The 72,089-nt window shown below is 35.9% G+C and overlaps 1 protein-coding gene across 1 annotated transcript; it reads right to left on the bottom strand.

The window, feature by feature from the left end:
* Positions 1–30,915: 30,915 nt before the first annotated feature.
* Positions 30,916–57,513, bottom strand: LOC145691646 (putative tyramine receptor 2). The gene is made up of 2 exons (XM_081767017.1): positions 57,412–57,513; positions 30,916–33,565 (listed from the first exon to the last, which is right to left on the bottom strand). Exon 2 carries the CDS (start codon positions 33,137–33,139, stop codon positions 31,790–31,792), a length of 1,350 nt encoding a protein of 449 aa, XP_081623143.1. The 5' UTR covers positions 33,140–33,565; positions 57,412–57,513; the 3' UTR covers positions 30,916–31,789.
* Between the last annotated feature and the right edge of the window lie 14,576 nt (positions 57,514–72,089).

Below are 72,089 nucleotides of genomic sequence, written 5' to 3' on the forward strand. Positions count from 1 at the left end.
AAGTCCGAAGAATCTAACAAGCAATACGAGGAGTTAAAGCAGACGATAGAGCTTAAGTCCGAAGAATCTAACAAGCAATATGAGGAATTAAGTAGACGAATGGAACAGAAGTCAGATGAAACGAAACAGTCAATTGTCCAGGCGATGAATGACATCACCTCGCAGTTCGAGGAAAAGTTAAAAAGAATATCCGAGGATTGTCAGGATAAGCACAACCACCAAATCCAAGAAATCAGTGGTGTAAAAAAGGATTTAGAAGTAATAGAATCTTCTGTTCAACAGCAAAAGATTCAGGTCATCAATAATTCTAACAACATACGTGCAAATACGCAATTGATAGCTACTCTACAGGAAGAAATTAGAACGCTACAGGTTAAGGACAACACATACCACAATAATATGGGTAGTGATCGCTTGGAGTTTCCCCACTCACCAGAGATGACTTCGCCTTCACCTGTGTCTGATGAGGATATTATTTTGGAAGAAATTCATCCGAAGAGGACAGATGTGCGGAAAAGGGATGGTGCAACGACACATCACGTCATGGATAGGAATTGTCACTCAATAAGTACACGGAATGATAAAAGGAAGGTAAAATTAAGTATTAAGATGAGTGAAATACGGGCTATGAGTAAATTCAGTGGTAAATGTAATGAAAACGCTACTTCTTTCCTGGAAAAATTTCAGGACGAATGCAATATAATGTGTATAGATAGATCACAATATATGAAATTAATCCCTCATGTATTACTCCCACCATGTTCTTCATGGTTTAAAGCAGTACGTGATCACATCAATACATATGAGGAATTTAAGGCAGCACTGATCGCCAATTATGAAAATGACTTTTTGCTTGCAAATCGAGATGCCACCATTAGAAATCAACATTTCAATCCTCGTTTGCACAAATCTGTTGTTGAGTTTGTTGTAAATACATACAACGAATTAAAAGTCGTTAATCCATTGCAATCGGAATCTAGAATAATAGCATCGATTCGAAATTTGCTAGCATTTAAGTTACAACAGATCTTGTTTTCTACACAGTGTATGAGTTTCAACCATTTATTAATGCTTGTCCAATGCTATTTAACTCAATACCATGCTATGAATCAACAAGCAGGAGTAGGTAAAAGTAAAAATAATTCAGATCATTTTGTACCTGTTCGGAATCTGAATATCAGAAGTGTGAACGATACGGAACACAACCTAAGCCGAGTAAATTCTAGCAATCAAAATGAGCAAAATAGACAAAGTTATGTAGGGAATCAGCCTAACCTAATTAATCGTGATAATCCTGATGTCAAATCACCCAACAGAAGTAGACATAAAAACAATCGAAATATAGGGCGAAATTACAGGAATACAACAAGCTACATGGATAGACGTAATTGGAGGTCAAGAGATGGCACTTCGTATCAAAATCAGAATCACGATGAAATACATGTTCAACATATTGTTGAATCTAATCATGATTGTGCAGTACAATGTACTTTATTAGAATCATATGCAAGTACGAATGTAAGCTGATTACCGTTAATGAAATTAGGTTAAACCCATATTAGTTATAGATTCTTGTGAACTTTTATTTTCAATTTTATGAGTTAATGTTGATAATGAAAACGACTCTTATGAATACTTGAAGTGCTTAAATATAGTTTTAGATAGACTGGAAAGTTAATTTTCAAATGATTTTTATTTTTTTCTTGTTAATGTGAAGAATCATAATTCGATTCATAATTGATTAAAAGCAAAGATTATTTATATTAGATTGACTTGTGTTGAAAACTTAACTGCCAAAGATTATGTTAAGTATAAGATTCATCCTATTAAGTTAATTATTCAACGACTATCTTGAATGAAATTCTTCTATATTTTGATGCCTTATTGATCCAATGTTTATTTTAAAATATTACCTAATATAATTATTATATAATGCGCCCTGGATAATGGTAACTCATGTTTTAACAGTAATTGCTTCTTACGATTTTGACTTCGCACCCTTCAAAGATTAAATAAATAGGCGACGACGTTTTAATAATAAAATATAATAATAATGTAATGAATGATAATGAAATAAATATAATTAATGTAATAAAAAAATAAGTATTAATGAAATGAAAGATTTGTTATAAATGTATCTATATCTATGATATGTAATGAAGATACATACGAGGGGCGATCAAAATGTGAAATGCATAAGTAGTGTAAAACCATTATTGTAAACGGACCAGTGGTTCTTGAAGATAAAAGCCAAGCTTGCTTATGACTTTTATATTCAGTCCAATTGTCGGGCGACATTTTATATAACGAAATACTTTGGATAGATTAATAATTACCTGCACCTTGGGTAGAAAGTGCTCATACATAAGCAATATACTTAATAGAATGTTAATTTAATAATAACAAAAGAAGAATGTTTTTAATATATGTAAAAAAAGATATATTATGGGATAGTGTTGTGTAATTAGTTGCTATGTAGTTGTTTATGGATACCTAATCATCTTGTATGTGTGCATGACAATTTGAATGAAAATACATAAAAGTGTATCAACTAATAAACCATTTGATACCGTTCATCGACTTTATAATTTTGATAGAAAAGGTGAGAATAATAATAATATGTATAATTATTAAAGATATTTTTACATGCAAACTATTACTACCACTCGAGATTCATATATCATCGATCGAACCAGGTTGACGACTACCCTTGGTGAGTCGTTATACTGTACAGCGCTTGTGTTTTCAGTGCACTCGTACATACATTCGAATACCTCAATTGATGAATGACTAACAACAATCTAGAAAGCCTGAAATAATAACGACAGTGAACACCGATCCAGAAAGCCTAAAATAACGGCGATAATGGACAACTATGTAGAATGCTTAAAGTGATAACAGTAACGGATATCGATCTAGAAATCCTGAACTAATGGTAACAGACAGCGATCTAGAAAACTTAAAATAACAACGGTAAGAGACAAAGATTCAGAAAACTTGAAATAACAATCATCGTATAACTAGAAACCTTGAAATAACAGCGGTAACCGGCAGCAATCTAGAAAGCCTGAAATAACAACATAAGATTCCGATGAATTGATCAGCATTACCCTGTTAAAATGTACGTTTACCTGACTACTCACTGTTTGATCTTTGGCAAAGGAGTATTAAACATACTTTCAACTTTACATTAATAACTTCTAATTGCGAAGGTTTAATTGGCTATAGAACGGAATAAACAAACTTACGTCCACAATCGTAGATAATGAAGCACTTTATGTTGCTTTTAAACCCTACATTAAGGAAGTGGGAGAAGCATTTGCAATCACTTTCATCAGTTTTGGAAATTGTTTAAAATGGGACGCAAGGCTCAATATGAGTTGATGTTGTTAAGAAAGCAACACGAACAAATGCCTGTGTTTCTTTGCTGCCTCGTCTCGGGTAGAATGTTTTTTCTGGACTGACAAGGGAACATCTTATATTGATAGTAGCATTGCCCAATCAAACAATGCGGAGTCGATAGAGAAGTAAAGGAAAGTGAGAAATCTAAAATTTTACGGGCCGACACCCAGAAACACAGGAGATACAGATAAAAGAAAAATCTAGAATCATGTGAAGATAGCAATGCAAAGGTTACACTGACACAGAAAGAACTTCAAAATGATTAAAGTAATCAAAATGACATTTACACAACAGTATAGTAAGCAAACATTGTACCCACCACAGACATGCTCAATAACATAATATGTAATGCAGTGTTGCCAACTGAGCACAAAATGAAGTTTTGTTAAATGGCATGGAACACAAATTATAACATGTAGAAAATTTAATTAAGAGTAGATCCATACCTGTGTACAGTGTTTCCAAAGTTTGAGGATACACCTATATGAATTTTGGATGTAGAAGAGTACATACAGTACACAATTCAAACTAGTTTAAACCCAAATACAAACACACACACACATTCTCTTGAGATCACAAACAAGAATATAATCACTGAAGTACAAAAATAACAGACGAAGCAGTTTTGCCAAAGGAAAATGTCATAATAGTACCAAAACACAGAACATAAGCTGAAATGATCCATACTCTTGAATGACTAAGTGGTCCGCAGGCTCGCTGCTGGTCCACATGTTCAATTTCCGATTGGAGCGTTCTGCAACATAGTAATAGTTGGAATCTTACATTAAGCTAGATGCTGGGCCGGATCTAGGGAGTGTCAATTCGGAGCATTTGCCCACGGGCGTAGCTGGTTGAGAGTCTAAACTGCTCGTTGAAACTGCTTCGACACTATGCTTCGTCCGTTATTTTTGTACTTCAGTGATTATACTCTTGTTTATGGTCTCATATTCTACATGTACTTGTTACACAATATCTGGGAGACCTTCTTGGTTTACACATGCACTTTCTGTACGTTTATCACTCTTTTCAAGTGACTCTCTCTTCGTAGGGACCAACATACTGCGGAACGTTCTACCAACAGCAATACTACAAAACTAACTACCAATAATGTGTGAGCTGATACAATATTACATGCATCAGAAAAGTGAGCCTGCTAATCAATTGTCAATTCAAGAGCATGCATCATTTCAGTTTTGTGTGTTGTGTTTGATACTATTCTGATTTTCCATTTGGACAAATCTGCTTCGACACTGTACTTCGTCCCTTATTTTCGTACTTCAGTAATTATATTCTTGTTTGTGGTCTCATATTTTGGTTTTAACTAGTTTGAATAGTGTACTGTATGTACTCTTCTACATCCGAGATTCATATAGAAATTCATATAGGCCTATCTTCAAACGTAGACAACACTGTATATCAAGACTTCACAGGTATGGTTCTACTCGTAATTAGATTTTCTACATGTTATAATTTGTGTTCCGTGCCATTTAACAAAACTTCATTTTGTGCTCAGTTGGCAACACTGCATTACATATTATGTTATTGAGCATGTCTGTGGGTAAAATGTTTGCTTACTATACTGTTGTGTAAATGTCATTTTGATTACTTTAATCATTTTGAAGTTCTTTCTGTGTCAGTGTAACCTTTGCATTGCTATCTTCACATGATTCTAGATTTTTCTTTTATCTGTATCTCCTGTGTTTCTGGGTGTCGGCCCGTAAAATTTTAGATTTCTCACTTTCCTTCACTTCTCTATCGACTCCGCATTGTTTGATTGGGCAATGTTACTATCAATATAAGATGTTCCCTTGTGAGTATTGATATGCGAGAGAAGTGAGTTTTTACATTATTGTAAAATTGCTTTAAGTCATCATTTGGGCAACAAATGAAACCAAACCTAAAACAAAGTTATTCTCTTTGTTTGGTATACTACTAGGGTTATTGTACACCGCAAACCACTGCAGCTGGATAGACGATCAATTTAATTATGTATTCTCAGAAATTTGAACGTTATATATATCATAAGAGGAATCTATTATATATGTTGAGAAACGCTAATACGATTCCTTATTTCTGCAATATTCCACTGCTGTATTTACACCTCATCCATTCATTACACAATTATCTGTATCGGGACGATAATTCTGAAGCCTCGACAAAGTAACCAACGCACTGGATGATTCTTTGGTTCACGTTTAGCTGAGTTCTACCACCGTGGAATCCATAGGCTGTTTTTGCGTTGGGGATAGGTCATTGCTGTTCATGGGAAAGCGCATATCTAGTTTTTCAGGTACAGTGTTGTTCAAAAGTCCTGCCCATCTAACCTCTCTTCGGAAAACCTTGCACTCTTACCTATAGTTAGAATTAAACAAATGTGGATTTTGTTCAGCCAAGTGTGATATTTATTTAAAACCAAAACTGTATTAGAATCTCCTACGCGCGGTTGCCAGAGTTTGACCTTTCAAAGCAAGGTAGGGAGCCACATTTTTTGGAACAAGACTGTACATCTTACTTAATGCTTTCGCCTTTTTCTTTATAAGATCAAAATCTTGGAAGAACGTTATTGAATGTCTAGTATTTTCAGAATTATTCCTCATTCGCTTTATTCTACCTCAGCAACTGAAATGGAGATTTCCTACTTCTTAGTACGGTATCTTATATTAAATATTTTTAAAAAGGACGTACCCTGTTTTCATATTCTCTTATTTATTTTCGAGATTTTATTTTTGCCTTTCTTATTTTTTAATATTTCAAAAAAATATGAAAAGCAGATATGTATTCAGCAAGACGAAGATGACACACGTATAATATATTTGATTTCCTTTTCCTGTGTGAGTTGGCTTCTCTTCATTGCGGAAATCCTGGAATACTGCATGTTGATTCTTTGTATTCAAATCTTTTGTTTTATAGCCCTTGTACTTGGTATTTTTAACGGTCCAACTGCAGAACATATACAGATAGTTATGCTTTCTTAACGCTTGCACCACTCCGTTTTGTCAGTTGTAATTCCACACCGGTTAAAACCCACCTTGTTTTCCAGCACATCAACATACTGCAGTTGATATACAGACAGTGGTTGCTACAAAGATCCTTAAACCACGTGATGGAATGGGCCTGGAGACAATAACTAACTAACTCTATGACCTATGGAACCCGGAGACTCAATGCCGCATTCACAAAAGCTCTCCAATGATGGATGTCCTTTATTAACTGGATCCAGTTTCTACTTTGTATTCCTATTTCTTTGAGATGCATCTTAATATTATCCTCCCATCTGCTCCTAGGTCTTCCTAATGATCTTTTTCCGATTGGATTTCCAGTCAAAACTTTGACAGCGCTCCTACTTTCTTCCATTCTGGCTACATGACCTGCCCACCTGAACCTTCTAGACTTGATGACACTACTAATGTTTAGTACACGATATAAATTACGCAGTTCCTCGTTATGAAGTTTCCGCCATCCCCCATTCCGGTTCCTCTTGGGTCCAAATGTTCGTCTCAGGATCTTGTTCTCGAATACTTTCAGTCTGTGTTCTTTCCCCAGAGCAAGCGACCAGGTTTCACAACCATATACCCTATAGCGCAACAGGCATGATTATCGTTTTATACATCTTAACCTTCAAATTAATCTACAGAATTCACGACGAAAAAATATTTTAAACTGAATAATAACACGAATTTCCTGCTTACAGTGAATATTTAATTTTTTCATGGATGTGATTTTCGTCTGTTAACATTGATCCTCGCTTTTTCACGTACCTTTGCACCTTTCAAAAACAAACCGCGTAACTCAATTTGTATCACTCCGCGGACGAGTATTCAGTGATTGGTGCAGGAGAAAATGCTTCGTCTGTTTCCCGCAATATTTCTGCTTCTGCACGTGCATGTAATCCTTCACTGGTAACCTTCCTACCTGCATGACCATCATCAACTATAGCGCGCGCTCTACGTATTTGTCAGTGGTTGTGGCTGTTTTCTTGTTAAATTTAATATTTTTGTGTAAGATATCAATCCACAAGTAGGGAGGTGCTTTTAATTGAAACTAAAATGTTCTTAGTGTGATTTAAAAATACAATAATTGCTACCTAGGTTGAACAAGTGGAATTTCTTGTGGACTATTTTTTTATGGAAGAATAATGGTCATTTGGCTCATTGTCAGTGTTGCTCACTTCTGATTATATTTCGTTTTTTTTTTTTTTTTTAATCGTAGTCAGACTGTTTAGTCAGTTTCAGTTAACTGGGCTGCAAATGTCCATTATGTTACCCAAAAGAAAAACTGAGTCCTTGTACTAAATGTGTATTTAATATATTAAATGCATTATACTTCGGATAATTGGATATAAAAAGTTGTAGGCCTATTATTTTAAAGATAAGTAAGAAAGAAAGATAAAAGCTATTTCACCGATTCGAAGTAGCGTAACGTCTGATGTTAATTCTGTATGTTATAATCAGGGGTAAAAGTGGATCTGAAAAGATAGGGGGACGGTAGCAAGCGGCATGACGTCACGCCGTCCCCCCGCCTATCTTTGTCCATTTTAATTTTTTAGGAACTGGGGGACGCCGTACATATTTTTCCGAGGTCGGGGATGGCGTTCTTCCGCGTTCCCCCACAATTTTACCCCTGGTTATAATCGATTAAAAGAAACGATCGGGTTTAACCCTTAACATACCCTCTAGGGACCCCAGAGAGTGATATTTGGTGATACTGCTGCAACTATAAGAATCAATTTATTCTCGATTTTTATGTGTGTCCTGCATCCGTTTGGGATATACTATCTATTACATAATTAGATCAACGATGCGTTCGTTAAAAACATACAAAAAATAAAAACATACTTGGAAATGTGAAAGCTCCATTGTTAAACTTATATTTCAGATTTACGAACACAAAAGTATAAAATTGTACGAAAAACTGAATATTGTTAAAGTAAACATAATATTTGATGTCAACAATGCTCATTTAAATTAGGTAAGCTTTTAGACATAAAATAATAATAATAATAATTTGAGTTGCAATACTATGTTGAGAAATTAAAATGATACTTGGGGTCGCCAGAAAACCCCAGCTTTGTAAACAACGTTGATGAGTTAGGCTTGGTACGGTAAGGGTTAAATGGACATTTAAGAGTCGCAAGAATGATTGTCCGTTCTCAGGAGTAACAAAATATCTGAAAAAATCTTCAAGGGATACTAAAATTGTAATATATTCAATAAATAAACTCTTTCGCTTTTTTTTTAAAATGAACAGTTATTTGATCCGCATGTTCTCTTGCCTCTACTTGAGAGTTACGTAGTGATCCGAAACAGTCTTGAAATGGACAGGAGTAAAGAGCATATGTTTTAGTAGATCTGCTAGTCAAGCTAATAAACATAGTAAGACAACAGAGACTAGAGAACATATTTATAGTAAGATCCAATAGCTCTGATTCTAATTTTCCATGTTATCCCTTGACGCTATGGGCAGGCTAAAGAAAATTTAGTAGTGATAAATTGAATATTTTGAACCATTAATGCGAACTCCCTCATATCAAAGGACGAGGATTTATCGTCAATCACGATTAGGCATGATTTGCAGTTACAGGGAAAATTTAAGAGATTGTTCAGCCCGGCTTCCAGGCATGGACATCCGCAGGACTTTTTCAAGGGGGTAAAATACCGATTCCAGGGGAGGACAAAAGACCGACACACAAACTCAGTCGCGAATACACAATATTTTGATACACGAGGGCACATAATACATCAAGTAAAACAACAGTTATTTACGCGCGTATGCTTTTTAACTAAAGTAAATAATCTATAATACCAGATACTATAGTATTTAATATGAATATATTAAGTGTTACAACATTTAAGTAAGCAAATTAGTATGTCTTGACATGCACTTCCAAAAACCTTTTAAAACAAAGGGAGGCAACATCCCCTTTCCCCCTTCCCCACTGCGGGTAGCCATGCTTCCTAGTGTTCTGTGTCTATATTTATATGCTACTTCAAAGATTCAGGAGAAAGAAAATGCATCTTGGTAATATATCAGAAGTCCATGCCATTTAATTTTCAATCTCCCGCTCTTCGGTTTGTTTCTTAATTTGTTAGCTCGAGGTTTTCTATAAACTTTTTAGTCTGTTAGTTGGCAACATTTACACACTGCCGTCTGCGTTGTTTACAAGGGTTGCAAAGCTTCGTGAAAAAGCGAGTAGATATTTGAAAATATCCACTTTGTTGAAAATATTGTTTGATACTTTGATGCATCCATAATTTGCAGTAATATTTCCATGTATTTAGTTTTCTCTGCATTGACTTTAGCATTTTCTCTGCATTAGACTTCAGTCGCATTATTATCAGGACCAGAGTACAGGTAACAAAATTAGGGCCAGAGTGAAGGCAAAATGAGTAAGGGTGGAGATCTCTTCACCTGACATTTTTCAAACAAAAAAATGTATCACACACATTCAATTATATTTTTCAATCTGGAGTAATTACCAATAAAATTGAAATCTACAAATTGCAATTATAAAACACAAAAGAATACTTCATAACACTGAAAACTTTGATTCATGTCACTGGTATTTAAATAAAAAAAAAAAAAAGTTTCTGTCATTATTCTAGACTTTAAAAAAATGAGAACAAAGTTTGTCTTGCTTGACAAACAATACAAAATGAAGGTGCACCAGAAGGGCATTCCATTCACTTTTATTACTCGCAAACTAAATCTTGTTTGCGTCACTGCAATAGCATATTGTAACTTTGTTTGCGCTGAAAGGAAGGAAGCAGAGGGCCAACTAACTGCGTGTGTGGATGGCGTAAAGAAACAAGTGAGCGGGAAAAAATGGTTCATTACTCAAGTAACAGCGGACGAAGATGAGTTTTTAACCTCGTAAAATTTCTTAACCTACAGTAATACATGTTCCTCGCAGCTGTTGCAGCTCACAAATTCATCCAACAGCGCGACGCTCTCCTGTATTCAACTCAAGTGTCAACAGAGTAACATCGTGTATTTCATTTGTATAGCTATAAAAGAAATATCAGTTTTTCCTTTAGTGAAGAAAAATATTCCTTCCATAATACTTTTATGTTTAATATACCTGTCCGTTGCTCAATATTCAAGATCTACATGCAGTATATCTAAATAATTTGTAATTCTAGTGCACAGAATTTTGTACACCAAAGAGTGTCGCTCTTCCCGATAGTTTAGTGCTAGCGCGCACGCACTTTTGGTTCACAGGGCCCCGTGTTCAATTGCTTGTGGGGGAGCCTTTGTATACATTACGTTACTTCGAGTTTCACCTTAAACTGTAGGTCCAAGTCTTATATATCCTCGGTTCCGGAAAGAGGTGCTAAACTCCAACAAACCAGCTAGAGTCGATTCAATCCACATTTATGTATTATTTAATAATACATCTCGATATGTTAAACATGTTGTACTTGTACCAATTACTTATTGCATTCTCTAGAAACAAAAAGAGCTAATATTTTATGTATTTTTCTCCTTTCTTCTAAATAAACATATATTAATACAATGTGATAGATTCATCAATAATACCGTCAGAAATCTCCTGTTATTTTCAGAACATGAAATCGCCTTGATTACTAACGTTTCACGAACCATCACAGCATATAGCTGTATTTAGAGATGTAAATGAGCGAACTTTTCAGGCGAACTTTCGTTTCCGAAAGTTCGTTTCCGAACTTTTCATAAGCAACTTTTTCCGAACTTTCGTTTTTTTATTTACTAATTAGCGACATTCATTTTTATAACTTAGTCTGAACATTGTGTGATGACTGTGAGCTAGCTATGTGTTATACAGTATAGTTATTTGCATCATAATTATACAAGATGGACTGACACACATTGATATTCTACATGATATGGATAAACACGTAAAACACATTATTGTAACTGAATCAGTGCTTTCCACAAAGAAAAAAATATTAAATAAAATGATTAATTTTGTATTGGTAATGCGTAAGAAAAAAATGTAAATGACTGCGTTTCGCTCGCTGTTTTCCGTATAGTGACGCGACGACACATGTCTGCAGGCTGCAGCTAAATAAAATTTTTTGGACTTTAAACTCGGCAGAGTGGCTCCGTATGTTACGGGGAATTCCCTTTGCTACTTTTGGGTGTGCTAGACGTGTCAACTAGGGCTGTTCCTAATTCCCGAATTTTTCGGAACGGAAATTCCAATTCCGGAATCGGAACACAGTTTCAAGACGTTCCGGAATTATTAAATAGATGAATTCCGAATTCCGGAATACGAAATCGAATTCCGAACACCCCTAGTGTCAACGCCGCAACGGTGACATCATCCTCTTTCTCTTACATGGATTGTGCAATGTGCAGTCACTGCATCGTGTCCAGAGTGTGTGTTGAGTGAATTACGCGTATATTTTTGTGCTCCAGTCCAGTTATTAAGGTAAGTTAAATATTTGTTATTATTTGTTATTATTTTAGTTGCAAACTCACAACATCTAGAAAAGTTGGTGTAACAGAGGCAAACAATGAAAAACCTCACTCAGGATGATAAATTGGTAACCACCGTGGTTTGAACCCGGGATCTTCCTATTGCGAAGCCAACGTACTACCACTGAACCACGTTTAATAAAACTTAAATTTCACTGATTTACAGATTTCTGATGAAGACGCATTTTTTTTATGATATAGACAAACACAAACGTCCATGTCCATTGCGAGCTTCAAACCCCGATTTTTTTTTACGGCGATACAAAGAATTGGTTCGCTATACCGCCGGTTCGGCTTCATTATTTTTAGTTAACTTCAAAGTTGAATTTAAAATATTCTTTAAGGTACTTTGGTATAGTACTGGACACGGGAGATACAAGGTTTTAGGAAGAAATCTGCCGTGGCCTTGTTCAAGGTAATCCCTTCCAACCCACCGAAAGCATACAAGTACCTTCCCTTGTTTTAAATGTTCCATGGGTATACATGTAATTGCCCCCACATGGATAGCATGGTCGCTCAGATTTTTGACTGGCAGTTGATATTGAGTTAAAGATGTCTACTGTATGGGTCAAATTTATTACATTTCGCACTGGCTACCGACATCAGACGCGATATGTGTTTGTTTCATTTTTGTCTATTGGCGCTATATTACTAATAATCTTCTTTTTTGTCATCGGAGAAACCGTAATATGTTCTCTGAAAGCGGAAGGGAAATTCTTTATTTTCCAATTGATTTGTTTCTTTCTTTCAGTTTTCTGTCTGATAAAAAGAAAAACAACGCACTCCACTATTTTTGTAAAAGTAGGTATTTTCAATAGAAAACCTGAACAGAATAGTTTTCGGAACTTATTCATCTAGTCAAAATTTCTATTTCTAAGTGTCTTTCCGCTAGTCTCTCACGAAATCTTTTCTAGTCGGTGGAGGAGACATTGTGCGTTCCAACATCTGTCAGTTATAAAATTTGAGCGACTGTCCGATTGTGTATGCTTAATATTTTGTACCGAAATTCTTAAATTTCTCATTATTATTATTATTATTATTATTATTATTATTATTATTATTATTATTATTATTATTATTATTATTATTATTATTATTATCGTTGTTAATAATAATAATATAATAAATGTGAATTTATTTAAAATCATGCCTGCTAATCTCTATGCAAAAATGCATATAAGAGATGATTCATATCAAAATTAATTTTTGACACTGATAAAGATTACATTTTTCAAAATTTCATGATATGGGACTGTCTTAAAATATTTTACAGAGGAACTATGATGACATTGTAATGGCAACGACAGTAGTATTAAGAATCGGCAAATAATTTATTTATGTAATAAGTAATATTATGAAAATCTTTCCTCACAGACTGTCAACACCAAGTAACCAAGATGCCAAATAAGAAGCATGATGTCTGGCGTCATTTTACAAAAGTGAAGAAGGACTTCAGGGATGTTGCTTTCTGTAAATATTGCAATAAAGTTTACTCCTGCAATGCAACTCGCTTGAAGGACCACTTAACAGAATGCAGAATAGCATCAGTGCACCTGAAAGAACAAGTAGGAAAAACAGCCAGCCCAAACTTAGCTCAGAAACAACTTTTTGGCAATACTGCATAAATACCAAGCACCTCCAGACCCGGAACTATCTGTTAGTATTGCTTCAACTCATCAAAGTATCCAATTTTATTTCAGACAGGTCAGCCCAGAATCAGTGTCTTCTAAAGTGGTAATCCCCACATCAACAACCCCTACCAGTTCTTTTGAGGACAGTAACAGTTAAAGTCAAGTACCAGTACCATAACGTCGCAATCTATATAGGCAACTTACTGTTTCATCGTTTTGTGATAATATGTCTGGAGAGAAGCAAGACAAGCTGAACCACCTTTTTACTCGTGCCGTTTATGCGCCAAATTCACCACTGAGCATAGCTGAAGATATTTATCGGATTTATTATTATTATTATTATTATTATTTGAAAGCTCTACGTCCTTCCTTTCAAGTGCTTACAAGATATCTCTTATCAACACCACTTCTTAACTCCAAGTATCAGCGCGTTCAAGAAGTTGTAAGCGAGAAAATCAAACAAGCCGATTGTGAGACACTCATGTCAGATGGGAGGACCGACATTGAAGGAAACCCTTTAATAAACATTATGTATGCTACACCAGAACCTGTATTTTTATTCTTTCCCATTCCACATTTATTGTCAATCCACTGTTTCAGTTCATCACTCTTATCACCTTCTTTAATCCTTCTTGCTTCTTTCCATTTCCTTATAAGCTCTCTACTTTCTTGTTCAAGAATAATAGCTCCTTCCCAATCAATTTCATGTCCTGTTTCTAACACATGTTTAAAAATTGCATTCTTGTCTCTTTTTAATCTTACATTATCTATGTACTCGTTCACTTCAAATATGTGAAACAGGACATGAAATTGATTGGGAAGGAGCTATTATTCTTGAACAAGAAAGTAGAGAGCTTATAAGGAATTGGAAAGAAGCAAGAAGGATTAAAGAAGAAGGTGATAGAGTGATGAATTGGAACTGTGGATTGATGGGAAATGTGGAATGGGAAAGAATATTAGGAAAAGAAAGAACAAGAAGAAAAACAGTACAATGAAATATTGTTATAATTATTTATCTGATTTTTCGGTCAAATTGTCATGTATTATTGTTTTGAAAACGTTAATTTTTACTGTTGCTTTTGTACAAAGAAGAGTAAAGTTTTTAAACATTTTACATTTTGTATAAGATTGTTTGATGAAGCGATAGGCTTCTGAAACGTAACGCAACTTATTTTATTTTGGTTGTAGCTAATGAAGCCTTGGGAGTAAATTAAAATATATAAATTATGGATAAAAGGCTGTTTAATGATTATATTCAAATTTTATGTTGTTAACTTTGTGTTATATGATGCAAACTTAGTGTATTATGATATGAAATTCAAGTGTGTTGCAAGCTGTTTTATGATGCAAATTTTGTTTTGTGTATCTGAACTTATGATGCAAGGTTTATGCTGCAAACTTAGTGGTTTGTGATGCAAACTATATGTTTTCTGCTGCAACTTTGTATTTTATGATATAAAATTCAAGATCTCTGGTGAAAACATTGTTTCGTGATGTAAACTTCAAGTTTATTTTACAGTAAGGTTTATGTTTATATGTTATGATATAAGCTTTTTGTGCTCAAGTTGTCTGCTGTCAACTTTGTGTTTTATGATTTAAACTTAAAGGTTTTGTTGTGAAGTTTGTGTTTTATATTTATTATGCAAACTTTGTTTTGTGCATGTCAACTTTGGGTTTCATGATGTAAAATTCAAGGTTTATTTTGTAAACTATGTATTTTATAATGGAAATTTTAAGTTTTGTGTTTTAGTATGTAAAATTCAACTTTTCTGATGCAAACTTAGCAGTTTACTTCATAAAACGCTAAATTTGCTAAGTTTTTCCTGTAATGTTTTTGCTTGATCTTTTATGATATAAACTTGTTTGTGCAAGTCAAATTTAAGTTTTCGGTTGTCAGCATCATGTAAAATTGAAGGTTTCTGCCGAAAACATACTGTTTTATGATATAGGCTTGGAATTTAAAATACATGATTGTAACGCTCCGTAACGTCTTTTGAAAAAATGTGAAAATTATGTACTATTAGAAAGAGAAAAAACTGAAATAAATTTACTTCGATTTTTAATATAGCCATGTTATATACCAAAATGTTTGTAATTTTACAGGGATTTTGTTAATGGAGAATTTTAAAAAAAATGAGCCGAACTTTCGCGCGAACTTTTCAAGTTTGAACTTTTCATGAAATTTTCCAACACTAGCTGTATTGAATAGATCACCTGCTGCACTTTGTGTATAATACTGTTCAACTACAATAGACATATTTGATACACATGTAAAGCAATACCTTGAACGTATTATTTAGCACGCAAAGGAAAGTTTTGCGAATTGTGATCATATACGAGGCGTATCTTTTAAGTAAGTACCGTTTTGAAATAATAAAAAGTAGAGTCAAGTGAGGTATGTCTGAAAAGAAAAAAAAAACATACTTTTGGGTATACAGCAAAACTGCTTTGATTAGAAACATGAAAAATACCGTTAGATACGTTACACAAACATCTTTGAAAATAATTCAAGTGTTTTTCGTTATCACATTTAGTTTCCCTGGAAAAAATGAAAACATATGTTTCAAAATAATCCCTGCATTTGGGGTTATTATGAAACACCCACATAACTTGCAGGATTGAAAGAGCTACAATAATATGAATACTGAGGACTATAATAAAATCCTTTGAGTGTAATTTTCATATGATAACATTTGGTGTAATTATCTCTGATAGTTACTCATTAATTCCTATCAAAAATTGAGTTGAGTTGATTTTAGTTTAGCGTCCCTTTCAGCAGCGAGGCTATATGAGACGTGGACCTACTGATTAACCTGGAATCCGAACCACATGAGCTCCCGCCGGGAATCGAACCCGGGTCTCCTATCAAAAATTAAATGAATAATAACTCTCTTTTTTGGGTACTTACTTAATCAGTAATAACTTCGCAAATGATGATGGAAAGCATACTTGGAGTTAAAAAAAAATGCTTTCATGTTCTGCCTTCACCAGAAATTCCTTTCTTTTCATGAAATCTGCATATCATGCAGAAGATATCAATTATAATATCAATCATGCCATTTTTGTGATTGAACATGATTTCATTTATAGCGGAAAGCTAAGATAGAAGATGAACCTTTCACAGCTTGTACTAAACAATAAAAGTAAACACACACACACACTTCTATTTCATAACAATAAAAAGTTCCAAGATTATCACGTTCTCACTGGAGTACCTACAAACAGTTCCAGCTTTTACACTTCAAACACATCAACAATCTTTTCAAAACTGTACTTATACAGATCACCAGACATTACCATTGCGAGAGTAGGCAAAATGCCAATGATCGACTCTTTAATGAACGAAATGTTAATTTAGACAGGTTTAAATTTTGTTTTGTTCACACCTGATTTAAGGCCAGTTCAAATTCATCATGAAGTAGGACTATTTCAGCGACCTTTAAAATTTGCAAGAGCAAAATCTTCTGGTATAATGTACTCTGTTTCAGGGTCCTCTATTTCGACGAAGGTTGAAGGTCATCCAAATTATCATCATTAGAAGATGCTGTCAGACAAGCCAGCATTCTTCAGGAAGCTTCAGCAAGACATTATTCTTTGCTGCTCGAAGAGTCACCAGCCTTCCATTGTTTATTCTTGGATGCTGCACAACATAGTGGCACTGAAACATTATAGTTAGCATCCAGTCCTTCATATATTTAATTTTATCACGTTTCATAATAGCCCCACATAGTGTTTCCTAACAGACCCACATGTGTTTTATAATAACCCCTTGACTTTTGACCCATGTTGCCCCTCCATCATGCATCATTTCACACATTGCTTACATGGTCTGAAAAGACCATAACATCCTCTACAAGAATATATACTTAGTTAGTTAATGATGCTTTGATATACAAGATATAACAACGGATTTGCAAGAAAAAATAAGTTTTTCGTTGAAAAATTAATGCTTTCATGTTATATTTTTTCACAAAAACTGTCATTTTTCAGGTATTTGAGATATATATATATATATATATATATATATATATATATATATATATATATATATATATATATATATATATATATATATATATATATATATATATGCCATAAATATAGCAATAAATTTACTCCCTTGTAAATTTTTTTCTTTCTTTTGAGACTTCAAAGTAACAATGTTCTGTAAAAACAGGAATGTTTCAGAATAGCTCCACTTTTTTCTGTTTCACAATTACTCCGCTTAACCCTATACTTTTCATAACAATTTTATTTTCTATCATTCACTGAGCAGTTCTCTATCATTCATGGCACCGTTGTTGCTATGAAAAAGAAATGATCTTGTTCATTGAGTTCCCATACTCTCTAACAGATGGCATAGTTGTCTGCTTCTTGATCGCAAGTCTGTTGTTAGACCATCAAGAACAAAAATTTTATTTGTATAACAAATAGTGGTCTCTAGTCTAAGCATTGCCAGGTCTTCAGATTTAGACGTAGAACTATAGGGTTTTAATAGAATACGAAAAACAATAACTTTTGGTTATGGTCTGTATTATTATTATTATTATTATTATTATTATTATTATTATTATTATTATTATTATTAATAATATTAATATTATTATTATTATTATTATTATTATTATTATTATTATTATTATTATTATTATTATTATTATACGTATTAACAAATAGTACAGTACATAGTTCAATAGATGTCAATGCTCCGACTAGCTGCTGAAATAATGAATACCCTGAAAACAAATAGCGGCATTTTTTCCATTTAAAAAAGAATTACCTAGATTTTCGACAAACTAACGCGTGGCGTACAGTTGAAAGTTTTTAATTTGAAAAAAAAAAATCAGCTATTTAAGATGCACAAAACTCGAGATGTGGTTCACAAAACTACACAAAATTTTGGTAGCCTATAAGTTTTATTGGAACCGGTTTTTGACAAAATTAATGGATCTTTGTCGGGTACTTAAATCTACACTGTGGACTTCCTCCACGATAAACACCACACTTTATGAAGACACTTATGTGTCGGGTGAGGAGGATTACATGCTACAGTGAAAATTAGTGCTGTGTCGGTCGTAATTCACTACTAGAAGGGTTACCTTTGCCGAATTGGTTTAAAGGGAATAGCCAGACGAAGAGTGTCTTGGGAGAAGGCAATAGTTATTCCAATAGTCAAGTTGGCGGAGATCATAGTGATTGGTACGCCAACTTGGACATTAGCTCCATGCGCGGTCAGGGTGACTTTAACAGCTGGGATACTGCAGGGTGGAAGGCAACTGGAAACCACCACTCGTACAATGGTCTTTCGCAGGTATAAATGTAGTTCCAGAGGTCAAATATACCCCGATTCGGGTCCCCGGGAATGGGTTGGCATGGGTAGGACTACCAGACGGAAAAGTAATAATGTGGGGAAGATAGATAAGGAAAAAAGACATGCAAGAGTAAAAAGTTCAGAATACGTAAGTACCATGTTACAGAAAGGAAAATTAGAAAATATTAAAGAGGAAATGAAAAAAATCTAGATTTGGTAGGAATTTGTGAAGTTAGATAGAAAGGTAATGGGGTGTTGAACAGCGAAGGATATAGAATCTTTTACTCGTGTAATGAAATGGTGAAGGTAATAATAGTGTAGGAATAATCTTGGTAATCGTTTAAAAGAGAAGGTAGTGAAAGTAGAATTTGTTGATGATAGAGTTATGATGTTAAAACTTAAAGATTAAAAGAAGGATCTAGTTACCCACGAAATGTACCCAATGTACCATTATTGCACATTATAAGTTAACTAGTCACTTTCATACTTAAAAGTATTAAATGTTATTTCTTTTCTTTTCTTTATTTCTTAATTTGCTTTTATTTTATTAATTTTTATTTAAGCATTACGGTGCTCAAAGAGCAGAATCTCACAATAGGGGCATTTCCTTTCTTTTAGTTGAGTACAATAATTAAAGTGAAAACAAACTAAAAACCGACTACAAATAGAAGAACTTAAAAAACAAGATATTTGCAGGTGTTATAGTAGAGCATCCAGACTTGTTACATCTCCTTTCATATAATATCAGTTTTCAAACGATATGCTGTTTGACCCCCATTTCCATTTGAAAATTTTGAGGAAGACCTCTTCTGGTACCCTGCGGAGGACCCTGGTACAAATACTTTTAATTTCAATCATTGTACTATTAAAATGATGACACGCGTGTTTTCCTGTTTTGACATCTGCTAAAAAAATAAAATAAAATAACTCAGTTTGCTTAAATCGATGAAGTGTTAGAAGTTACTTGCATAAGTAGAATTTTACTACTTATAATATTTTGTAGTTGTACACTATATTGTGCTTCGTATATAAACTGTGTTTAATTAGTTCTGTATCATTAGTTATGTCTACCAGTCCTAGAAAAAGAAATAGTGAAGTCTGGAACTACTTTAGTCACTTGGAGAAGGAGAGCTAAATATAATTTGTTGGAAACAATGTCGTACAAATGCACATTTATTGTTACCACCACGTATCAATTTCCTTTATACGCATCCCCACCGACAGTGTTGATCAAATTATAGCTCGTTCTTGTGCAATATTAGCAGACGACTGCTATCGATTATAACACACTTCCTTTATGGTCAATAGATACATACAAGAATTAAGATGGAACTATTTATTTCAACTTCCATTTTTTCTGGATTTGATAGAAAACTCGAGAATGTTCTGTAGGAGAAAATCTACCACGGCACTAAGTTCACTTTTTAATAAGTTGACATGTCCGAATAAACGAGTACATGAACCCTGTTTGCATTCTTTTTAGCCAATTCGGTGCTGGAGTCATGTCATGTGCTGTGAGATGTGCCACAGTTGGCGTACGAGCAAATAACTCTCTTTAAAATAAAATGAAATGAAATCTTTATGTCCCACGGTTATGCCGGCCAGGCTGAAGGAGACGATGATAATGAGAAATGAATGAAATTGTTTAATGAAAAAAGTGGGAGAAAACGGGAGAACCCCGAGAAAACCCACGCACATGGTGTTTACCTACAAAGCTCACCGGGCGCGAGTTGAGATTGAGCCAAGAACCCCATGCACCAGAGGTAAAAAACTGTCTTTGTTGCTGGAGTTGTGGCAGTTACTATGTGCGAGAAGTTCAAACTGAACGAACTAGTTCGTTACTAGTTCAAATGAATGTGCCGTTCAAAAGAGTCACTTCTTTCATAAATGACTCATTACTAGACCAGATATGCTAGCACGAACATGGCAGAAGATAAAATATCGGTTAGGCATACAGCATTCAGGGCCACCAAAGCTACACATATCGAAATCTACTAGATGCAAGAAAATTAGGTGCATCCGTTCATCGCGTTAGTTCTATTATCCAATTTTTCAAATCTGGGGTGTATTACAAGTAAATGAAACTCCGGATATCTTTCGTGTATACTTTGCACTTGAACCTTCTTTTCATCACTTACACATTTCAATGAAAGTATAATTATAAAAACCCATAAGATATTCCATTTCTGCAATAAATTTTAACCTCCTCTGCCCACTTAGGATATGCCCTTCTATTAAAGTGAATGGTCAAAAAATAGCTTGAGATAGGTACAAGTACTATGGACTCTGGAGATAGATACAAGTACTATGGACTACGGAGATAGGTCCAAGTGCTGGCTATTTTTTGAAAGAAGTCATTGCCTGGCATAAGAGTAACAGAGCACAGCAGAATTTCTCGCCAGGCGGTGACAGGGATATCATTCGATCACTCTGCAAGATGCTTGTCCGTAGAATGGAGGATCTCGATTATATATTGGAGTTTAATAGGGGCCAAATTGTGATGGTCAGACGGTTGGGAATGACATCTCGGAAACAGTACGACGTGATTTTTCTTTCAGCTGCTGTGGTTAATGTCTTCAACAGATGGAATGAGCCAGTGGGTCGGTGGGTCAAGTTTTCTGAATGGGTCAGTGGGTCGTGGGTCAAGAGCATGTGACCCACTGCCACCCACCACCCAACGTGACCCACTACAACCCACCACCCACCGTGACCCACTGCTACCCACCACCTACCATGACCTACTGCGACCCACCGACTCCTTGTAACTCCCCGACCCACTCTGCTCACTGCATTGCAGATTGTATCTTCTGAACACTGGTGAATTTGTCTACGTTTTACCTTCAAGGCCTTCTTTTCCCTTCCTTTTTCATTTGTTTCTGTTTACTTACCTGAGATGAGTATATCTAAGTGAAAAAAGAACTTCAGGCACTTTTGGATAATCATATTTGTAATTGTAATAATAGCAATAAGACTTATACTACTACTTGGCTTTCGAGACACATAGCCTGTGAGTTTTTAGAGCTAACTACTGGGAAAAATACATTTTTGAATCCGAACCTTGATTTTTTCTGGGGGCAAGCATTATATTTGGATCCCCTAGAAAGTTATTAATATTCGGGGCCCCTAAAACTAAGATCGCATGGACTCTCCCGAAAAATTCGAAAATAAACCCCTTCTTTCCATCTTTGTCCTACTCTTTGTGGACCCTCCCGTACAGCAAGATCTGCAGGGCCGTTAGTTACGCCCCTGGGCACATTCCATATGACAAATTAATTAAAGGGACAATATTGACAAATCTCAAAGCCATACGAATAAATATTATTTCTAGAGCCCCTAATAGTAGACATTTTTTTACTGAAATTGGTCTACGACTCATTTTGGTTCTAATTACCTTTCGTGTGCTGTTTTGTTTATGTAATGTAGTGACCCTATTTGATGCTTCATTTCTAATTTCATGTTCGTATCGTATATGGAGTAAGAAAATTATGTCTCAGAATGAGCTCCCTCGAACGGCGGGGAGTTTCTCTAGGGGGCAGTTGCCCCTGCCCCCACAAGTTACGCATTGAGCTTCTATTCGGTAGTTCCGGGTTAGAATCCCGGCCAGGCTGAAACTTTTTCAAGTATTTCTGTTTCAATTTCAATTTCAATGCATACTCAGTGTGACAAGCAAGATCTTGTCTTCCCTAGAAAGAAAAAGATGTTGGAATAAGGAGAATTGGAGAAGGTCTGTCAATGAAGACGGTAATTTATAAACTTATTTCCAGCAGTTGTGCTAGATTTGATATTTTCGTCTACTTTCAAGCATTTTCTGATTCATGTGTGATCAGTGTATTTATTTCTTTGAATATACAGTATATAATGAAATAATACATTACATACACAGCAATATTGAGATTACATATGATGTTCATTGGACAACACGCTCTGAACCAGAGAGATTGATCTCAGAATGGAGAAATGTTTCGTGCATCATCTACTCACAATTTTACTTGCATAAAGACTTAACTCAGTGCTACCAACTGCTGTCAGTGTCGTGAAAAGTTACGTGTAAGTTGGGTTGCATCTGTCTAGGCGTTCTCGCAACTGCAAATGACCTTGACCCCAAGTAATGGAATTAGAACACTTAGGGGGAGATACTTTTGTAAGTGGCTGTACAATATTTATAATATGTAACATTTCACTGTGCAATAATTAAGGCAATGAGCTAAAATATATACTGACTTCCGGGTGGTGATCCACCTTAAATTTGGATGCAAGTTGATGGTAAAAACATGCCATTTGCGACATTCGATTATTCTCGTGTCCCTAATGAATAATTAACATATTACTCCTTTCCTCCGTTAGAAAGCGTGTTATGACGTCATCAATATGGCCGCCTCTTCAAACTACTTAACACGTATTATCTTGAGAAACAATAAACCAATTTTTATTTTTGTTTGCGTCAAATGAAAGTTTTAGTTTAAAGCTAAAAATTATGCCCAGTAACTTTGTTTCATACTAGCGATAATTAAAAATGTACGAAAGACTTCATATATTTTCCGAAATCAAAATTTGTGTTTCTTGCCAAATTACAGGTTTATGGGAACTTGTTACAGGACATAAATTTTAGTATTTCTTTAATTTGCTATAAAGAAAATCATAATCGGCTTATTACTTCTCGAGGTATGGACATAAGAATAAGTAAAAAAAAAAAAGTACTTCGTAAATGCTCCTCATTAAATAGTTGTAGATGTCATGAAGACTCCATGGTGAATGCTTCTCAGTTAAGTTGCGAGAGAGTGTGGTAGTCGAAGGTAGGACTAGTTGTAGAACTGATATTAAAAAATAAATAAAATAATTATCATGGTAACAAATTTTTGTGTTGTATTCAGAAAACAAGCAAAAGATTATTTGCTAAATTGCTGTTCTGAAATTAAAATATCACAGACATTAGTTGATACAGTACATGTTGGTTCTCAGTCTCTGTACAATTTGGAATCGTTTAATATGAGTTTTACGGGAAGAAGAAAGCTATGACAACACCTTGAAAACCGGTCTAGAATCTATCCTGAATAGTTCACTCAACAATAACTCTTGGTTGCAGGCGTCCCTTCCTGTTAACCACGGAGGTCTCGGCATTCGTCGCGCCATGGATCTGGCTATTACATCCTTTCTGTCTTCATTCTATGGCGCTAAGTCATTGATCGAGACCATTCTCCAACAAGATCTTAGCCTAGTATCGGATTCGGATGTCAACGATAGCATTGCTAAGTGGTCATCTATAGTGGGATCACATCCCCCTGACCTTGATAAGAGAGGACTACAATCCTCTTGGGACGATCCTCTTATAAATCATCACTTTTCAGCTCTACTTCAGTCATCCGATAACCCAGAAGATAAGGCCAGACTTCTAGCTACATCATCTCCAGAAGCAGGAGCTTGGCTCCATGCTATCCGTCACCTTCTTTAGGATTACATCTTCCCAATGACAGTTTTCGAATTGCCAGTGCACTGCGTTTGGGAGCAGATGTTTGCGAGCAACACAGATGTCCTGCCTGTAGAAGTGTCGTAGACAAGAAGGGCCTTCATGGACTGTCCTGTGCCAATAGTGCGGACAGACATTCACGCCACTCCAGCGTCAACAACATTATCATGAGGGCACTAATTTCAGCAGGCGTTTCTTCTATATGTGAACCGTTGGGATGCAGTCGTGCAGACGGCAAGAGGCCAGATGGTATGATCCTAATACCGTGGAAGAAAGGAAAAGCACTTCTATGGGATTTTACTTGTTCCGACACCTTCGCCCCTTCAAATCTGCATTCTTCCTCAGCACAAGCTGGCAACGTGGCTGCTCGCCGGGAAACAGAAAAGCGCAGGAAGTATAGCAATTTACTCGACAAATATCATTTTGTCGCTATAGCTGTCGAATCGGGTGGTTCATGGGGTCCCGAAGGCCTTCACTTTATAAAAGAAGTTGGTCACCGCATTTATTTATCGTCAGGAGACGCTAGAGCAACCTCTTTTCTACTGCAACGCATCAGTATGGCAGTACAAAGAGGGAACGTTGCATCAGTTTTGGGAACGCTGCCCTCTGGTAAGAAACTGGAGGAGATCTTTTGTCTGTAATCTCGGCGAAGGTTTGAGGATGCTGTTGCGAGGCTTATCACAATAACGTGTATTAGTGGATAATAATATTTTGATATTCTGTAAAATGTAAATTGTGCTCTGTTCAAGGAATGTAATCTTTTGTAGTTTTGCCAGCGGACTTAATGCAAAGTAAGTTTTGTGCGTAAAATTGTTCATGTCTGGTTCCTTATTTTTTGCTGTTTTGCTTACTGTTTTTCTAACGCTGTTAAAATTTGCATGTGTTACTACTAAAAGACGCACAGAAGAATATTTGTACCAAAAACCTGGACACAACTATTTACTGTTTCTTTAAAAGTTCCTGAAAAAGTGTGTATATTAACGTGTGATGAAGATTTTTTCCGTGTTGAAGGGTGTATTACAGTTGTAGTTTGCTTGTGAAAAATCTGTATTGTATAGTGTAATTACGTAACATATTTATGAATATATTTTAATAAAACTGTTATTTGGAGCAAATTTATTAAAGTAACTCAAACCTAATCTGATAAGAAAATGATCGTACGAGCTCATCGCAAAACGTGTAAGAAAGAAATGATTGGTTTAGTTCAAAGAATGAAGAATCATTATAAAAAATGTAATGCTGTGAAACAACTGGAAACCCAAACAAATGATAAAAATGTTGAACCGAAAATTGCTTCTGATGATGCTAACGTCAGTGACGTGGTTGAGATGCAACTAGAAACTTCAGGTAAGAATTAATTTTGTATGAACAATATATTTTTCATCATATTATGAAAATTTTATTTCGTCCCTCTTCCCCACCTCAGTTTTAAATATTCTTAAAAACTTCACACTTTGGCATAGCTTGTATCAAGGGACCAGGCGAGAAAGCGCAAGGTATGACAGTCGCTCGCGTAACTAACCATTAAAGCGTGATAGTTATTGTAACATCAGTGCCGAACACCAGTGTCTGGGATAATTTGATTTCAATTTGTGCGTCTGTATGTATGCACCACGCTACAGGGCTCAATTTTCGGTCTTTTAACATTAAATTTTGAAGGTAGAGGCAAGAGACGTCGGAATTTGCTGAATAAATTTTGACTGCGATGCGATGTAAAATTTCAGAATTAGTGCTTCGGATCCCATTTTAAACAAAAATCCCTGTCTCATAGCCTTGCTACTGATGCAAGACTGTAATCAATCAAACTAAACAAACTAATTTTATGCGTTTCGAACAAACTTGAATTGCAGGATAAATTTGGCTCCAACTCAGTTTTTATAAAATATTTATAGATATGGGGCGTTCAGAGGACAACTGATTCAAGTCCATTTTCAGCAAGGTTCATTTTTGCTCAGCAAACGTAGTATCTTTGTAGTCAAGGGTACGAAATAAATGAAACAAAAACCATGTGAAAGGGTGTGGACTAGAGTTTCATAGGACAACCGCTAGACAAGGGCGTTGATAGAAAGGGGAAAGAGGGCTAATTTTCCCTCCTTGCTAATAAATTTAAGATTTTAACATTATATTGTGTATGTTGCACCGTGGGAATGATTAACAACTCAAGCTCCGAATGCCATAGTCAGTGATGCATAATTACGTTAAATAAATGAAGGGTATGTCCAAAAGAATATATCTACGGAAAAAGTCACATTTTCACAACCACGAATCCGAGATGAAAGAAAGAAAAACTAGGTGACAAGATGCAATCTAGAAGTTTATGTAATTGTCACTAGAGAGGGACGTTCGTTTAGAGGTCATCCGCCCCTTACCCTGAATTTCAGATTTTGAGGGCAGTAATGCAGGTTCAGAAACCTTTTGTTGAGAAAAGTCCAACATAAAAAGCTTGAAGTCCTTGCACCGAATAAATACGGATTTTTATCATTTATAACCCATTTCCATCATTGGCCGTAAGGAGCTATAGGCCTATATTGCTATCTTGTATATATATATATATATATATATATATATATATATTGGGGGACAAGGATTCTAAAGGTAGCTACTTTCGAGTTTCCGGCCTGTTTCAAATTCTGGAATTGGGCGTAAGCAACTTTCCACTTTTAATAATCTGTATCTTCTCCGTACTTACTCGGTGTAAGGACCTCAAAATTGTTCTGTTTGGACTTTGCTTATTCAAAAGATTTCTAAGACTCCCTTACGGACCCAAAAGTCTGAAATCTAGAGTGGGGATGGGGGCGCTTTCCCTCCTGTCCCACTTACGGCCCTATCTAGCAGCTGTCATGTGAAACTATCCCACGTCGTTTCGTATAGTTTTAGTTACATTTGTTTTGGACTCTTGACTGCGAAGATATTACGCTTTGAAATAGAATTCATTTGCTGAGCAAAACTGAACTTTATTGAAAATGGATTTGGAACCATTGTGCTCTGAACGACCCAAATATTACCTTTCTTCAATAAATTATTGACTCAATAAACACCCAATTACATAAGCTTACTTGCAGAAAATATTCCAAAGTTAGCACAACATCAAGTGTGTTTCAAAGGTTACTTTTCGAAAATTTATTATTTTAAAATAATTTTATTAGCGTCAGTGTTCTGAAACAGTAATCAAATTTTGCAATAAAAATCTCACCCGCCTCCACGAAGTGCGAGCTTAGCCCCTAAAGGCCTAACAAGAAAACTTTCAGAAGCGGTAACTCCGAAATGACTTGCTTTAGGGCTAAAATAACCGCACAACCGTATTTCTGCTAAAATTCTAGTCTTAAAACATGTAACATGACTCCCTTTGAATTTGAAATTTCGAATACCAGTCAAAGGTGTCTGCCATGATGCTTGATAGCACCATCTGATGTGTTATACCACTTCTAAGTTTCATCGTTCCCCCTCAACCTGTTCTGAATACACAAGGATGGTGAGGACTTTTGTTTTTCCAGTATGCTATTGATATATTGTGTGAAATGTCTATACTAGGTAGATTTTAAAATCTACCTAAAAAGCTTATTACAACCAAGAAAGTACTTACAAGCGTCACTAGCAAGAAGGTGTAATAAAAGGGGGTCTTGATATGAAATAAGTTGAGAATTACTAATCTATACTGAAATATTCTGTACCCAACACAGTATAGTCTTAACGAGAATAAAATAAATGAAAAGATCGGTTGCAAGAGCAAAAAATTCTAAATAAATACGTTATTACACGATTTTGAAACGTTTAAAATCATGTTTTAAACTGTTCAAAATGTTTAAAACATGTTTTTTTCGTGTATGTTTTAAAACATGTTTAAAACATTTTGAACACCTTTTTCATGTTTTAAACACGTTTTTTTTTTTAACACGTTTTTTTTCCAACCCTGGTATTTTCCTCTTATTCTTCTGCTAAGTAGCAATCAGTTACTCTTTTGTGAAAATTTACTATCCAATTCCCAATTTTGATGGCCTATATCACGTAAACATAAGGTCTGCACAGGAAAATATTTCACACGCGCAACTACGAAAGTGCTGCTAAATCTACCTCGATGCTAAGTTTGGTCAGCACCCGAAGATGGCATACGATGTATGCTTAACTTTTACTGAGGTTAATTTACCAACAACTCCTTTTATAACTCACCAGCTAAATCATTGTGACTTCTTGAACGAAGTTCTTAGGCTGACGTAAGAGGCACGTGGCACGGTTGAATTGCTGGCCACACGGTGAGAGGTACTGTATATCACACGATCAGTTGGTTTGATTCTTGCGTATAAAATAGGAAAGGCTGGTGATATATCAGAGTTTAATAGAATCCAGATTATGATGATCAGGCGGCTGGAAACGAGCAGCTCGGCAAGAGCGTGACTTGTCGGGTATTCGCAAGCTGCCATAGTTAGTGTCTTCCAAGATATGAGAAGGACGGTGAATCAAGCACCAATCGACAAGTTCTGGAGCGGCCATATCTCATTAAAAATGTCGAGTGTTGTAGATGGTTAAAGTTGGTAAAACGCGAACTGTAGCACAATTAATAGAAGACTTTATCAGTGGACAAAGTAGGAGTGTCTGAGCACGTATTTCGCCGTACACTGTTAGATATAAGCCTCTACAGGTGACATCCTATACATATACAAAGTTAATGTTCGTCCAGAACAACCAAAAGCTCTGATTGAAGGAGACACTTATTATATATGTATATTTTTATTAAGATTAAGTGAATCAACTTTAAAAAGAACTGCTTGATAGATAATGTGTTCTGGCCAGGATGAAAAGGGTGAAAAATTAGGAACCAAAATCATTGATGGAGCTGATTCATCTTCCAAAAATGATAGAAATCAATCACATCCCGTTTTAATGTTGATTGTTAAATTGTGAAAATGAAAATAGATATCGAGAAGCGATTTTTTTGCTATCAAATACATTTCGAGGAATATATTCCATCTCTACTCTAAACTTTCTACTAAAATTACAAGTAGTAAAAGTCTACTACCACTAATGGTTTCATTGATTGAGGAAATATCACAACGTACAAACTAAACTCTTTCAGGTGGTGTACACAAAACACTACTTCTTGTTATAGGAACTATATTTTCTTATAATAAATTCATATAAGAACGTAAATAATACCTCGACCATGACAAATACTTTTCTGGAAAAGGATATAACAGTCGTAAATTCATACCTCTGTATTTTATTCTACTATCTAACTCATACAACTTATAGTACAATCTTTTTACATTCTATATTATTTATAGCAATTATACTTTTTTTTAAAATATCTACAATATACAATCAATAGCAATATAGTAAACTACTATATATTCATGAACATACAAGCGCTGTTCAACAATAAGCTATAACTTTGTTATTATGATAATCTTTAACTATGCAATAACTTCTCTGGGATAAATGATAAGCGATTTAAATGATCATGAACATTCTCACCTTGCATCTTTTTTTCTTATTCTTCTTCTTTGAAATAAAGGCTGTCATATTATTTTTTGTGATACAGTTTTGCAAAATGTGTTCACAAATATTTATAAATATTATATAGTCCACTTGCTCATATAAGGCAAACTCGGGCAATTTCGTGAATATGAGCTACTGTCAAGTGGAAAAGAGTAAAAAGTACGGAGATAAAGAGACACCTACTCCAATATTCGTTTTACTCCTTCATACTTTAAAGCCATCAATGATGCACGCCGGAACATTCAACGTTATCGAGATTGGTTCTTGCTCTGGTCTTTAACGATGATATGCAGCGTGAAAATCGGATTCAGTTTTTACAGTGTGACGAGTTGTTTCGCCAGCTCTGTTAAGGACTGCCAAAATACAAATGAAAGTTCATTTGCATTGGATGCAGGATGGAATATGACTGAAGTCAACTTTACTACACCCGCTCCAGTTCTTAAGTAGACACGAGAAATGGCACTGTGTTAATTTTCACAGAAAGGATTCAGACTTAACTGTACCTTATCCTAACTCTAACCGTTCCCTACTCTACCCTATCCTATCGTATCTTACTCTAAGTTACCTAAACCAGTCCTAATTTCAATGCGCTTGAAGACGAACTGGAGCGTGTGATATAAAATAAACCCAATAACTGGAACAAGTTATAATGAAAGATGTTCTATAGTCGCCAGGAAGCAAGTTACATTCAGTATTTAATCATTACTTATGTAATATAATGAACTTATCACGAAATTATCCATGGTAACAGAATTTGCTGTTGAGAGAAATTTGTAACCTGTTCTCAACATTTATCTTGCATCTTCTGTAAATTCTGTACTTCTGTAAGCTCTGTAAACTTTGTACTTCCTTAAGCTCTGTATCCTCCTTAATATATATTGATATACAACTTACTTCTACGTCTCCTATCTCTGTATCTCTAATATCACGAATATAGCCGAGGTTGCCTTATATTCTGCATTTAAATACTGAGAAAAGTATGCTGATCACAACTTTTCAATGTACGCCTTAATTTTAAACAGTCTAATAATATTTTATAATGTTATAAAGTGTCAACATCAAGATATATTTTAAATTTAACATCTATTAAGTGTATCTATTTGAATATATATATATATATATATATATATATATATATATATATATATATATATATATATGCTGTTTGATTATTAGGCAAGTCGCCGTATCAACATTAAACCCAATAACCAGATGGGAAAAAGTTCTTATACATTGCCATTTATGCTCTAAACTGTGTAACAAACATTTTGTTACAATCTTTCCCTTTTGGTTTTCATCCCTACCTCCTTTTTTTTTAATGCCTTTTCTTTCTACTGAAAATCTATTAAAAATGTTCGATCTATTGAAAACTTTGCGCTAAGTCCCCCCTTTCCATCTTTAGTCCTTATTCCGCATCGATATTTTAATTTTTAAATTTGAAATCGCCGCTGTAATAAACAAAAGAAAATATCTTTCTTACAATATAGATGAAGAAGAAGGTAAGAGATATAATGAACAAAACGTTCTGTTACTTTTGAAAAAATGGAGTAGTCCGCTAATTACGGAGAATGGGAGCATAAAATCTCCGAATTTTCTTTCTGAAAACTTCCTTTAGAAAGGAACATCTGAACAACGAGAATTTTATTGGAAGAATTTAGGCCAATTGTTGCGAATCTTAGAATATCGTCAAAATTCCGCGCTACTGTAATTTTTTGAAGAAAGGAAGCGTAGAGGAGTTGGCGCGAGAAAGGAGTGTACTTCTTTTTGGGCATTGGAATGACGAGGAGGAAGGTTATAACTGTAATCTATATACAGATTGATTATGAACATGATCAAGCACACTTAAAGACACTATAACATTCACAAGTAAAACCATTTATTGTGTTCTAGCAATCTATCTTCTTGTTGCAAATAATTCTGGTCTCATTTCTAATTATTTTTCGTTTTTACACATGATACTCCTTCTGCTCTAAGTAACTGCGGCGAATACTTACACATTAGTGGCCTTAAAATTTTAATAAATATGTTGTATCATATTTTAAGGCGAAGAACTTTCTTGAAACCTTTCCTGAAGTCCATATTGAACATGGTGTAAATGATTGGATTAAGAGATGAGTTTATGTAACCCAACCATGTAATGAAGTTCACACCTCTATTACTGAAGCAACAGGGTAGGCAGAAAGGTCGAATGACATACAATAGAGAGAATGGTAACCAGCAAACAACAAACGCTCCCATTATTATTCCTAAAGTTCTTGCAGCTCTGCGCTCCTTGGACAGTGAGATTTTTTGTTTTCTTTGAATTACGCTTTGGATTGGTACTGACTTAGACCTCTGACTCTGTTGACGCTGTGTTTCTTCCGTTGGTGTAGCAGGTGGTAAAGGTGTTGAGCAAGGTGTTGATTGAGGACTCGACAGACCACTAGATGAAGTAAATGACGCCATGCGTAGGAAGTTAGGTCGCTGCATGTTGAACCTTACTGAGTCTGTAGATACGAAACTAAATTTTCTCTTTATTGAACTGCATTTCTTGCCATAGGCATTTGGAGTGTCAGGAAGATTACAAGCTTCAATTTGTAATCCATCACTACTCACTGACTCTCTCTCTGGAACAGGTACTACATTAGGACCTTGATTGGAAGAATTTAATTTACATGCCCTTGCACGTTGTTTCAATCTTGCTCTAGTTGCTATGAAAATTTCCAGGTACAAAGTCATCATTACAAACAAAGGTACATAAAACGATCCGAGAGATGAATATATTACATACCCTTGCTTCGATGACAGTGTGCATGTAGTACTTTCATTAAATACCTCCGGCCAATCATTCCATCCCGCAAGCGGTGGCGAACTTATAATACACGAGAATATCCAAACACTACTTATCATAAGAAGAACATTTTTTAGAGTTCTTTGCTGGGCATAATTTAAAGGATCTGTAATGGCCCAGTATCTATCCAAAGCAATGGCACAGAGATTGAGTATGGAGGCCGTGCAACAAAGAACATCTAACGTAAGCCACATTTGGCATATAGTTCTACCGAATATCCATCTTCCAAGAATGCTATCGACCACATTCAATGGTAAGACAAAAATGGCCACAGCAAGATCAGCTACAGCTAATGATACAATGAAAAAGTTCTGCACTACCCGTAGCGGAGGATACATGAATACACTGAGAACCACTATAATATTTCCAGCAATTGTGAGTATTATGATTACCGATAATACAGAAGCTGTGACAATGGCTTCCCATTCTGGCATTGCTATGTGCATACCTAAACTACTATTATGAAATGATAACTGTCCACTTCCACATTTTTGTTCTCCATCATCGGAAATATTCCACAGACCATTGGAACTATTCCCACCACTAGACATTCTCTACGACAAAATAATTAGCAGCTACACCTGAGTAAAGTTAAACTTTCCAAATGACAATTAAAAATAGCAATTACAATAAGGAAAAATACACTAAATACTAACGTACTGTTTTTACTTTCAGTACATAAAAATATGTTGCTTCACTAAATAAGCGACTTTGTTTTGTTACAAATATTACATAAACATGGTACATATATTATTATTCATATAAAGATTATTTCCATAACCACAATAATACATAAATTTCTATTAAATGAAAATGTCAAAGATAATATTTTTCAATACGTGCTAACGATATGAAGTTGCTTCTGAAAATTAAGAGAACTGCATAATGCAGAGATTCATATCTTGTGGCTCTGCTGTTTTCTATACAAATCCAAGGTTCAAGTTCCCCATGCAGATCTCATTCCCTCTTCTTTGCTCCTGGAAAGAAAAAAAAGTATTTTTATTCCTAACATAATAGTAAGGACTAAACTGTAAAATATTTCTAGGTAATTGCTAATCGTTAAAATTATCAAATCTGAAAATTATTTCGATCTTTTAATTTCTTAAAATGACAGTGGTGGAAATGCATTTAAGGACATTCTGCAAAAATTCACAGATCAAGATATTCATCGTATACCATCATAAATTAGGCCTCCCATCTGTATACTAATTTGGACGACTAACACGTCGGTAACCAAGGCGAGCGACACTTGTGCACCTAGCCAGTTACAGTTTCTATTACACCATTACCCTGAAAGTTATTTTATAACTGCACCATACAAGTTTATAGGCTTCGTTTTGATATTGCAGATTCAAATTATGATCCATACACACAATGGTTTCGCACATAGAATTAATGTACAATCACTGTGTTGTCCGATGATCTTCAAACGTCTCACCAGCTTGTCCTCTAGACTAGATGTATAGCAATCAGTCTAAGCCCTATTGTGATCAATGTGCTAAAAGCTTTCAAATCAATATCTGAATGCCCTTTAAAGACATACGTTCCATGGTGCGAACTTTAGGTCGAATCGAAAAGTATATACAGGAAAGGGGTCACATTTTCTTGTACCTCTAAAAATAAGAGTAGTTTCCTGAAGGGTGAAAATTAGGGGAAAAAAGATTTTCTCGGAAACGTCTCCAACGGATTTTGTTTGTTTCATACATCAATATTGTATTTACAACCCTATACCTTGTTGTGTTTTTAGGAACAAAAAAACAAGAACTTAAATGAATTTTTGGTACAACATTTGGTTGATCTTCCGGGAAACGATAATGAAAAACTTTGTTTGCCTAAAAGTATTGCTTGGGGCATAGCCAAGCATACTGAAACACGTCAAAATTTGAGTAATTTAACAAATCCAGGAAGAGATACATTAAAAGGTAGAGCTATTAGGAGTGTGTTTGAGTTCTTGAGTGTGTTTCCGCCAGTACATGATTTAAATTTGCATTAAGAAAACTTGTTTTGGAACCAATTCTGTTAACACTGATTTGATTATGACTCGTACAATGGGATAACTCTTAGCTTTCAAATGTTATTGAATTGTTGGCTTATCAATACTTAACATATTTACGTGTAAATAATATGAAGCCGAGTCTAGTGTAGAACTTTCGCTTTTTCAACAGTTTGAAATCATTTTGAACTTATGATCGATCAGAATGATATTACCTAAGAAGTTATTTAGTCCTAAATCTACTTGTGCAACATATTAAATTTACATAAAGATATAACTTGTATCGAGGAACACGTGACCGGGACATGTTCCGTCGGATGAGATTCGACTGCACTTTCAAGACGCAAGTCCGTGCCCGTACGCACATAATACGCTTATTACACAGTTTCTGAGCATAGTGACAGGGAAGTGGGACACGGACATAAGAAAATAAAATAAAAAAACTTAGGAACAATTAGGTATGGAAATCAAAATGTATCATGTATATTATAGATTTCCAGGAAATTATATGAAAGTGTACAGGAAAGTTATTCAATGCGAATCAGTGGTTCCCAAGCTGTGTGTCGCACAGTCCCATAGGGTGTGTTAGCGAAATTTTAAAATTTTAAAATCATGAAGCATTTAATTATTGAATTGGTCATTGTTAAAAGGGTATATGACCAATGTATTTCAAATGGAGCATATCCCCTTTTAAGAATGACTGATTCAAGTAGTTAAAATCAGTTTTCACACAAACTGTACAAGTTAATGCCCCCAGCTACAGCATCAACGCTGACTATTATAGATCCTATACAGTAACTCTTTCACAGAAATGTGTACCTTACACTTCTATTTTTAATTTATGTAATTAATAAAAAAAAACAAATAAGTGTGTCCAGATGTCGTGGGCAAAGTATGTCGTCAGTCAAAAAGGATTGGGGACTAGCGTCATAAGCGGAGAAATTGGAAAATTATTTGCATATATTATTTCCTAAGCTAACAAAGCACGAAGTTCAGAGATGTCTGTAACCATGGCTGCATTATAGTAAACAGGCAAGTTTTGAGATATTATTTTACAGAACATCACAAAACACCGCATTCACTATTGTAACTTTGTAACGGTGTGTTGTGGTTATCAAAAATGAGCTTAAACTCATATATTCATTGCCCTATTCTCTTTTTATAACAATTCGTCAGGATTTATATTTTTTTCTTTCTATAATGATCTTGACTCTTTTCTGAATGAACATAACTTGTATGTTCTTTTGTCGCAGGTGTCTATGTACCAATGGTCTTGCATCCTACTCTTACAGAATACATGGAATATGACATCACACTTGAGCAGTAGTTCATTCAAGGAGGAGTTTCAGGATTTTAACACATATTGAGGAAGGTATGATACAGAAATGAGCATTTATTATATTAAAATACGTATACAAGTACCTCAAATTAAATGAGCTTGGAGCTTGAACTCCCCCCTTTTGACAAACTTCTGCATACGCTACTGCGGTTAACTTTTCAGGCAAGGTTTTTGATAAATCCAGTCTCTGTTAACCAAATAACCATGGAGGTGGTTATACTCGAATGGGAACCATGAGAGTTGACTAAGGTTATCGCTTGTAACATGTTAATAGAGAAATCAACAACAGATTTCTCAGTGAATGTGCGAACAGTCATCAATTTTTGCAAATGGAAAAAACTAACGACGTCAATGTGACCAGGAGAATTTTTGAATTGAATAGACAATTGTAGAATCTATTCACGCAACAATCTTCGTCTCTTCATTCACAAACTTGAACTCACAGTCAAGTTAATATAATATACAGTAACTGTAGTTGTACGGACAGTTGTTCAAGGTGGAGATTTGACTCTAGAGTCCAAATTACAAGTACTCTCTTCTCTATCAGTTGAGATGAAACTGGCGACAAGCCTGCTTCATTGTGCTCAGAACCAGAAAATTCACTCTCTGATACCTCGAGCCTGGCGGTAGCACGGCTTAAGTCACCAAGAGTGTTTGTGAATGTATCGTAGAACCTCTCGCAATGTTTGAACATTTTTACGTTTCTCTGAATACGGTCCTTTCGTAAAGTAACATTGATTGGAATAAGGCGTCTCCAATCCTTCGAACTAGAGATAAAGCAATGTATGATATTCCGAGAGGTATATCTTTCTCGCAGAAATAAATGACAACTTTTGGCAACGTCTTGTCTTGGGATGAGCCAATAGTCACATCATAACAGTGATCAGCATATGCCGTCAAGAGAAGATTTTACCATCTTTGCTTTACGTTCTAGTTATTGGAGGTATCACTACGGAGTCATTAGGGAGTCGAAGCCCAGTGTAATTCAAGAAGTCAACCTAGGCCAGATGAGATATTCGTTCTTGTTTAAACTTGGACTTAAATGTTATCAATAATATCACCAATTATCTTAGCGAACCTAAGGACTATAATTCGATACCAATATCGGTATTGTTTATTATTTTTACATTATATTCACTTCCCACTTCCCTAAGGTCGTTAGGATGTCTTATCCCAATGTATTGGTCATATGTGTACCAAGTTCGGGGAATGCTCTAGGAATTCCACACTTATGCTGGAACTTACACATACACACACTTACAGAGACATACATATATATATTCAGTAACGTAGTTTTAGACCTATATTCAGTAGCGAAGTTTTAGACCTGGGACTGCATAGTCTCCAGCATACTAAAGGATCCCGCTCAGAGCTTATGGAAATCCGGTTTCCATTAAATTGGCTGATATTGCAATATGTTGTGTATTTTGGTCTCCTGATGAAAAGTCTCAATGAGCATGAAATCAGAAACTCCTACATTGTTTTTAGATATTCGTTGATTATTATCGTCAATTAAAGGCATATGCTTCATCGTAAACTGCAAATAATAATCGAGACGACATCTTATCTATGAAGTATAAAAAAGTTTCACTTGGATATACTTGGGTTTTTGGGGGTCGCTGATTCCAAATCCGAGGTCAGTTAACTTCCATCATGTCGAGTTCAAGGTCATTTGAAGGTCAAAATTAGAGGTTACGTTACAAAGATCTGAACAAAATGTATGTAAATGTTTTTGAGACGCTGCGCCCGATTATGTCATTTTCTTGACCAGACAAGGTCATTGCAGGGTTATTTCAAGGCCAAACTTGAGAAACGTCGGAAAATCTAAAAAAATAAAAAATCATAGATCGGGTTTTAAGGTGAGCCATGTATTGTTACGTTTTAGAATCTTTTCAAGATTTAGAAAGGCTACTCGATATTAGCTTTGCATACGCTTTGCAGTGAATGATGACGAATTGCCGGCCATGGAAGTAGAAGATAGTCCGATATTAGGCTATTGTTTCACTTGTAAGTCCGGTGCAAGGACATTAGGTTGTGCACATGTAGCTAGTGTCCTATGTTTTTGAGAATGAGCTCGACATCAACAACAAAGGACCCCGCACTTTTCTTATGGAAAGTGGCTTTCGGCTAATGTTGTTGAAACTTCGCTGGTTGATAGTTCTTAACATGTGGATCAAAAGTCTCAATGGGCACAAAGACCGAAATCCACTCCTTCCTCTCCCAAAAAAAACCGCCTCCAAGTAGCTGGGGCGGATTGAACTGATTTCAGCATGTAAAACAATTTGTTGTTTTAATCAACTCGACGAGGACCCCAAACAACCACATGTTAGACTATCAAACTACCCCACTTGACACCACCCTTTGCCCCCCACATTCCCCCCCCCCCGCGAATTACCTTACGGATGTTCCATATTACTGTAGTTTATAGATGCGCGTATGTGTTGAAATACCTACAGTTTTGGTCTCACGGACGATATAATGGGTTTCACGTATCGCTGATTACGAATCTGAGGTGAGAGTTCTAGAATTCAAGATGGATGATCAATATGGCGGATCAAGAACACGAAACTCCTGAATGTAGCAACAAATAGCTGTTTACTAGGGTATTTTGGGTCGTTGGTTACGAATCTGAGGTCAAAATTCTTGAATTCAAGATTGCAGATCCAATATGGTGGATAAAAACGTCGAAGCCACAAATCGTAGTAGACTAGAGTGTTTTTAGATCGCTGTTTAAGTACGCAACATTCCTTGATACTTCAGCCACCATGTAGAATTATTCTGCACCCTTGCCCTTTACCAAAACCCACCACAGATATCTTAATGCTGAACGGTGTTAAAATAATTCATCAATTATCTGTTCATTATTTTCATCATTTCGGTTTGCAGCATCTAATGTGGTACTTAGCAATGAGTCATCGGGATATCTAATATTCTGTAAATGTCGTACATGGCCTAAATACCACAAGACACTTGCAACGTGCGCAAATGTACCTGATGTAAAAGCACCGCTTTGACATGTACAGTAGTAACCTTGAATAACATTTTTATCATAATCCTGGTCATTGTGTTAGTAGACAGAGGATACCGCGATGCAATTCCTTTACTGGAATATTTAGGAATTGATCATAGAATGCCCGCACTCCTACTACCACGTGAAAGACAACTATCAACAGAAGAAGCGAATACTTCTCGACTAGTTACTAAAAGTCGAGGGATACTCGAGGCAAGAAACGGGCATCTAAGATCTGTTTTTAAGTTTCTAGCACAGACGTTGAATCTGCAACATGCAAAGAAACTGAATAGTTTCTATCGCATAGCTGGAGCTATTTTGAACAGATACCATCCCGTTATTTTCATGCAAGATGCAACCATTGAATTAGCTAGAGAAATGAGAAATAGGTCAATCATGCCGAACGTTGTTAAAGCAAGAGCGGAGGTAGATAATCTTATTAGAAGGAACGGTCAATGGGTACCGCTGAATGATCAAGGCCTAATTGATTTCTCTGTACTTAACTTAAACTACTTACGAGATTTGACTGTAGGCACATATCAAGTAGATCTCTCATCCTCTTACGTCCAGATAAACTAATACGAAATAAGGATGAGCAATTCCTTCTTGACGAAAACGTAACTGAACCGGGATTCCTGCGCATACGTCTCTACTCAAGGTTCCGCAATGCAACTAAGCATCAAGTTTTCATAGCATAAGTAGCCAATGATGAAGATGACCAGGATTATGATCAAAATGTTATTCAAGGTTACTACTGTACATGTCAAAGCGGTGCTTGTACATTAGATACATGTGCGCACGTTGCAAGTGTCTTGTGGTATTTAGGTCATGCACGACATTTACAGAATATTAGATATCCCGATGACTCATTGCTAAGTACCACATTAGATGCTGCAAACCGAAATGATGAAAATAATGAACAGATTATTGATGAATTATTTTAACACCGTTCAGCATTAAGATATCTGTGGTGGGTTTTGGTAAAGGGCAAGGGTGCAGAATAATTCTACATGGTGGCTGAAGTATCCAGGAATGTTGCGTACTTAAACAGCGATCTAAAAACACTCTAGTCTACTACGATTTGTGGCTTCGACGTTTTTATCCACCATATTGGATCTCCAATCTTGAATTCAAGAATTTTGACCTCAGATTCGTAACCAACGACCCAAAATACCCTAGTAAACAGCTATTTGTTGCTACATTCAGGAGTTTCGTGTTTTTGATCCGCCATATTGATCATCCATCTTGAATTCTAAAACTCTCACCTCAGATTCGTAATCAGCGATACGTGAAACCCATTATATCGTTCGTGAGACCAAAACTGTAAGTATTTCAACACATACGCGCAACTATAAACTACAGTAATATGGAACATCCGTAAGGTAATTCGCGGGGGCTGGAATGTGGGGGGCAAAGGGCGGTGTCAAGTGGGGTAGTTTGATAGTCTAACATGTGGTTGTTTGGGGTCCTCGTTGAGTTGATTAAAACAACAAATTGTTTTACATCATGAAATCAGTTCAATCCCCCCAGCTACTCGGAGGCGGTTTTTTGGGGGGAAGGAGTGGATTTCGGTCTTTGTGCCCATTGAGACTTTTGATCTACATGTTAAGAACTATCAACCAGCGAAGTTTCAACAACATTAGCCGAAAGCCACTTTCCGTAAGAAAAGTGCGGGGTCCTTTAATACCCTAGTCGAGGTTTACTGGAATCATATAAGGTGCTGGTAATCGTAATGTGAACAACGATGGAAATGAAGGGGGAAATAATGGTGGTTGTCTGGTTGAAGTTCAAGAATAATGAGATATGAGATGCAGAACAAATCATTATTGAAGAAGAAGACAGTGTAATGACTGACTGGAAAACTAAATGGGCAATATTAATGGTAAATTCGATTAGCACCAACCTCGGATTCGTAATCAACTACCCTAAAGCAGTGGCAGATCTAGCCCGGAGCCGGGACCTAGGTTCCCCAGTTTTCTAGTGACAAAAATAATTAAAGCTATTATTTATATAATTTGGAAAGTTTATAGTAACTTGTGATATACCTGTCAGTCTGAGTTGTGGTTGGTCCCCCAGTTTTTATCTTTAGATCCGCCACTGCTCTATACACCGATCAACAACTTTTTCAGATTTTTCGGACGGTTTTAACCCTGCAATGACCTTGTCGGGTCAAGAAAATGACATACCGGTAATCGGATCCAGCGTCTCAAAAATTTGCATACATTTTGTTCAGATTTTTGTAACGCTCCCTCTCGATTTGACCTTCAAATAACCTTGAACCCGACGTGATGGAGGTTAACTGACCTCGGATTCGGAATCAGCGATTCCAAAATCCTTAGTATATCCAAGTGAAACTCGTTTATACTTCATAGATAAAATGTCGACCTAATTATTATTTCCAGTTTACGATGGAATGTATGCCTTTAAGTGACGAAAATAATCAGCGGGTATCTCAAAAACGTGGGTTTTTTTGGCTTCGTGCCCCTTGAGACTTTACATCAGGGGACCAAAATACACAACATACTGCAATACCAGCCAATTTAACGAAAACCGGATTTCCATAAGCTCTGAGCGGGGTCCTTTCAGCTCAAGTGTCTGAGTGCTTTACGTTGCAGCAAAGTACAATTCAATAGCTGCGCCGAACAACATTGCAAACGACAATTTCTGTCACATTGAGATTTTAACAGAACAACGGTACTGTAATAGAAGTTCCAATTCTATGTAACAGCATTTGATATAAAGGCATCGTTTGAAACTGAAAAAGTAAATGTAAAGCCTATACATAATTAACATTTTTCTTTTCGATTTCTGTAAGCTTGGATTGTTGTCACTTGCAAAGTTGTTCGGCGGGTTCATTCAATTGTTACATTCGTTACTCCCTGGAAAGATTCTCCTTCCAGTCAAATTAATAATGGAAAATGTAACTTTGTTAACGATTACGTAATATGAATATGAGCAAAAGTTGTTGGGAATAATTTTAATTGATTTAGTATCTAAACCTGTGCTCTCTACACAGCGCATCATTCACATATGGGCATGAATCTCGTTGTCATTTCTCACATCTGTACAAACACAAGTGAAAGACGTCTTGATAAAAATCGGCAAGGATTACCATGAAGGGGAGATTTTCCGATTATTTTTTCAATATCTCGCACCGTTTGCAAGAATGTGGAGTTTCTAATTCATGTATGATCAGTGTTTTCTTTCTTCTTGCATGCAGTATGTAATAAGCAAATACATTACATACACAATTAATTATAATGTCAGTGATATATGGTGTTCATTGGACAAAACATTCCAAACAATATAGATTCATCTTAACCTGGAGAAATGATTATCCTTCGTTTTTCATTATCGTTTGGTCATGGAACAAATACTTGAGAGATATACAACTATGTTGTGTTGGAATGTATAACTCATGGGATATGATGCTTTACTTTTTCAAAATTTCAACACTTCCAGTATACCCCTAACATATGTAATAAAGAAATAACGGCGACGCTTTTTAAATATTCAATTAGAACTGGACAATCTATACAAAATTTGGAATCGACCAGTGAAAACGGCAAGTTTCTAGCACTTGTAATTTTCGAGATCTCATTGTCGAAATAATTATCGACAAACATATACCTAGGTAAACCTAACATTTTAATATATACGTAGACTAGCTGAACCTGCGCTCTACACAGCGCATCATTCACATATGAGCATGAATCTCCTTGTCATTCCTCACAACATCTGTATGTCCCTTTACAGACACAAGTGAAATCCATCTTGATTTAAAAAAAATCGGCAGGGGTACCATAAAGAGATTTTTTCGATTATTTTTTTTTTTCAAAATCTCGCATCGTTTGCAAGATTGGACCTACTTCCGGTTGGAGTTTCTAATTCATATATGATCAGTGTTTTCTTTCTTCTTGCATACAGTATGTAGTAAGCAAATACATTATATACACAATTAGTTATAATGTCAGTGATATATGATATTCGTTGGGCAAAACACTCCAAACAATAAAGATTCATCTTACGAGGGGAGAGCGTGATGTCACTTAGAGATAATTGCACCAAATTTGGTGTAGGAGTAGGTAATGGGAATAGAAAAGAACGTGTGGAAGCATTCCTTTCAAAAATAATCAGAAGTAATGGGCCCTATAGTTCTGAAGAAGTATGACCTGTCAATCAGATATTGGTAGTATGGGGCCTTTGCCGCTGCTGCGACCAATGCAGAAGAAGTTAAATAAGGTAGAATAAAAATAGAAAAGATAAACTCAACAGAAAATGCGCCAATATCCGCCGTCAGTCCCACCAGGCGAGTGGCGGGATAATAAATGGATAGGTGCTGATTGCCACGGGTGCTGACTGCCACAGCCAATTATTGGTGCTGACTGCCACGACTGTCGCTGATTGCAAATATGAAGGTGCTGACTGTCACGAGCCTGAGAGAAACTGTATTTGGAAAGAGAGGAATTAATCCGTCATACTAAATTTATGATTATTAATTAATTTAGTAGGGATTAATTTAGTAATCATCACAGCAAATCTATGTGGCATCCTATAAGTTACAAAGTTGCTCACTAAGTGGAACGACACACTTGGATGTTTATAAAGGGATTGTCTTTTCTGTTATATTTACAATTTGCACAATACATTTGTTTATGTTAATTGTTTTATTGTATTGTTTAAAGGATATGATGGTCTGAAGTCAGCTGACAAGGGAAGTTTGGGAGAAGCACTCGCCTGCAGAGAAATAAGCATGTCATTTGAAGGACCAATTCATGCCGATTACAACAGGTAATAAAACTCCTGTACGTTGAGAACTGTTCGAGATATTCAACTTGGAAATTTGTATGAGAAAATGAGTGGATGCACGTTTCAATGCGTTAAGTATTCTCACCCATGGTGAAGCCTGATGGTTTGAACTTGCTATTGCTTGATCACTGGGGTCCATTCACAGACAAATTGTCCATTACAAGTTGCATGACGGATGGCAAAGACCTAATGGTTGAGAAGATACCAAAGAATTGCACACGACTTGTGCAACCATTTTATGTGTTTTGATTCTGATCAATCAAAGATTATGGCAGGAGATTTGTACATAGTATGAATCTTCTTCATCTGGACGTTATAATGTACCAACGAAACAATCAAATAAAGTTAGTGTCCATACGAATCACTTCCGATCACCGCGATACATTGGATTGTTTCAGTTTGCGTTCTGCAAGGCAGGTTACGAACAAATTTTAGGCCTATAACTTTTGAATCCCTTGTCGAATTTGCTTTTTGCTTTGGTTCTGCGAACTGTTCTCTTGACGGATGCAACACAATTGCACATATAAAATGTTCATGGTGCAAGGGAGTATTTTGCCTACGTCATTTCTTCATAAAACAGAAGAACAACAGTGATCAATTTTCATCTTAACCTACGATTATTGTGAACAATGTAATGACTAATTATATCTAACAAACCCGTTAGTTATTGCGAAACACTTTTTTTCTGTTACTTCCGATAGCTTTCAATTCGTATGTCAATATTCGTTGCTAATTATGTTGTACTTAACGCATATAAATGCGTATAACGCGTATAATGTATTCTCATTTTCTCATATAAACTTCCAAGTTGAATATCTCGAACCGTTCTCAACCGTACAAGAATTTTATTAGCTTGTTATAATCAGAATGAATTGGGACTTCAAATGGCATGCTTAGTTTCTCTGCAGGCGAGTGCTTTCTCCTGGACTTCCCTTGTGAGGTACAGCCAGCAGTGCTTTTTTGATGGAACTTTCAAGAGCTGCTCGAAACAATTTGCACAGCTCTACACAGTTCATGCTGACATAGGGAGTTCAAGTGAGAATACATAAATCGTACCAATTTTGTACGCACCGCTCCTTGACAAAACTGAAAGTACACTCATGTCCAAAATTATTGTCGCATATCTATAACTGTCTTCTTGTAAGAATATAATTTGATAATTTTGCAGAGTACTTTTAATACTTATATTATGTGTATAATCAGGAAATTTATATTTGTGATAAATTTCATAGGAAAAGAATTATAAATACGAAAATCATAATGAGTAAAATAAAATGTAACTAAATGGACAAGAAAATTTTATTTTCGTTTTATTGTTCTTATTTACTGCTCTTACGACATGAAATTTACCACATACTTGTCTTTGCCGATTATACACATACTAACATTATAAGAAATACCGGGCGAATTCGTTATCAAATTATATTACTAGAACAACATATTTATAATCATGTGACAATAATTTTGGACATGAGTGTACACACAGAGATCTGTTTACCTTTGTTAGGTGTTGGTCTGAACAACACGATCCTATGGATCATCTAGTTTCTTTCATGCTTCTTGGCATCCGGTAATGTTACGTCTAGCAACTTTCTCGCAGGCTCGTGGCAGTCAGCACCTTGATATTGGCAATCAGCGCCAGTCGTGGCAATCAGCACCAATAATTGGCTGTGGCAATCAGCACCCGTGGCAGTCAGCACCCCGCCATAATAAATCATCAACTGTTCTGCCCTGTCTTTGCCGTTACCAATTGGGTATGCATAACTGAAATTATATTTAAAAAATAGAGAGAATATATAGATAAATTAATCATGGGTGTCGCCAGAAGTTTTCCAGGGGAGAAGTCGAAATGAAGTTGCTGTATTTCTTCACAATATAAGATTCAGTCAGTACGCAAATATTAAATGTTTGCGCCCACCAATATTAACTGACTTCATTTGCACGGATGCTTGATATCTACGACGTACCGCCCACCAAAATTAAAGTATTGTGTGTTTGCAAGGCGACTTTAAATATATATTTCGGGATTAGTGATGTTTAAAATGGGAACGACTGTGAACGGCCATTCCAAAAATACATACAAGAATACATACAAGACTGTTCATTCCCACAACTATGTGTACGCAAAGGATAAAGGAAATATTTGAATATGGTATATTCATCACTAGAAAGCAGCAAAATGTATTGGACAGAAACAGCCTCGTAACAACTGCGTTCAAGACTCCAAATATAATTCACGTATGTTTCACAAGCACTTCAATAGTGTGAACACAAAATGAACATAAGCATTTCACTTCTGTTTCCTAGCACACATGAGACAGAAAGTCTTCACTGTCTACACGTATGCCCTGTTCGTAAGGTTAGCTTCCAAATTGGTCTCAACAAGATTACAAAATACCGTAGTTAACATTATATACCGTATAGTGAGTTATATACTGTTTTTTACATAATGAAACAATTGCTAACAGGAGCATTAAAAAATATAACAGGCACACATTGTACCAGGAACTGTATTCAAAAAATGAATATGCTAAAAACAACGCACGTCCAGTCTGAAATAGATTAGACCGCTTTTTAAAAAAACGTATTACAATTCCTCTTTATAGGGATAAGGTGGTTAATGGCAAGGGCAATTGATGATTTGGTATCCCAGCATTCCCCTGATGGGGCTGAGGGCAGACAATGGCGCATTTTCTGTTCAGCTCATCTTTTCTGTTGTTATTCGATTTTGTTTAACTTCTCCTGCATTGGCCGCAACAGTGAGCAAAGCCTCCGTCCCATCAGTATCTGATTGACACAGGCCATACTTCTTCAGAACTGTAGGGCCCATTATTTCTGATTCCGAACACCTGCGAAACGAATGATTCCATACATTCTTTTCTATTCCCATTACTTACTCCTACATCAAATTTGGTGCAATTATCTCTGAGTGACATCGCGCCCTTCTCTCGTTAGCCTGGAGAAATGGTTATCTTACGTTTTTTTATTATTATTTGGCAATGAAACAAACGCCTGAGAGATATATAACCCCTGCATGCAAAAATGTTGTACTGGAATGCATAACCCATAGGATATGACGCTTTTTAGAAAGAATTCATCACTTCTAGTGTACCCCTTTAAAATGTAATAAAGCAATAACGGCCACGTTTTTTAAGCATTCAATTAGAACTGGACAATCTACACAAAATTTGGAATCGACCAGCGAAAATGGCAAGTTTCTAGCACTTATGGTTTTCGAGATCTCACTGTCAAATGGATTCTAGACAAACATATAAACTTTTCTTTGGAGACAAACATATAAACCTTGCATTTTAGCATATACGTAGGTTACTCAGAATATCGTGTACTTAATGAACATAACTTTAGTCTAATAAACAACCAAAACTTAAATTTCAAGCCTAAATTCAAAACCGTTAACCACTAACTTTCGATATGAAACGTAAGTGTCGTTAACATTTTAAAACTAAAAACTACTGCTCTATCCGTATACACATTTGTTGATATTGAAAAGAAAAACTAAAAAAAATAACTGCGATATGTCCGAATTTCAACTCATAACAGTAGTTCACGTATCAGAAGTTATTGAGTATTTTTTGTCGCTGCCACTAAAAACTGATTGTAAGATGCTGACGAAGTGGAAGCTTCCATAGTCTGCTGATCATTTGGGCCAATATGACCTTATACTTACGATGGATCACGGCGTATACGCGCGTTTATTGTTTGGGTTGTGGAAAAATTGCAAGACTTATGACTTAGCCTTAGAAAAAATATATATTTCTTTTTTCTTTGCACTATAGATATAATACAAGTATCTATTATTTCCTGTCTTTTTAAGTAGAAATAAATATTTGAATTGCCAAAACCACTTGGTCATACTTAAATACTTTTTTACTCTTTTACTCTATATTTAACTTCAGCCTCTATGTATCTTTAATGATTTTAATTCAAAGCTCCCTGTCTGGTTATTTATCATTCAGTATGCTAATTAACATCTTAAAAACAAATATAAGAAAATTACTGTAAACCGTCAACTTACTAATAGTTATGGCAAACAAATTAAATACTTGTGTATATCTTTCTTTCTTCCTTTAAGGAAACAAGTAGGAAATAGAAAAAAAGAAAGATATTTGTTAATTTTGTGCTTTCAAAATGTTGCTCAGTTTTTATTTCTTCTTCTTCTTCTTAAAAGTTTGTTGATGCTTTGCCACCATTCAGAGAGAATTCCTCCAAAAAGAAAAGCATAAGTGCTTTCCGAGGAATATTTTTTTAACTCGTTTTTGGTTAATTCTAAAGCTGCTCAAAGAAAGTTTTCTCGACATTTCTATATCTTTAGTCTCTCTTAGCCCTGTTTAACGTAACGTGTTCTACGGAAATTTGTAATTAAGAAAGTAATTTCTCTTCTAAAAGCCATTTCAAAACCACTTTACGTTCACTTTCTCATATAGTTACTTCATTCTTTTTTTTTTTTTTTTTTTTTTTTAAGTCTTTCGATCACCTCTTTCCAAGCTTTGCTTGATGCCCAGAAAAGGGCAGCGTTTCGCAGCTTCTTATCGAGAATCGTTAAAGAAAAGAAATACATTTTAAAACCTTCAAATATTTAAAAGAAGTGAATTTTGATTCACGTTGTGCAATTACAGTAGACTCCAAATCAGGCCCGAAACTAGCCACAGAGTTTTTTTTTGGGGGGGAGGTCATGAATATGTGAGGGGGGCCAAGTCATTAAAAATTCTCCTACAAACTTTTTTTTTTGTATAAATAATAGCATTTTGTATTGAGGTCTGGAGGGACCACGAAAAGTTTAAGGGTTCCAGTTGCGGGCCTGCTCCAAATTATGCGAACACAATACTGACCCCGAAAATAGTATATCTATAACCTACCCTTGTAATAGATGGATAAAGTCAGAGATGAACCCTGTCTTCGGACGTTCTAACTGTATCAAAAGTACTTTTTTCTGTATCTCTTAGAGTTATCAGTAAACCATGTCCCATAAAGAATTCAACTTTTGAAATGCCCGCCAGTTCTGTTCTAGTAAGTTGACAGCACTGAACGTTATACATGATTTTAATCTATTGTCTTTATGGTTACTAGTTACGAAGCACCAAATAGCTCATGATCGTCATTTGTCTTCTGTAGAAATGGAGTGCTTCGAGACAGAACATTGTGTTATCATAGTGAAAACTTACTACTTTGTGGAATGTTTGGTCAACGTAATGCGCCGAATATGTCGACTGTAATGACGTTGACTAAATATTCCACGGAGTTTGCGAACAGCAGTATGTTAGTACGCATACAACAACAACACCAAAATGGAGTTGTGCTAATGGTTCATAAGATAATGCATTCAATTATTTGTAACTACATAAATATTCAATTTTACATCTCACGATTATGCCCTGTAAGATAGAAGACGGATTATTAATGGTAATGAACGATTTTATGAAATTAATTAGTGGAATGAGAATGTGCGAGGAAACGAGAGAACCCGAGAAAATAGACCGACACGACGTTGTTCACTACGCACTTGGTTTGGGATACAACCAAGAACTCCACTACCAGAAGCTAGCGCTCTACCACTGATCTATAATACCTCCTATATTATTATTTTTATTAAAGAATTAACAACACGGATCATCTTGTATGATAAAGGAGACATGTTATAAAAATTTGGCAAAAATAAAGAAACTTGATCACAAATTCGCTATTATAGAAGTTGTTCAAACTGTTTTAACAAAGAGCTGACGTATGTCACGAACTCGAATAACTTACGAGTAAAAGGTAGAAGAAAAGAACTCATATAACGGAAAGTCACTTGGCTCTCTTCAATGTTTTACAACATAATGAAATGTTGGGATCGTTTACGTCCAGAAAACAGAAAGAGACATCTGTTGATAGAGTCTTGAATAGTAATGGACGGATGGTTGGTAAGGTTTATAGGCTATGAAAAAGACTTCTTTGAAACGACTAGTTTTATGGCTGTTTCTGTAAAAGTGTTTCATTTATTTTACTATTGTGTTGGCCTGCGTTTTAGGAATACAGTTTATGTATGTCAAAAGTCGTTTATTCTTTGTTCTGCTTCTCTTAGTTTCTCTGTACTCCCAGAGAGTTTTCATTTGATTTAAGGCGACAAGATCTAGATAGATGATAAGGTTGTTAAAACTTTTACAATCAAAAAACGTACAGTCCTATTCAAAAAAAAAATGTTGGCTACTCACCTTTCTTTATAAGGCCATATATTCTGCCAACTATGTATATAATATTTGACATAACTCTACGGCTATGATGTTATTTCCGATCTACCCCATATTACGTGACTGCGAATAAACGTAAGTTGCATATACATGTATATATGGAGGAGTTACTGAATGTATATGTGAAATAATACGATGATATATAAAGGGCGTACACTCTCAGAAAAACAGTTCGTTATCATAGAGCATGTTTCTTACCATATAGAGGAGAGTGCAATTGCAAGGAGAGTTCGACAAAGATGTTGTCTCTCATCATCATTATTAAATATACTGTATTTCTAGAAGAGATAGTCAAAAAGAGCCTACATAATGCAGACGGAATTTCGGTAGGAGGCACAATGATTAGATGTATCAGATTTGCAGGTGATATGGCACTTGATTCAGAATTTGACAAGAAAATCAACAGAATGTTAAAAAAAACTTGAGGAAGGGCTGTGAAGAATATGGGATAGAAAGAGAGGTTAGAAAGACAAATGTCATGATGATAGAAACGAAGCGGTCAATATCAAATACTAAAGTGGGAGGGAAGAAAATAGAACAAGTGAGTAGTTTTCGATATCTGAGTAGTATTCTTAGTAATGACATGAAGTGTGAACGTGAAATAAAAGCAAGGATGGGAATGGCAAAAGAAGCCTTTAGAAGGAAGAAAAATCTGTTTTGTGGGGCCTTGAATGAAGAGTTGAGAAAAAGACTCATAAAATGCTTCGTGTGGAGTGTTGCACTTTATGAGCGGGAACATGGACTGGCGCCAAAGTGATGAAAAACGACTGAAAGCTTTCGAAATCTGGGGTGGACAAGAATGGATAAAATTAGTTGGGTCGAGCGGAAAACGAATGAGAGGGTGTTAGAAATGCTGGGGGAGAAAAGAACACTTTTAGATATCATTGAGAAGAGAAAGAGAAACTGGTTGGAGCATTGCCTAAGAAGAAATTGTATCATGAGGGACTTGCTAGAGGGTATGGTGGCAGGAAAGAGAGGAAGGGGGCCTAGGAGGCTACAATTAATGGACGATATAAAAGCAGAAAGATCATACATGAAGACGAGGAGGTTAGCGGAGGATCGTGGAGCATGAAGCTTCCTATTTTCGGCAAGTGACCTGCCAATAATGACAGAATATCTATGATGATGATGAATAAACACAGAAAGCGAAGTACAAGTAGCGCGTAAAAAAACTTGAACAGTTACGGCTGGTGATAGTGTAAGTTGTGCTACGACTTTCGAAAAGATTTAAAGGTTTTGGTTGTGCTCATGTAAGAAAATAATTTATTATTAACTTTTAACATACTACTGTATACAGTCAATTAAAATAAGTATGCTAAAGTACGAATAAAGATATACATTAGCCACTTGGGCCAATTTGTAACGTATATGCGCAGTATATTGTAACTTGTTTTTCCTAATTCTAGTTCAAGTTGCTATGCTTTAATTCATACTGTAAGAAATTCTGTGAATATTTAATCCCTTAGAGCTGGTTATTATGGTTTTTGGTGCTTTTAGTACGTAATTTTCTGTAATCAATGTTAGGTGTTATATCATTAAATACTAAATACATAAATAATAAAAATTACCTTCGCATTTTATTCTAATAACCACACCAGTAGCAATATGTAGTAATTTTTCTGTGGTATTTAATGTCTGCAGACTACTTTCATTTATACTCAAAGACGTGTTTATTCTGTATAAAGCAGATGTGAAAATTTATCATGTAAGCTTAAACTATGTATATTACTTGCAACAATAAGTATAATAATAGAAGTAAAGTTTGTTGTATCTATATAATGTATGCAATACGCAGGGTCTTGAAAAATGCAATCTGCTTAAAATATTTAGAATCTTTCACTTTAATATTCGTTGTCTTGAGATAATGATGCTTTTTTTTTTAATACAGAGAGTGATATGATTTTAGACTTACGATAATCCTTTTTTTCCACTGGTATACCCTTTTTTTTATCAAGCATTCTTTATTTTTGGGATTATCACTTGTGAGTTCTCTTCTCTTTGTTAATTTCCTTTTATGTTATCTTTGCCTTATGTTTTCGAAAACTTCATCCTCTTTCTTAATATACTTTCTTATTACAAGGATAAGCTGTTTTATTTATTACAAAAATCCCGCTACCTACGATTCCCGTGTTACCTCATCACATTTGCCTCTTTCTTTTCTTTTCTTTTCATTTACGAAAATGTCCTATCTCGTATCATCAGCCAGATTTTTATAGCTCCATTTTGTATCCTCCACTAACCTCAAAGATGTTCTTAATGCCTATCTTCTTGGAGTTATTTTTTCACATTATTTTAACTCATTGTTCGAAATAAAAAAGGTTACGTCAGTTGTTACAGAAAATGAGATTTCACAGTTCATCTTCTCTGTACTTTTTTTTTTTTTTTCTCAGAGGCAGGATTTACAACGTAGATTTTTCCTTCCGTGAGTAAAGTTGTTTTCTTTATGTAATCATTTTCACGTGCAGATATACTTTATCGTTAGAAGCTTGGTAATTTAACAGTATTACAGAGCACTTCTTTAGTTCTTTCGTAAGACAATTAAACAAACTTTAACATGTATAGAGAGAATGAAAAGTTTGCCCCGGCGTAAGCATCATCTTCATGCAAGAAATTATTATAATTTTTTAAGGAAAATATTTAATCTTCACATGGAGAGAATAGGTTTCATTTTGGACATAAAGGGTTAAATTTGAATTTAAACGGCACCAGAAGAGTCACTGTTTGTCTCAGCGACCCCGAAAACTATAGATTCAACACTAATATCGGTCACGTTCGATCATTTTTATATAACTCTTCCATCTCTATCACCCAAATTGCGGGGTTAATTTAGCTTTAAACAGCATCGGAAGTGTCACTGTTCATCTCAGTAACCTCGAAAACTATTCGACACTAACATCGGTCATTTTCGAGCTTTGTAAATATATCCCTCCTCCCTCTCCCCTAAGTTGCACCCTCAAAGTAAAATGATCAAAACCATTCCAGGCCCGAGCCTCATCTACGTTGAAAATTTGATCGAGATCGATCAGGCGGTTCAAGGGGTATGAATTCACATAATCACTTTCATTTATATATATATATATATATATATATATATATATATATATATATAATGTAGGGGAGATCGGGGTATTCACGAACACTTAAGCTTTGATTATAAAGAAGTTGTTTTTAGAGATAAAAATAAGATTTCTTGTGTATAGAGAGCTTGGAGTTTCTCCCGTTTACTAAAGTGCAGAGCAAAGTCAAAAGTAACATTTTTCAACAAATCAATGAGATGTTTTAAAAATGTTCCTATACTTGGGATTGCCCCAGTTGTCGGGATAATCCCGAACATACAGTTTACTTTAAACTTTCCTTTACGAGATAAGCGTAATACATTAAAAGACACTAAAATTATACTGTAATTTAGTATTTAAATCTTTAATAAGAATTATAATAACAAACATAACTCAAGTTAATGAGAAACATGACCAGACCTCATCATCTTTGAAATTATTACAAATAAAAGCTAATATTAGATAATAGGCTAAACAAAATGCAGAAATAACGGTGTATTAAGTAAAATGTTCATTAAAGTTAAATCATTATTTGGAATTGTAGAAATCACAGGTATATGCATTAATGTTTTACTTCCAAGGACAATATTCTTTACTAGTGCAATGTTCAAATGCAGTTAATAGGCTGAACAAAATTGGCTAACTGCTAATGGACGCTACTAAGCTAAATAAATTTATAAAACACTCTGTGAATCATACACAGAAAAAATTGCAGCCTAAGATGAATGATCAGATATCTAAAGTAGTGTTACTCATTATAGAATAATCAAATAGGCTACTAATGGAATAAAATAATAAATATAGCAAACTATTCTAATTAATAAAGCTAATAACGCTTATTACCAAGACATGATATATTCACCAAACCAATTTCATTAAATTATTACTTACTTTTCAATAAAAAAGAACTATTTAAACATTTTTCATAATTTATTTCACACCATGGAGCAATCCGGAACACTCCAGAGTAATGGCAAACGTTCTGTCTGGCATTTCCCCATGAGACACCATTTTATTGTTGAAGTTGAAACTAATTAATGACTGCATACAGACTATTAAGATTACAAAGAGCAAATGCTCAAACATAGAGGAATATATGGCCTTATCTGTAGCAATATAGATACGGTAAGAGCCAATTTACCTTGTCCAGATTGTTGAATTGCGTTATAAGTAAATCGACAAAAACAACAAAACGTCTTCTCCTGGCAATACACTCAACTGACTCTCATCAAATGTATGCTACACTTTTCCAGGTCTCTTCACTAACATACAGCAAAATCGTCTGTTTTTTCTAACAAACTTCCTTGGGCGTAAACTTGGGTGTTCGGCATTATCTCAGTGTTTGCGAATACCCCGGTTTCTCCTATATATATATATATATATATATATATATATATATATATATATATATATATATACTTGAAATAGGAGTTGTGAGTTTGAGTTCTTTTGCTTTACGTCCTTGCGCAACAACGAAGTTATCAAAGACAGGACCTCCTATTCACGTGGGCTTCAAACCATTAGCGGAGGATGGATTCGGTAGAGCTGGAAGGTCTACTGACTGTCACAGTGGCCGTTCCCCACCACACTAACTTATCCTTAAGAGAGCTGGATTACAGAACCGCGCCAACGGTGCCAACAATAGAAATAGGAGTTGAAGCTTTTCTGATACCGTGATGCAAATAGCTGTTTCCGGGTCATGAATCAGATGATGCGTACATAGCCTCATGTTTCGAGAACAAACATCTTCATCACAGAGCGGAGCACTTTCGATCACCCATTTCGAAAATAATATACCCAACCCTTGAGACAATTCGACTTAATATTTTATCTTTTTTCGTACACTTGTCTATTTACATGCATGCCGCATAGACTTTACTACTGCGCTTTGTGAACACTTGGTAATTTTCTATAGTTATTTCTGAAACACTATGTCTGGCAAATAACCACCTCAGTTAGCATGAATTTCACAAAATAATTAGAGAAATTTTGTACGATACGGTCAAGGAGATCCGGAGTTAGGTTCACATTTTCTTTCCTGATTCTTCCCTTCAGCTCTTCCACACTCCAAACTCTGGTTGCAAACACTTTATACTTCAAGCATCCCTAAAGAATGAAGTCTGAGACAGTTAGGTCGAGGATAAGGTAGGTCACTGAACGTCAGCGAAACACAAATTAATATGGCTTGGATTACGTATGGTCTGTCCATGCAGTGTATCCAACTATCTATTTCCAAAAGTATTCGAAAAATATCCATTAACCACACATAATGTTTTTCAAATATTTGTAACAAATGCACACAAAAGCAGTAAGTGCATGTGGAATATATGTAGATGTATATTTTTTGGAGTTGCATTGTCTTTAGAGTCAAGTAGTTTTTTAATGGGTAATCAAAAATCTTCCAATCTGTAGAATCACCCTGAAGAGTGATTGTGAAAAAAAAAATCTCACGTAGTTAATAACCAGGGAACAACTGTTTAAATCCGATTTACTGTTTTCTTTGTGATGAAGGAAAAGATTATTCTTTTTATGTATTTACATTGTATTTATTCAGATTTCTTGAAGTGTTAGAATAATAGCACGTTCTTACACAATTTATTACAAAATGTATGTTCCATTTTTAAGGTACCTATCAGTCTACTCTGGTGAATGCTCACAAATACGCTTTTCAGCTAAGCAGAGCTTATGATAAAATGATACAAATTGTTTGGAAATAATTGGTGAAGCAATAAGATGAAACAAAACTGAGGATCCCTTCTTTCACCATGGACCACATTGAGCGATTGGTTCAACATGAATTTTTCCTTCCTCATTAAAATGGTCCGAAAGTCTACATTGTAGAATATCATTCAAAGTTGAGGTAAGTAACTATATATATTTGACGAGGACTTTATACACACAAACGTACTTCACATTTCCTTTTATTGTAGAATTTTATAGATGGTTTGGTAGCAATACCTCAGGTGTTTGAACATTCGCAGCCGATCTAAAAATGTTAGAAAATTAAGAATTTTTGAATATTCTAAGCCATTGCAACAATACCTCAGGTGTTTGAATCTTAACATTCATGGCCGATGTAAAAATGTTAGGATATTAAGAATTTTTGAATATTCTAAGCCATTGCAAAGAACATTAGATAATGTATTTTGCTGTGCTTTTGAAACGAAAAGATAAATGATAGCACATGTAAAATAATGACATATATAAACCGCCATATAATAAATAGCTAATATAGTTTAGTTGAGAAATTAAACCATATAACTAGAGACAAATGTTTAGTTGATAAATTAAACCATATAACATTGGTGTTCCTGCTGAGAGCTATGCAAGAAATAATGTAAAATATATATCTATAATTAAATAAGCGCTAGTGAGAATATTTATTATACCAAAAAAAAAAAAAAAAACTTCACGATCTAGCAAACTAAATACGGTCTTTATAAGAATTGGTTCTGGCAAGCTACAATAATTATTACCATGAAATTTATGACTTAGAATATTATGCATCCAGGCTATACAAGCAATTCAGTAATTTTTGTACCAATCATGAGCAAACAGGGAAAACTTAGAACAGCTTGCTGTAAAAATCTGGTATAATGAGTAGATTTGTAAGTGCATTTCTGGGAACTTAAAATTAGAGTTTTGCTACTTACTTTGCTGCTAAGCTAATTCAGCCCAATTTGGCATTTCAAGTGATGCTGTTAATCACTTAATAACGTCAACATATCATTTATAACTAGGGATGGGCAAAACCGTTTTTTTTATAAAAACCGGAAACCGGTTTCTAAAAAAACTGAAATCCGAAAAAACGGTTCGACTTTTATTACGTTTCACGGTTATACCGATTAGGCTAAAGGAGACGATGATGATGAGTAATGAATGAAATGGTGGAAAGAAGAAAGTGGGAGGAAACCCACGCACACGGTGTTTGTCAACCACAAAGTTCACTTGGCGGGGGCTGGGATCGAATCTGGGACCCCAAGCACCAGAGGTGAACGCTCTACCGCTGAGCCACCTCGGCCTGGTTCGATTTTCTCACCGAAACCGGTTTCGGTCGGTTTCCGAAGAAAAACGAAACACTATTCTAATCAGAAATAGAACCAATTTTGGAAAACACCGGAACCGCTTCTGAAGAAAATTGAACCCGGATCCGTTGAAAAACCGAACCGGTTTTGGAGAAAACCGAAACCGGTTTCGGTTAAAGCCGGTTTTTGACGATTTTCAAAAACCGGTTTCGGTTTCCCTAAAGAAACGAACACCGAAAAACCGGTTTTTTGCCCACCACTATTTATAACGGGAATAATTCATTATTTTTATTTATTATTAATATTGTGAATAGTTGTTGACTTTATGTAATTTTGTACTTACCAGATTTATTGTAATATACCTCAATGCAGGAATATTTTTAGCTTAGAAAACTTAGAACTTCCTTTTAGCACTTGATGTAGTACAAATTACGAAATGATTCTTTTTTTTATTTCTGTAAAGAAATGACGATTGTATGAGAATATTTTGGCATAAAAACAATTACAATAAATACGCACACTATCAATTGGAAAATATTTTAAAAAAATTATGATAGCTTTAAGTTATTATATTTCATTATTTATAGATTATACTGTAATTTTGCTAGTGTCGTCATGAAAGTCTTTGGCGAGTGGTATATTCTAATATGAGTTTTGCCTTAACATAGTGGTTTCCAACCGATATGTCACGCAGTCCCATGGGGTGGGTCGCAAAATTTTAAAATTTAAAAACATAAAGCATTTAATAATTAATTAAAAAAAAAAACAATTTTGAGACAGACTGGGCCAGTCGCTGTATTTAGCAGCAGCTCAGCTTTTCATCGCGTCAGTACTTCATAGCAGCTTATACTCTTACACTACTGTAATTTATATTATTAAACTTCCAAACTATGATCTGTATAAGTGTCGGAAAGTCTTATAAAAAGACTTTATCCGTCCATCCATCTGTCAACAGTTATCAGGGCGAAAACGCTAAAGAGATATCAAGATGCACCCTTTTACAATCGATTCAGTGTCCAAACAATAGGTTCCATCGCCTCTGTTGATTCTCTATTCAAACTGAAAGTGGTTCAAATTAGTCATTTCTGGTTTCAACGTTTATCGACAACGAAAATGTAAACAAGTAGCGAGAAACGTTTTTATTTCTTTTCAAACGATTCCGCGTCTAAAACAATGTACCATGACTATCCCGCACACTCTACCAAAGCCGGAAGTGGTTCAAATTCGACATTACTTCCGGCTTCAATACTGATTTCCAGAGAGTAAAAATGGTAATAGATAGAGTTGCCATAATGTTTTGATCCAAAATACGGTCAAGCCTTAAAATGACGACTCATCAAACACAGAATAAACATTTCGAAATTTCTTACCTAAAAATAATATTTTTAGATTATGACACAATTGTTTACTGTAATACTTAAAACATTCTTGTAAACTAATAAGTTTTATAATTTTGTTCATTAACACGAATATAATAAAACATGCCATTAGAGTACCTATATGAAATCTAACCAAAAAAAACCTGGAATGGAAAAATGAGACACTTTTTAAAAACATAACCTACTTTATTAATAGTTACTAAAATATAAGACGAAAACACAACTCTTTTCGACCGAGATTTTAGTGATTCCCGACTCGAAAATTTTCAGACAGCTCCAAAAACTTTCAAATACGGACATTTTCCTGTTTCATGCTTTGTACGATACGGACACGGACATGGGCCCAAAAATACAAACAGTCCGTACAAAATACGGACATGTGGCAACCCTAGTAATAGATATTGAGATGCGGTTTTCTGCAATTGATTCATTGTCCCAAGAATAAGTTCCACCTTCTTTATTAATTCTTTATTCAAACCAAAATGGTAATATCCATTTCCGGTTTCAACACTTAACCATTACAGAACAAAAATTATAGTAGATAGCAAGAAACGGTTTTCTGCAATCGATTCGGTGCCTCAACACAGCGTATCGTCACAACCTGAAACATTCTACCAAAACCGGAAGTAATTGAAAGTTATTATTTCAATACAGATTTTCATAGAGCGAAAACTGTAAGAAATATTGAGATGCGGTTTTTTACAATTGATTCAGCTTCCCAAAAAAATGGATCCAATTCCTCCATTAACCCTGTACTAGAAGCGAAAGTGGTTCAAATTAACCATTTCCAGTTTCAATATTTATTTCCATAGAACAAAAATGTTATTATATAGCGACAAGTTATTTTCTGCTGTTTATTCAAGGTATCAGAAGAACACATCATAACAACCCGCAACACTCTACCAAAACCAGAAGTACCGATTGAAATTTATACTACTTCTGCTTCCAGTACTGGTTTCCATTGAACAAAAAGGGTCAGAGATATCAAGATGCAGTTTTTTTTTCAATCGATTCAGCTTCCCAAGACTAGGTTTTATCTGCCCCCCATTAACCGTCTATTCAATTTCGAAATGGTTCAAACTAACGATTTCCGGTATCAACTTTTCTCGCAATGGAGTAAAAGCAGTAAGCTATAGCGATTAATGGCTTTTTAATGTGGATTTGGCGTCCGAGGAACCGGTTCTATTTTTGCTCTTATTCAGGGGTAAAAGTGGATCTGAAAAGATAGAGGGACGCTTGACGTCACGGCGTCCCCCTTGCCTATATTCATGCATTCTATGTTTTTTTAGAAAGTGGTGTGAGCGTCAGCAAATGAGATTGCATGATATGAATAAATTACCAAAATAATTAATATGCGAGAATGCAAATGTGGGAGGAATCTTTATATGTAAACTGATAATTACTTTAATTTAATGCAACCTCCAGCCACAAAGTTAATTTACTAAATTTAGATCAGTCGGTAGAGTCTTAATTGGGATAAAATTAAAATTTTGAAAAGCAAAATAAGATTCCTGTTAAGCATGAAACTCTAATTTACAGGTTAACTATGGTTTTAACACCCATCCTGTATGCGAAAGATACCCAAAATACGTTCATCGTATTTACGACTCGTTGATAGACCCAGCTTCTGGCCTGAAAAGGAAACAAGATAGACAAAAGGGTAACACATTACCTTGCGGCCATACTGCAAACAAGAATAGAAGTCAAAATTCCAATGGTAATCCGGTTTAATGCACCACTTCAATAATTCCAGATGCACAAAATATTTTTATATTACAGGACCACTCGCGCGCGCGGTCTCGCTATGAGACCTGCGAAGAAAAAAAAATATTTCCTTTTAAAAATTTTCTTTCTCACACTTTTGAGCTCTCAATTGTAATCGTTCGTGCACGTTTATGGTTATTGCGCCGCGCTCTTCTTACTTGCAGTGTCTCTGCTTTTCACTATTGTATACACTTCCTGGTAGGGTTTCTTCCAATGTTGGGGACCATGCTCCTTTCCCTCCTGTCGTGCTGCTAGGCTCTTTCTACCGTCATCTTTCCTCTGACATTGGATTTCTGCTACACCAGTGGCGGTTCAACGGGGTAGTCCTTGGTGCGATAAAACTAGCGAATAGGTTCATATGTGAAGAAAGTTCTCACTGGACTGTCATCATATGACGCACTGGCGTTATACTGCACTAAACCCGCATACTTAATACAAGCAAAAAGGCTCAGTTCTTGTATTAAACGGTATTTACATAAGCTATGCTATAAGATAGCATCGGACGTTGCCTACAAAATCAGGCATTGAGTTTGTCTTCAATAATGCTGTTACTAACTTTAGTTTTCACTGTAGGTAACGTTAACAGGTGATACGGCGTGTGACGTAAAACTACAAAAGTTACAACTTGTGCGAAGCACTTCACAAAATATATGGTAAAGCATTGTCTCTTCCCACTAGTAACTTTTAATACATGTTGCACTTTGTCTTATATCACCTCATAGATGTTTCGTAAACCGCACTGTTGTAAATGTTAGCGCTACCTCCTACGCACTCATTCCACTAAGAGAATATTAGTTTGGCGTAAACGAAGATTTACCGGAGGTAAATTATCTATTAGTGCTCATTTCCAAGCACACACGCACTAAGTATATGTTTGTAACTAAAGCACTGCTATTTCGAACACATAGCTGAATGCTACAAAGTTTCAAGTAACTGACGGTTAAACAAGACTCCGAATTTCAGTGTTCGATGTTCACTATATCGCGATTCAAGAGGAACTGTCCCGTATGGTTGTCCCCTGTAATGTTATATCCCTTCAAGGTTCATTGTTTCTTCCAACTTTTGGGTTGGGCCAATCCACTATAGCCCGCTTCCCTGGAATAGGGGTGTAAGGTACATCCCTCACCTGTAAGCTTCCAGTGACCTAGATAATTCGATATACAACACTTTTTCATATTCTTTTGCACTTTGTAGTTCACTCCAATAACATCGTTAAAAGTCACGATGAGTGATTGATAGCTTATTTATTAAGCTTCAGTTTAGTATATTGCACTCACTCACACTGTGCTGTATTTACAAGAAATATTAAAATAAACACCAAAATTATTCAAACTTGGTCACTTGACATGTTTACTTACACGACTTGACAGGTGGTACCACCTAGTGGCGACACCAGGAACTGTTTGTACAAGTGACATTGAATATTGTAAATTACTGAAACTGATGCATTGAAGGATTGTGCTTATTAGTTGATTACTTATGTTAATTAAACAATTTAAATAAGCTCCACAAAATGCAAACAAATTAAACTAACTCTAAGCAAGGCTGAAGTAGCCTGACACATCATAATAAGCATTATAGAACTGTTTGAGGGTTCGCTTCTCTCTTGCAACAGTATTGCATCTCGTCTAGGTTTTTTAAAAAAAAATAACTGAGGTTTGTGTTTAGTCTCTCTGAATACCTTCCACAACCATCAACTAGGCCTAAAACTGCCATTAGTACAAGCCATTTATATCAAACAAAATATATATCGAGCTAAATATATCTAAAACTACGGGAACACCCAGAAAGTTTATTTACATAACATAACACATACTATTATAACAAATCATATATCAGCGGAGCAGACGACAACTATCTTTTGACAGAGACATCTAGCGGATGTCACGGAACAATTACAAACAGCGTTCTAGACAGCTACCACTATAACTCAAGTGGACTCGTCCATAATTTTGAAATTGTCAACTTCCCTTTCTCTGAGAGTGTTCCGTTGACCAAGGGACGCTTCAAGAGTCTAACATGCTAAAAATGGGTGTGTCTTAAAAATATAACACCTCTTTGTATCCTGCATTCTCTCATCGATACGCTAAAATTTTTATGACTTTTAAAGCATTGTATTTGTAGGTACTGTGTCTCTATAGTGATAGTGTATGCTCCTACCTACAACAACACTAAGAAATGAGACTAGCTATCCATCTAAGCAAAACCTGAAGCTCATAGGTATTCTATCCTTATGAAGATGGTTACATTGATTCCTAAATCTTCCACGACGTGGGAGTCCAAGGCTCCGTTAGGAACACATGCTTTCTTTAAGTTTTTTTTTCTGTGAGGCTTTCTCTGCGTCTCTGCAAGCAAACTAGCGTATCTAAAATATAGAATTTCCTCTCTTCTTCGAAGTTAATATTAATTAATATCAAAATATCATTGCTTCACTCTGAAGTCCCGTCCTGTTGTTCGTTAATATTCATTTACATAACAAAATAAACAATATATATACGTAAAAATACAACTAAAAATTATATGCTACCGCTGATACGTATGTAAATATCAATAAACTTTATATGCAAATCCCTAATTAAATTGTAATAATATTCATAATTTCACGCAAAAATTAAATATGTAAATCATCTTAAGACACAGTTCATGTGACGTTCACATTATTCCCCTCCTAAGGAAATGCAACTGTTAATCGCTTAATCGTTGCATTTTCTCAGAAGAGGTGCCAATATACTTTACGTAAATCACATACATATTCCGTATATACTAAACTTTACACAACATTTCCATAAATACATCAATATATTCTAACAATAATAAAATAGTAAACTAAGCACTAATAACAAATAAAAATAATCCCTAACATGTCATAATCACTTCATAACTTATCATATTATACGTAATTTATCTCTCTACATTAGATCATTATTCATCTGCAGTATTTCACTCCGCGCAACAACTCTCTTGAACGCCAGACGTAAGGAGGTGCGTCTGGGAGTGTATACTTCTTCAGCTCTCCATCCTGTATGACGCGCTGTGTTTACTTCCTGCTCCTCCTACGTCATCAGGTCAGCTGGATCCTGAGGAGGGGTGGTTTCACGCTGCACGTATTTCTTCAGGTGAAACACGTTTCTCTTCATTAACACTTCTCTAGTCTCAGGATCACTATATATTTTCTGGCTGTGCTATCTCGAATACTGCGTACTGAACGTTGCTCATAACCGACGAAAATGCGTTAATGATATTCCTTCGTGGGAGACTACTGTGACTTACTTTTACAACATATTTTACTGCACCTTCTTTACTCATCAACCATGATGGTTGAGAGGCACACACACTAGCGAAGCACACCACGGCTTCAAGCTCATAAACGATTTCTTCATTTTCTACGTTATACTATCGTATAAGAAACTGAATTGTTACTGGCTAATTGCTTCTATTAAACCTGTGCAATGATCCATTCTTCTTTTGCACTCAACAAGCGGACTCTTAAGCGAAGTGGTATTCTTCTCTACAAATCCCCACGTCATCCATCGACTAAAATTATTCTCCACAGCAGTTCTGGCTCGAAGAGCGTAAGGATACATCCTGGCCTTCATGGGTCGGTCATCGGTTACTTCAATGGAATGGCAGTGGCTCCTAACTGGTACCTGGCTTCTCGTCAAATATGGATCGATGTTTGCAGAGCACGTCGTACAACTTTTGCTTTTCATCCCCACTCAAATCCGTATACTTTTCGACATGATCTCTGATATCGTCGGGTGTAGCCTGGGTTCGAACCTTCGCCCATTCCTGTGGCGAGTAAACAACATTTGCAAGTTCGGCTGCAGTTGGGAACTTCCCATCGTCCAACTGGCTGCGCAGGGTAGCCAACTCTTGCTGGTGGCCTCCACCTGCTGACGCTTGCTCGAACTGCTCCGTAGTCAGCGGTCCTCTCCTCGACACGCACATACTACTAACTGTGGGATTCTCACAATCAACCACATCCTCTTCGAACTCCCAGGATAATTTTCTTATGAAAAGGTCTTCTTCCTCTATTTCAATGTCTCGAAAAGAAACTTCTATATGGTGGGGGTGATTAAGCAAAAGGACGTTTCTCTCATAGTCTAAAATCGCCCTACTTTCTACAAAGAACTGTGAACCCAAAATGAGTTCACGGTTCAGCCCTTTCACTATTATTGCCGAAGTATAGTACTCCTTATCTGCAATAATAAGTTCTAACAATACTTGGCCGATGATCGATGCCACGGCGCGACCGAACGCTGAACTGACTCGAATGTTCGCAGACTTGATGAACGCTGGTGGGGGGTCTCGCTTACGTATTTCTTCCCAACATTGCAGTGAGATCGCGGATATGCTAGCTCCACTATCCAATAAAGCCAGAATTTTACTATTAAATAGACCTACTTCTACCTCGGGAAGTGTTACTAGGTTATTATTGGGTAGCTTTTCGGTTGAAATTTCCAACAAGTCTCTAAAGATCGCATTCGTCTCGTCAAACAACTTTCTGTTTATTTTAATTTTGTCCCCATTTCTCTGTAATAACATAATTTTAGGGTGACGAATGGCGTTATTTCCTTCACGATCGAAATGTGTGGTGCTAATTATACGTCTACAAGTTTCACAATCCCCATTCTCAAGTGTCTCTACAGTCTTTACAAATGTCTCACTACTTTCTTCTTTTTCTTCTTCTAAAATATTGTTATACTCAATAACACAATTACGCATATTCTCAGAAATAGATTTCGCCGGTTGAACCTGAATATCCAGTACGCAAGTATTCAAGTCACCGCTCTGAGAACATGCGGACAGTTCTCAGTGGCGTTGACTAGTTCCTGGGCTATTCGCACGCGAGTTCCCTCGAGACGAGACTTGTCTCGAGGACTGTTCAGTCCTTTCGCTATGAACTCGGAGCTCATTAACCTCCGCCGCATAGTCACTGTTACGATTGTTATTGCGTGTTTGCGTGTTGCCACGACCCCTATTCCTTCCACGTCTATGCCCTCGATTGTTCTGATTTCTCGTTCGAGAATCTCCAGTGTCACGATCCTGACCACTGGAATTTCTCGAACGCCAATTGCCATTATTATTGTTACTTCTATTTCCATTGCCTCTTCTTGTACCCCTATTGTGATAAGGCCCATTGTCCCTGTGGAACCTTCTGTCTCTAGTGGGGTTACTCGGCCTACTGTTTCGTGGGGGGGGGGAAGATCGTCCTGTATCTTCTTCTTCTTCCTCTACGGTGAGTGTATTTATTCCCCTCCTATTATTGTTACTTGGTGGCTTGTACGCGGACTGTAGCTCACCAACAATACTTAATAGCTCATCTATAGAGCGAGGCTTCGATGAAACGATGCATCTATAGATAGAGAATGGCAATTGACGTGGCAAAACTCTTAAAAGTACTTGTGGAGGTAAAGGGGGGTCGAGAATACTGTTGGTGTGCAGTAACTCCAACAAGTATTCCGTCGGTTTCTTGTTTCCCCGTGTCTCAAAACGTGACGTCAAAATGGAGGCGCGGAGATTAGCAAGTTTTTCTTCGCTGAGATAGGCGTCCTTGAAATGTCTAACAAGATCTTGGTAAGTAGAGCATTTCTTTAAAGTCACCTGCACCCACTGACGTGAGATGCCACGGAAGCAGTGGGAGGAAAATGCTAACCGTCTCTCCTCTGGTACACCCGTTAAATCAAAGAATTTCTCTAGCTCTACCAGAAAATTGTGGGCTTGAACCTCAGATTCGCCTCCTGTAAAAACAGGAAGAGACAGATCTCTGTGTAGCAGCCCCAATGCCGACGCTACCTGGCAAGTAGCCACACTACCATTGCTACTACTAACGTTGTTGATGTTCTGAGGGGGGGGCAGCCTGCTCGTCTGAGTTCTCCCGCCTGGGAAGCTCAGGGAACTGTCCCGCATGGCTCGGTCCAGCGACCGGCGTTTCGACTCTCTCATGCGAGACAGAGGCTGTGTTTTGACAGCTGGAACCGTTTTCTCTCACCGACTCCTTTAACAGTTCCAGCTGTTCCTCCCATCTCAGTTCTGCTCTACGTAACTTGGATTGCAAATGACCCACTGAACTATCCACTGTTGCTTTCACTCTGTCTATTTCGCTAGAAACGGCGGCTACATTTTCCCCCACTCTCTCCATGTCACCACGTAAATGGCTGACATCCCGAGAGACCTGGGCGAGGTCTGAACCAAGGACCTCAGAAATCTCGCCTATCTTGTTCTCAGTATGTACCTCCAATTCACTGATCCTATTTTCGGTTGCCTCAACTGATGACTTTAATTCTTGGCAGGATGCTGCGATCTTGGATTCCAGAGCTTCCGCTGAGGAATCAATCCTTGCCTCTAGCTCTGTCACATTCTGAAGCATCTCATGCCGGAAACTGGCAGTGATCTGCTTTACGACAGCCTCTAACCTATCTAGCATCGCTCTGCTAGCGTTCTCCTGCCTACTTGCTAATTCCGATAACGTTTTCTCTTGTACCCTTTCTTGTTTTTCTAAATTCTTTTCTTGTTTCGCTAACTTCTCAGAAATTTCTAAAAGCGATTTTTCGTGATTCTTTTCTTGGTTCTCTAACTTCTTTGAAATCTCCGAAAGTGACTTTTCTTGTTTTCCTGAAATCTCTGAAATTTCTAATAACGTTCTTTCTTGCTTCTTTTCCTGAGTTTCTAACTTGCCTGAAATTTCCTTTAGCATGCTAAACAGAGACGCGAGACACGGGTCAGTTACAGATGTGACTTGCGCTGAGGTGCTAGGAACCGGTTCCCTAACCTGCTCCGATTCATTAGCCCTATCATTATTAACGGTGCCTTCTCCAGGCGGAACTACTTCCTGGAGAGAGGTGTTTACATTGCCTACAGTATCGCTCACGGTGTCCTGAGACTCCGATGGAAACTCCATTACTTGCGCAAATTGTTCGTCAATGATATTGTCGCCTACAAAGCCTTCCATCGCCTTAGCTTGTCTACGCGTTATTACCATCAAAGTGATTCTGAGCTCTAGATAAACAACTATGTGCTCTAATATGCCTGATCTGAATTCACTAAATATTATTCCCCTCCAAAAGGTTTAAAGTTTTGCAACACACTTCAAAATAATAAATGCACACAAAAATAATACACACATAAATGGTAAACTTTCTGGATGGCAGCGCGACAACCTGAAAGAGAAAACATCTACTGACACCCGCGTCTGGCTTGTACTAAATTTTCGTAAAAACGTTGGGTATCTTTCATTTCTTGTGGCATCGTATTTTACTGAACAGAAAAATGAAAAAGAAAAACAAGACTTTAATTTAATTCTTTTGCCACAACATTTACAATTAAAACAAAATTTTGAAAAGGGACATTATTATAAAACATACATCCAGGATGGTGTGTGTGCCGAGCCCCACGCGCACGGCAGCCAAGTTCTTTGTGAGCGTCAGCAAGTGAGATTGCATGATATGAATAAATTACCAAAATAATTAATATGCGAGAATGCAAATGTGGGAGGAATCTTTATATGTAAACTGATAATTACTTTAATTTAATGCAACCTCCAGCCACAAAGTTAATTTACTAAATTTAGATCAGTCGATAGAGTCTTAATTGGGATAAAATTAAAATTTTGAAAAGCAAAATAAGATTCCTGTTAAGCATGAAACTCTAATTTACAGGTTAACTATGGTTTTAACACCCATCCTGTATGCGAAAGATACCCAAAATACGTTCATCGTATTTACGACTCGTTGATAGACCCAGCTTCTGGCCTGAAAAGGAAACAAGATAGACAAAAGGGTAACACATTACCTTGCGGCCATACTGCAAACAAGAATAGAAGTCAAAATTCCAATGGTAATCCGGTTTAATGCACCACTTCAATAATTCCAGATGCACAAAATATTTTTATATTACAGGACCACTCGCGCGCGCGGTCTCGCTATGAGACCTGCGAAGAAAAAAAAATATTTCCTTTTAAAAATTTTCTTTCTCACACTTTTGAGCTCTCAATTGTAATCGTTCGTGCACGTTTATGGTTATTGCGCCGCGCTCTTCTTACTTGCAGTGCCTCTGCTTTTCACTATTGTATACACTTCCTGGTAGGGTTTCTTCCAATGTTGGGGACCATGCTCCTTTCCCTCCTGTCGTGCTGCTAGGCTCTTTCTACCGTCATCTTTCCTCTGACATTGGATTTCTGCTATACCAGTGGCGGTTCAACGGGGTAGTCCTTGGTGCGATAAAACTAGCGAATAGGTTCATATGTGAAGAAAGTTCTCACTGGACTGTCATCATATGACGCACTGGCGTTATACTGCACTAAACCCGCATACTTAATACAAGCAAAAAGGCTCAGTTCTTGTATTAAACGGTATTTACATAAGCTATGCTATAAGATAGCATCGGACGTTGCCTACAAAATCAGGCATTGAGTTTGTCTTCAATAATGCTGTTACTAACTTTAGTTTTCACTGTAGGTAACGTTAACAGGTGATACGGCGTGTGACGTAAAACTACAAAAGTTACAACTTGTGCGAAGCACTTCACAAAATATATGGTAAAGCATTGTCTCTTCCCACTAGTAACTTTTAATACATGTTGCACTTTGTCTTATATCACCTCATAGATGTTTCGTAAACCGCACTGTTGTAAATGTTAGCGCTACCTCCTACGCACTCATTCCACTAAGAGAATATTAGTTTGGCGTAAACGAAGATTTACCGGAGGTAAATTATCTATTAGTGCTCATTTCCAAGCACACACGCACTAAGTATACGTTTGTAACTAAAGCACTGCTATTTCGAACACATAGCTGAATGCTACAAAGTTTCAAGTAACTGACGGTTAAACAAGACTCCGAATTTCAGTGTTCGATGTTCACTATATCGCGATTCAAGAGGAACTGTCCCGTATGGTTGTCCCCTGTAATGTTATATCCCTTCAAGGTTCATTGTTTCTTCCAACTTTTGGGTTGGGCCAATCCACTATAGCCCGCTTCCCTGGAATAGGGGTGTAAGGTACATCCCTCACCTGTAAGCTTCCAGTGACCTAGATAATTCGATATACAACACTTTTTCATATTCTTTTGCACTTTGTAGTTCACTCCAATAACATCGTTAAAAGTCACGATGAGTGATTGATAGCTTATTTATTAAGCTTCAGTTTAGTATATTGCACTCACTCACACTGTGCTGTATTTACAAGAAATATTAAAATAAACACCAAAATTATTCAAACTTGGTCACTTGACATGTTTACTTACACGACTTGACAGGTGGTACCACCTAGTGGCGACACCAGGAACTGTTTGTACAAGTGACATTGAATATTGTAAATTACTGAAACTGATGCATTGAAGGATTGTGCTTATTAGTTGATTACTTATGTTAATTAAACAATTTAAATAAGCTCCACAAAATGCAAACAAATTAAACTAACTCTAAGCAAGGCTGAAGTAGCCTGACACATCATAATAAGCATTATAGAACTGTTTGAGGGTTCGCTTCTCTCTTGCAACAGTATTGCATCTCGTCTAGGTTTTAAAAAAAATAACTGAGGTTTGTGTTTAGTCTCTCTGAATACCTTCCACAACCATCAACTAGGCCTAAAACTGCCATTAGTACAAGCCATTTATATCAAACAAAATATATATCGAGCTAAATATATCTAAAACTACGGGAACACCCAGAAAGTTTATTTACATAACATAACACATACTATTATAACAAATCATATATCAGCGGAGCAGACGACAACTATCTTTTGACAGAGACATCTAGCGGATGTCACGGAACAATTACAAACAGCGTTCTAGACAGCTACCACTATAACTCAAGTGGACTCGTCCATAATTTTGAAATTGTCAACTTCCCTTTCTCTGAGAGTGTTCCGTTGACCAAGGGACGCTTCAAGAGTCTAACATGCTAAAAATGGGTGTGTCTTAAAAATATAACACCTCTTTGTATCCTGCATTCTCTCATCGATACGCTAAAATTTTTATGACTTTTAAAGCATTGTATTTGTAGGTACTGTGTCTCTATAGTGATAGTGTATGCTCCTACCTACAACAACACTAAGAAATGAGACTAGCTATCCATCTAAGCAAAACCTGAAGCTCATAGGTATTCTATCCTTATGAAGATGGTTACATTGATTCCTAAATCTTCCACGACGTGGGAGTCCAAGGCTCCGTTAGGAACACATGCTTTCTTTAAGTTTTTTTTTTCTGTGAGGCTTTCTCTGCGTCTCTGCAAGCAAACTAGCGTATCTAAAATATAGAATTTCCTCTCTTCTTCGAAGTTAATATTAATTAATATCAAAATATCATTGCTTCACTCTGAAGTCCCGTCCTGTTGTTCGTTAATATTCATTTACATAACAAAATAAACAATATATATACGTAAAAATACAACTAAAAATTATATGCTACCGCTGATACGTATGTAAATATCAATAAACTTTATATGCAAATCCCTAATTAAATTGTAATAATATTCATAATTTCACGCAAAAATTAAATATGTAAATCATCTTAAGACACAGTTCATGTGACGTTCACAGTGGGATGACGCTATATATATTTTTGGAAGTTGGGGAACGAAGTCTCCGTGCGTTCCCCTTCACTTTCATCCCTGCTCTTATTAATCGACGTCGTAGACGTTGAGTAAAATGCGTTATCAGTCTGTAAAGTAAGGAACTACTGACTTAATACATAACGTGTTATTGAACTTATTATTGTTGACCGCGAATGACGCATTCTTTTAGCCGTCATAAACATTTCATTTTATCAGTTTTCTCAAAAACTACTCATGAGAATTTACCGTTTTGTCCAGCCCGATAAGATCAACCGATTGATATACGTCCAGCAAAAATAAAATCTCTGTGGGTAATTTATTTTTAAATGGATTTAATCGTGTTCAATTCTATTACGGTTAGGAGTTTCGCTCAAACGCGTATTATGTAGGTAGGCTATTACTGATTAAATTGGCTTGCATGGAATTATGTTCATTTCGTTGATTGCAATCAATATTCTAGTTAGCATAACAGTGACTTATTTTAAACTGTCGAACTCCCTCGTAGCTATATTACAGTAAGAGTACTCATGTTCAGTACAGGAGATCAAGATTTCATCTCCGGAAGAAACTCTTGAAGCCATGTGACTGATTCCACGTTAGGCTGTAGGTTCATGTCTCATATAGCCTCAGTACTGTAAGGAATGCTCAACTGCAATCCAACCGTTTCAAGGGATCAAAGTCAATACAAAACTATCAAATTATAACGGCAATCCTGCGGCGAGGACCACCAATATTTTATGAGACAAAACTTATATAAAGGTCCTCAGTTAATATTTGTATATAAATAAGGCTACTAAAACCCCACAAAATACTTCACATTGCATTCTCCATTTTATTATGGCACATAATTACTAAAATAAATACACATCTCCAAGACTATGCTTGTAGCTTTTCATGAGATGGTTCCGGAATTATATTATATTGATATTTTTGTTGCTATGACAACGAATCTCTCTATATTAATATAAAAAAAGCAACGTATATTAACAGCCAAGCAATTACTTTTTTATATATCCTTTTTTTATATTCTTCTTCTTCCTTTCTTAAACAGCTTGTGCATAATTTAAAAGTGAATTCTGCCCACAAATACAAGTAAGGATGAAATACAAGTATAAATACAAGTATCGTTGTAAAATTACTAATTATCATAGGAAATTATTCTGTTGTTACGCAGATGGCGATTACTCATTCTAAAACTCTTTGTTTACGTTAAAAGGATATAACATTTCCACTTGCAACTCTGAAAGTATTATAAAGAAAACAGTGAAAATAGATATGCTGATAATCATAATGTACTAACTACCAAGTATCATTAAATTTTCGAC

Source organism: Thermobia domestica, chromosome 1 (assembly GCF_964235325.1).
Source record: "Thermobia domestica chromosome 1, izTheDome1.hap1.1, whole genome shotgun sequence".
Lineage (NCBI taxonomy): Eukaryota > Metazoa > Arthropoda > Insecta > Zygentoma > Lepismatidae > Thermobia > Thermobia domestica.

Excerpts from the sequence above, each read along its gene's own strand:
- LOC145691646 (XM_081767017.1), bottom strand. The coding sequence starts at position 33,139 with ATGTCTAGTGGTGGGAATAGTTCCAATGGTCTGTGGAATATTTCCGAT.